Raw genomic sequence first — 62,021 nt, forward strand, 5'->3', positions numbered from 1 at the left:
AAAAAAAAAAAAAAAAAAAAAAAAAAAAAAAAAAAAAAAACAGAAGTCCTCTTATACACAAAGGATAAAGAAGCAGAGCGGGAAATCAGAGAAACATCCCCTTTCATGATAGGCACAAATAGCATAAAGTATCTTGGGGTAACTCTAACCAAGTTAGTGAAAGACATATTTGACAAGAACTTTAAGTCTTTGAAGAAAGAAATTGAAGAGGATGTCAGAAAGTGGGAGGATATCCCATGCTCTTGGATGGGTAGGATCAACATAGTAAAAATGGCAATTCTACCAAAGGCAATCTATAGATTCAATGTAATCACAATCAAAATCCCACCAAAATTCTTCACAGACCTTGAGAGAACAATAATCAACCTTATATGGAAAAAACAGGATAGCCAAAACTATCCCATAAAATAACTTCTAGAGCATTACCATCCCTCAGATCAAACTCTATTACAGAGCCACAATAATGAAAACAGCTTAGTATTGGTATAAAATCAGAGACTTTGACCAATGGAATAGAATTGAAGACCTAGATATTAATCCACAAACCTATGAACACCTGATTCTTGACAAAGAAGCTAAAAGTATACAATGGAAGAAAGAAAGCATCTGTAACAAATGGTGCTGGCATAACTGGATGTCTACTTGTAGAAGAAGCACTTGGGAGGCAGAGGCAGGCGGATCTCTGTGAGTTCGAGACCAGCCTGGTCTGCAGAGCTAGTTCCAGGACAGGCTCCAAAGCCACAGAGAAACCCCCCTCCCAAAAAAAAAGAAAGAAAAGAAAATAGATCCATATCTATCACCATGCACAAAACTCAAGTTCAAATGGATTAAAAACCTCAATATAAATCTGACCCACACTGAACCTCATAGAAGAGAAAGTGGGAAGTAGCTTGCAATACATGGGCACAGGAGACCACTTCCTATGTATAACTCAAGTAGCACAGACAATAAGAGCAACAATGAATAAATGGGGCCTTCAGAAACTGAGACGCTTCTGTAAAGCAAAGGACAAAAAGACAAAAAGGCATCCTACTGAATGGGAGAAAATCTTCAACAACCCCACATCAGACAAAGGTCTGATCTCCAAAATATATAAGAACTAAAGAAACTAGACATTAAAATTCTAAATAACCCAATGAAAAAATGGGGCTCTGAACTGAACAGAGAACTCTCAATTCTCAAGAGAAGAATTTCAAATGGCCAAAAGGACATGTTCAACTGCCTTAGCTATCAGGGAAATGCAAATCAAAACAACTCTGAGATACCATCATACACCTGTCAAAATGGTATTTTCTCGCAGATGATGTAGTAATTTTCTTATGTGTAATTGAAAATAATTCAATTGTGTTCATATATTTCATTTTCTCTATTCTGTATCCTTTGGTGGAGACACAAATTGATCCCTTTTCTTGTACAATATGCTTTAAAGTTGAGATAAAGGAAAATCTAGTTTGTTGACGTACAGTATCAGCAGAAACACGAAATAATACAAAGAACTTTGGATTAATATGAAATCCTTGTAGTAAAAACAATGACATCTTGAATTTTGCATGCAAACAGATGGAAATAGAAAACACTATTCTGAGTGACATAATGCAGAACCAAAAATATGAATATGGTATGTACTCACTTATTAGTGGATTCTAGCCATAAGTGAAAGACATTGAGCCTATAGTTTGTGATCCTAGAGAAGCTAAGTAATAAGGTGAACCCAAAGAAAAACATATATAGATCCTCCTGGAAATGGGAAGCAGACAAAATTGTCAGGCAAAAATTGGGAGCATGGGGGTGGGGATAGGATGGAGGGAGTAGGAGAGGGAGAGAGAGAAGGGAGAAGGAGAGGATTGGGAAGAGCTTGGGGGAGTTGGATATTTTTGATGGAGGAAAGACAGATATGGGAGTAGGGAAGAAGATAATTAAGGGAGGCATTGTGGTGTTAGCAAGCAGCTTGACTCTAGAGGGGTTGCCAGGTGTCCACAGTGATATTCTCAGCTAGGACCCTGGGCAATGGAGTAGAGGGTGCCTGAACTGGCCTTTTCCCATTATCAAATTGATGAGTATCTTGAATATCACCATAGAACCTTTGTCTGGCATCAGATGGAGATAGAGACAGAGACCCCATAAGAACACTAGACTGAGCTCCCAAGGTCCAGTTGAAGAGCAGAAGGAGGGAGAATATGAGCAAGGAAGTCAGGACACAAGAGGTTGTTCCACCCACTGAGACAGTGTGCCTGAGCTAATGGGAGCTCACCAAATCTAGCTGGACTGGGACTGAATGAGCATGGGCTCAAACTGGACTCTCTGCCTGAGGTGATCAAGCCTCACAGGATATGCCAGTCATGACTTGATGATAATTATAAATTTTCTTTAGGTACCCATAACATTATCAGCACCCCCAACCAGCAGAAAGTAGCCTGGAAAACTATGCCCACATCCCCCCCCCCAAAAAAAATAGACTATTGATATTTTCCTTTGTTTAGAATGTTGGTTACGAGTTGTTATGGATAATGGTAAGGAGAAAAGCTAATCAAGGAATATTGGATTCAGACTTCTTGTTCCTTAAAAAAGGGGGGGAGTGCTGTGGGACAATGGTTTGTAGCCTGTCAATTATATTTTAATAAAATGCTGATTGGTCAGTAGCCAGGCAGGTAGTACATGTGGGTCAACCAGACAGGAAGTATAAGCAGGAGAATTCTGGAAAGAGGAAAGCTTTGTCTTTAGTTCTGGCTACAGAGCAAGCAAGATGTAACTGCCTCACCGAGAAAGGTACCAAGCCATGTGGCTAACATAGACAAGAATAATCGGCTAATATAAGTTATGAGACTTAATTAAGAAGCTTGAGCTAATGGGCCAATCAGCTTATACTTAATTTAGACTTCTGTGTGATATCTTTGGGACTTAACAACTGTGGGAGCCAGGCAGGACAGAAACTCAGTCACCACCAACCCAGTCAAAATTGCTTTCACCTAAAGTGGTGTCCTGCTTACAAGATATGCTAGGGAAATGATGGACCAAAGTACATGGGAGTGACCAACAAATATTTGATTTGATTTAAGGCCCACTCCACAAGATAGAACCCATTCCAGATACTGCTTGGTTGTTCAAGAACCTGAAACTAGATAACTCAGGGACCTCAGGTAAGACCAAATACTGATGCTGTATAAAAAGTTAATAATGCCAAATAAAGTATCTTTTACTGACATTTTGTTATACCCATTGATTAATTTTTGCTCAGTGGTCATCAGAGAAGCTTCCTCCTGCAGGAGATGAGAATAAATGCAGATACCCACAGCTAGATTATGCAGAGAGTGAGAGACCATGGGACACTCAGATTTAATGGGGATGTATCCATAAAATATCTCCCACCAGGTTTCAGGGAACCCTGTAGAAAAGGAGATATAAAAATTTAAGAGTCACAGAAGATGAATGATATCAAGAAAATAAGGCCCTCTAAATAAACAAGACAAATGCACATATGAACTCACAGACACTAAGACAGCATGCATAGGTTTTGCAGGAGTCTGCAACAGATACAGTTCAAAAAGTTAAAGAGAGGTGAATAAATGCCCATCCCTAACCCAGAAGAAACCTCCAGATGATAACCCATTGTAAATGAATATTTAGTTTCTTCCAAGGGAGTATCATTGGGGAAATCACTATTAAGGGTAGGTTGCATGCCCAGCAGTAGAAAGCCAACAGGAAATGAAGTCAATGGCATTTTTGGAGTTTCCTTGTCTCATATGTAGTGTCAGAGCTTTGGCTTTTTATTAAAAATCTTTCTGTGGTTTTTATTATATAATATTTATATGTTTATATAATGTTCTTTTCATATGTCTCTTCCAATCCAACATCCATAATAGTTTTCTTTTTACTTTCATTTCCTTTTTTCTCTATGTACCACATAGGCTAGAGCATGCAGTGTTTTATGAGTGTAACTCTACTTAGCATATTTCTAGTTCCAACCATTTTCTCGCAGATGATATAGTAATTTTCTTATGTGTAATTGAAAATAATTCAATTGTGTTCATATATTTCATTTTCTCTATTCTGTATCCTTTGGTGGAGACACAAATTGATCCCTTTTCTTGTACAATATGCTTTAAAGCTGAGATAAAGGAAAATCTAGTTTGTTGACATACAGTATCAGCAGAAACACGAGATAATGCAAAGAACTTTGGATTAATATGAAATCCTTGTAGTAATTAGGTCTGAGGACATTGATATACTCCACAAATGAGCTTACTCATTGAAAGGAAGTCAGATAATGCAATTTTGCTTTCTAGAAACAAAATAGAATGATTAACTTTGTCACCTTGATTGGATATGAAATCAAGTAAGAGATATTCATGAGCAGACCTGTGAGCTAATTTATAGGAAAGATTAACCATGGAGGCAACGTCCATCATCCTCAGCCCTCAGAGTGATTGTTGGGGAATATCATTTTAAGGTGTGTTACTTTTGTTTATGTTGCATTTGTTTAATTTTGTAAAGGTGTGTTACTGCGCCTGTCTAAAAATCCTGATGGTCTAACAAAGAGGTGAATGGCCAATAATGAGACAGGAAACAGGAATAGGTGGGGCTGTCAGGCAGAGAGGATAAAAATGAGGAGAAATTTGGGAAAGCGGGATGAGGGAATGTGAGAAAACAGAGGAGGACTTCAGGGGCCAGCCACCCAACCACCCTGTTCCTCAGACTGACATGGAGTATGAAGGAAAGAAAAGATATACAGGAATACAGAATGATAAAATCCACAAGGCCAAAGATGAGATAATTTAAGAAAAGATGGCAAAAAAAAAAAGCCAAGCAAAACAAGAATAAGCCTCCATGTATGATTTATTCGACAAATGGGTGGTAACCCCTCAAAAAAATCAAAAGACTAAAGAGCCAAAAGAGCAAGAGCAAAAACAACCAACAAAAGTATACAAGTACCTTCTAGGTGACAGCCTAGATATAAGGAAGTGCAAGAGACAAACAGTAGACAAACAGTGGCTAGGCAGCTGTGGTGCAAACCTTTAATCCCAGAACTTGGGAGGCAGAGGAAGGCAGATCTCTGTGAGTTTGAGGTCAGCCTGGTCTAGAGCGTGTGTTCCAGGAGAACTGAGTTGTTACACAGAGAAACCCTGTCTCAAAAATCAAAAAACAAAAATGAGAGAGAGAGAGAGAGAGAGAGAGAGAGAGAGAGAGAGAGAGAGAGAATGCTGCTTTCAGCCAGCTTCCTTTGTTCCCTGCTGATAAATGTTTCTACACTGTTGTTGTTGCCACTACTACATTATTTTGGGCTTCCAAAGTGAAGATCAGTGTCTCTCCAGGATTTCTCCAGACCTTCAGTGCAATATTGGGACTGATGAGGCATTTGGCTTCATTGCCTGAATATCTAGCTGTGGAATTCTCTGCCTCACCAGTGTTCATACAGACATTTTTGAACCACGCAGACCATCTCCTGAAAGCTACTCAAACAAATCCCCTGTGAAATATATGTGTGTGTGTGTATTTATTGTGTCAGTTCTGTTTCTCTAGAGAATTCTGATTAATATACAAGGTAAATAAATATAGATAGAAAAATCAAGAGTGAATTTGTTCTTCATACTCATCTTTTTATCATCTACTCAGTTTACATTTATTTTTATATATTTCCAGGGAACAATTACCATATTTTTCTAGAGCATGCTACTCTTTTGGTATAGCTATAGGTGCCATTGTGTGGTCTGGATATCCCCAAAGAACGAGAGAATTTGTGCATTACTCCATTACAGGGAAGTAATGGGTTTATAAAATGAACTTATAATAAAAGAGTAAGTTGGGATTTGTGATTTAAATTATATCCTCAAGGTGTGTAGCACCTCAGTGTCCTTGATATCCATCCAATAAAAGGGAACACATAGTATTTTCCCACATATGTTTATAACTCTTCCATAATATAAAGAAATTAACTTAGTATGAGTCTTCCCTTGAAGTTTGACAAAACAATGTCACTGGCTGGGAGTCAGTGAATTGAACACAAAAGTCCCTTCACGAAATCCAGCCATTTTCTTTAAAAGAAGAGATATACTTCAATTTCCTTTTCTTTTTTATCTTGTTCACTTTTATTCACCACTTTATTCTTTTTTTATTAAAAATTTCCACCTCCTCCCCTCCTTCCATGTCCCCCTTCCCCCTCCCCCTTCCTCTCCAGTCCAAAGAGCAGTCAGGGTTCCCTGCCCTGTCTGACATCCAAGGTCCTCCCCACTCCATCCAGATCTAGGAAGGTGTGCATCCAAACAGACTAGGCTCCCACAGAGCCAGTACTTGCAGTAGAGAATCAAAACCCAGTGACAATGTCCTTGGCTTCTCAGTCAGCCCTCCTTGTCAACCACATTCAGAGAGTCCGATTTGATCACATGCTTCATCAGTCCCAGTCCAGCTGGCCTTGGTGAGCTCCCATTAGATGAGCCCCACCATCTCAGTGGGTGGACGCACCCCTTGCGGTCTTGACTTCCTTGCTCATGTTCTCCCTCCTTCTGCTCCTCATTTGGACCTTGGGAGCTCAGTCCAGTGCTCCAATGTGGGTCTCTGTCTCTATCTCCATCCATCACCAGATGAAGGTTCTATGGTGATATGCAAAATATTCATCAGTGTGGCTAGGCCCTATCTTATAGCTACTTTCAATTTTCTGTGTCTTAATTCTGCTATCTATAATATGAATGTAAGGAGAAACCACTAAAAGAAAACCTTTAGACAACTTAAATTTAACAGAGGTTAATTGAGCACAAGATGATTCATGAGTTGGGAAGTACTCAGAACCAGGACAGGCTTGAAGAACTCTGCCAAGAAGTATGAACAGCTGGATTGTATAGGCTGCTACAGAGGCAAAACAAAGTACATTATACAATATAGCTAAAACATTGCTATTTGCCTTATTTGGATGAAAAGTGCCTAGCAGGAGGACATTGGATATAGTTTGCTTATGTACAATCCTAGGTTGAAGCGCAGTCTTAGCTTGAAGACCTCTTGGTTAAATTTCTAAAAGAAATGTCTGCGTAGGATTTCTTGCCAAATTATGAGTGGGAGGCTATTTACCAGAGCAAGAACAATGAGTCAGTGACTATACCTCTGAAGACAAGTAGTGGGACTTGTTGAGAAGAAGGGTCCTGGCTTGAATTGTAGGATAACAAGGGACTCCGAGGTGAAAATAACACAAGTTCATAACGGAAGTGTGTATGGAACTGTCAAATAACAAAAAAGAAATAATTTTCCTTTGTGGAAAAACAACATCTGGCATGATTCGGGCTAGAGAAACATCCAAGAAATATTGATGTTATAAGACAAAAGTCTGAATTCCCAAATACTCCATAAAATGCTAGCATACTGGTTAAAACTTTTATATGAATAAGCTGTATTTTTTGTATTGTTCAGACCACAGACGTATTAACAATATTTGAATCACAGATACTTAATACTCCTTTATCAGAATAGATTATAAGGAAGAAAATAGATCAAAAAGTTCATGTAAACTATGCCATAGGTTTCAGTAAAACATTACAGGCTGTATAGCTACATAAATAAATTCTAATATTCAGTTTTCTTAAAATGTGGAAATTCAGTCTGCCAACACAAGTATTTTTACATTCAATTACTCTCACAGTATTGGATTAATTTCCATGATGATTGCACTTTATTATTATAATATGTTTGGAGTCAGGAATACATGAACGGGGATCAACATTAGTCTCCATCACATTTCTGCAATAGAGAGATTTCACATCAATGAAGCAGAACCAGGTTAATACATTGGAATTGGTTTGGATTCATCAAAATGGATTTTTACTTGTTGGAATCTAGTGTTTGGTATCCTTACTGAAAAAATATCTAAAATTAGTTTCTATAATTACCTTTTGCAATGCATCAACTAGTTCATTTATGTAGTACTATTATTTAAGTGTTGTCAAATGGAATTTTGTAATGTCTGAAACTTTTTTAAACAAAATGCGGGGAAGAAGAATCAGTGATATAAATCTGTCATGTGTTGATATCCTTTGAAGCTGAATAACAGGGGCTTCTTGTATCCATTCTTCTTTCAACATGTTTGAATTTCTCCATAACAGAATGGCAAAATGATGTGGACAGGAATGCGATTCAGGTAATCTTTTCTAACATTATATCTTTAATATTATTCAAAGACAGAAGGGGTATTTATAGTACAACCACTTTATGTTCACACTTGCTAAACACACAACATGGACAATAATTTTTCAAACTTTATTTTTGATCCTTTAACTTGATTTACTTTTAATATTCTTAGTAATCTTATAAATTTTGGATGTGAAACATCGTGCAAAGATCTAAAAACTTCTGCCATACCATATTGTTCCCAAATCAAACTCAAAAGACTCTTAGAAAAACACAGACATTGAGATTGGATGACCAACCCTAAAGAAGGTCTACCTATGGAAAAGTTATTCAGTTTTTTTAAATATGCACAATAAGGTATACAGAACTCGAATGTGGGTTGTACTCTTAGATGGGTCAGATGTTAAGAGTGAGAAGAAATGAATATAGTTGGCAATAAGGAACTATGTGGTCTTGGTAAAATTAAATAAAGAGGTTCTGTTGAGGATATGGTCTGTGAAGTTCAAGAAAGTTTGCACATATAGTCTCCTACCCCCTCCACACAGACCACATCCTGTAAAGAGTGAGGATATACGTAACCTTAAACAGCTGCATTTTCTTACTAGTTCACCTCTCACTTTCTTTCCCCTACCATTACTATAGCAGAATATGGTTTTGTAGGTAATGAAGTTACTTCTTACTTGGTTTCTCAGGGTCACAGGAAAGTTTTCAAAGTTGTTTGAGGGTACTTGAAGCATGAGGCAGTTCATGTATTTTTAGTTCCATTATTTTCTTCAGATCTACTAAAGCATCAGATATTTCACTTTTTAAAATCCCCTTGTGCCATATCCTAAGACTATGTAATTCATAACAATTTTGTTGTTACGGAATATACCTAGGCTTCATCAATAGTCTAGAGATATACACACAATGAGAAACAAATTGCTAAAATAGACTCAATGATGTTAGACTTAGAGGAGGCCTGAGGTAGTATAACACAGGAGGAATGACATCTTGATCACTGAGATTGGAATCCACTAGGCCAGTAAGTTAAAAGTAAAAATAGACATGAAGAACATGAGTCCATGTATACTACCCCACTAGCTGTCCGCAAGTCCATCAGTTTGCTGGAAGAAATGGTCACACAAGACATCCAGAGTCAGAAAATTTCTATTTAATTACAGAGACAATCTTTATTATTAGAATTCATATGATAAATAAGAGCTGTAAATAAACACCAGATATAACATTTCACAGTATCTTGGAAGCTAACCCAAAAGGTGGAATAAAAATTAAGTTGTATGGAGTTCCACAGATGAATCCTTATAGAGCATGGGTGTTCACAGGGCAAATAGCTCCACCTCATGAACCACCAGTTAATATGATTTGGTGTTTTACTGCATGACAATTAAAATATGTAACACATAAAACATTTCATTAAAATAATAAAAATAAAGACAATATTAATAGCATGCGAAACATTCTGTATTCAAATGTTTATTTAAATACTCTGCTTGATTTTGAAACTAAAATTTAAAGTCTTTATTAAAGAAATATGAGATGACTTATCTTTAACTATACACTACCACAATCAAGACTCTTTTTGTATTCAGTCATATAGAGCTCAAAACTATAAATAAAAGATCTGAAAAAGAGTCTTTCCAAGGAGAGTGGGACATCAGAAAAGAGGCAATTGCTCGGTAGGAGCTGAAATACTATTTCTCTCCTACATTAGATTTTTCCCCCCTGGAAACTAAGTTTGGTATTAGAAGAAGGCGGGGGGGGGGGAGATAAACTTCAAGCCAAAAAAAAAAAAAAATACTGGAAAATTTATATCCATGTTCATGGAGATATTTCTTGGAATTTAGCATCCTCATAATGGTAAGCCATTTTTCTATTTAGACTGTCATTTGCAATGCATCATGTGAAAGGGTTGCTATAACACTCTCTTTAAAGTGTCTTTTCTTGCAGCTCATCTTCCTGTGCCTGCAGTCTCTTTATTGATTGTCACCACTTTATGTTAATGCCTATTCCTATGGTATGAACTTCAGATATTTCTTGGTAAGTTAATATGAAGTTAACATTAATAATTAGCACCTTATTGTGAATAAGTTGATCAGAAAGGAAAGGGAATAGAGCAAAATTCAAATATATTGATGAGGAAGATGAAGAAACAGGAAAACCAGATGCTGAATACAAACCCAGATGTCTGAGGAGATAAATAATATAAGATCATTACACACGTGCCTTCTACCTAAAGGATGCATAAGACTGCCTAACAAATTAGCTATATGCTCAACCACTCCAAGATTATCAATAATATACTAGAAATATTTCCTCCCCTTTAAAAAATAGTATGATTATTGTGAAATCGATGTTAGAAAAAGTTCAAACAGTGATCTCCCAAAGTGACTTTAAGAAGTGTAATCCTGGGGGGCTGGAGAGATGGCTCAGTGGTTAAGAGCACCAGCTGCTCTTCCAGAGGTCCTGAGTTCAATTCCCAGCAACCATATGGTGGCTCACAACCATCTGTATGTAATGAGATCTGGCGCCCTCTTCCAGCGTGTGGGCATACATGTTGTATACATAATAAATAAATAAATCTTTTTAAAAAAAAGAAGTGTAATCCTGTAATCCATGCTACAAAAAAGCAAGCGTAGAAGTAGAGGAGGAAGTGGAGGAGGAGACGGAGGAGGAGGAAGAACAGGGAGTCGAAGAGGAGCCTCTGCAAGGAAGAAAAAAAAAGGATAAAAAGAAATACATTAAAGAAGAGCCACTTTCTGAGGAAGAGCCATGCAACAGCTCAGCAATCCCTAGTCCAGAAGAAAAGGAGAGAGAGAGAGAGAGAGAGAGAGAGAGAGAGAGAGAGAGAGAGAGAGAGAGATATGCTGAGAACTAGTGGAAAGGAACTATGATTTATCCACCTGAACACAGCATACTTAGATTGGGTTGGAGGCATATCAGATGCTCTGTAAATAATAAAGGGAGATTGACACCCCCCCAAAAGAAATAATGAGTGAGTTTTATTCCAAGCACCCACAGTTGTTTCGTAGTTCCACAAATGGTTACAAACAAAATTACACTCAAACAGAAATCACTTTATAACAGACCAAAGACACTTACAGTTTCTTTTGAAAACAAAATTTAACACTTATTTAATACACCAAAACATATATACATTACAAGGAATAACTAGGAAATACATAAATATACTGTTGCTAGCAGCCAAAAGTCATTTTTTTCTAATTCACTGTCATTTTCATAAAAATGTACAAGTATAATCTACACTTGGCCAGACAAAACTTTAGTTTTCTGGTAGTATTAGGAGTTAAAATTCATGAAGATTTAACCAGTTTACTCCAAACATATGATTAACTGTATACCTAAAACTATCCTTTTATTCTGGATATGAAAAAAAGAAAAAAAATCCTTGCTTGGTTTATACATTTTTTCTTAATGTAAAGAAGAGTGTCTATCTTTCCATTCTCTTCTTCAAACATTTTTCAAAGTAATCTTATTTATAATGTATATCATGATTCAGCCCATTCCAGTACTTACATCTCCAGACCCCAGTTTTTCCTGCTCAATACTACCAAGTAGGTAATAGGCAAATCTTTTGTAAGGAGTGCCTAAGGCTACTGGGATGAGGTCTACTTTTTTCAAAAGGTGAAAGAATTGCTTTCAACGGGTTCTGAGAGGTAATCTGTGTAGGCTTTATAACTGAAAAATATGCAGACTTGAAGGTCCACACGACCAATGTCTTCAAGCCCTACTATGACTTGTGTAGATATGTTGACAGATACCACTTAGCTTGGGGAAAGAAGGACTGCTTATTTTAAGAGATATACTTCACGTTGCTTCATCTTTTCACTCTGGCCCAAGCTTAGTGAATAATTGGTGCACTGTTTCTTCCATAGGCTCAGTAAGTGCAGTAACCTGTTAGATTTCCTCAATGTAATTCTAAAACACGGTGAAAAATATTCCTCTACTAGGCAGGTTCATACATTTCCAAAGGTGTTCTTTGGAACTAGTTTAAGAGAGCCAGAACTGTGATTGTCATCTGTTTCCTTTCTCTTAAGCCTAGAGGCCATCTGAGTCATAATGGGCTGTCCCTAGAAAACTACCTGCCCTGGGAATATTCAATGTAGCATTTTATACAATCACGGAGGATTATTGTGTGTCATGAATATTTTGTTGTTCTTAGTTTAAATATACCAAAGACTGATTACATAATTTCTTTCAATGATTAGATGTGAGAGATGATATTTCATACTGACACTAACCAAAGAAACCAAGTATAAGAATTTTCAAATCATGGAATGGAATCACACCTTGGAAATAAATACTAGCCCATTTTTTAGTATTATGTGTATGTAAAGTACTGTCTATCCTAATTTAAACATAACCAAATGTTGTTGGAATGCAAACTGGGCTTGCTACTACAAATAGACATTTGCAATCCCTCTGGTGAATTCATCATCTGAGGTTAGAAAACTCAGTACTTAAGGGGAGCTTGAGCTAGTAATCCCTTTGTGACTTCGGTTCACAGAATTCACAGACAAAGCTGATGACTATAGCTCAGAGCATATGTGCGAAGAGTGACATCAAAATTTTATCACTTAAGTCTTAAGGACTTGGCCATACATTATGCATAGACATGTCACAAGCAAAATGATGAAACATGTTCTCATAGGTTCTGTGTATTCTCTATCTAAGTAATATAGAACACACTTAAAAGTTGGGACTGTTCTTTGTGAGTACTGCCTTGTTGATGGGATATTGTGACCGTGTTCTGGTACTTTCATTCTAGGCCACGTTTAGTTTTGGGTTTTATTTAGCGTAGTCCAGTTGCCACTGTAGAAGTGGTATGGTTACTCACAATTTTATATGATTTTGTCTGGAGTTGGACGCTATCAGGCAAATCTTGCCTTGAAAGACGTCTTCTGAACTCATTAGTGGTGAAATAATATATGATTGGGTCAAGGCAGGAATTCAGACTTGCCAGACACAGGGCCACAGAATGAAATATTAGAATCACTCTTCTGGCTACACAGCTCTTAATTTCATTGGATTTAACCAGGAAATCTAAAGGAAAGCTGAAGTGATAAGGTGCAAAGCAAATTAGAAATACCCCTGCACAAGTCAGAATCATCTTCAAGGCTTTCTTTTTCTCTCCAAGATGTTGAGAAATGGGGTATTTGTTTTGTAATGATAAAGCTGTTTTCCACGTACAGTACAGGACAATCATGAGAGGAGTAACAAACCCAACCAGTTCTCCAATGGTTATCATGGCAACAGATTGGGCCAAATTGACATTCCTGGTAGGAAGATCCACAAAGCATTTGGTTCTGTTACCTGGGATATCATCATTGGTTCTGAGGAGAGGAAAAAGTAGGCAGGCAAGACAGATGATCAACCAGCCAACAATGCTGATATACAAGTCATATTTCTGCTTGCCGTCATTGAAACGAAAGGGGTACATGAGAAACCAAAATCTTCGTACACTGATGCAGACCAAGAAGTAGATGCTTGCATACATGTTAACATATTTCAGATAGAAGCAAAACATGCAGAGGCCAGGACCAAATGGCCAGTCATGGTTCAAGTAGTAAAAGATTCTCAGTGGCAGAGAAAGAATTTGCAATAAGTCAGCAATAGCTAAATTTATCATAAATACCACAGCCCTTTTGGTTTCTTTCATATAGCCATAAAATACCCACAAGGCTAATATGTTCCCTATGAGCCCTGGCACAAGAATGACAGTGTATGTTACTGCATAAATGAAGTACCGAAAATCTGTATTGTCTCCATCAGTCTTGTTACATGTATAATTAGCAATCATGATTATTTCTAGAGAAATTGTCTTTGTCTAATGATCATTCAAAATCTAAATTCATAAGTAACAGCTGTACCTCTTACAAGATGGCTGGTCAATGGCTCAGAAAGACAGAGTATAAAACAGCTTTTTGCCACAATTGTTAGCCTCTACATATGATTTGGGAACTTTTCAAAAAATGCTTGTATGTTTGCCTTAGATTTGTCTACAACAAGTACAGAATTCTAGGGTGCAAGCACACATGAATTGTTAACGTTTTCTCTTCTTGTTTATTTTTCAGTAAGGCCTTCCAGGATATCACGGCAGTTGGATATCTCCCATTTGGTTCAGAACTATGTTATCTGTCAACTTCTTGAATTCCCATATGATAATCATTACAGGTGCTTGGAAGGATATTCGTGGGAGTTTTTTTCAGCCTGCCTCACACAGAAGAAAGGTTTGCTTCAGTGCAGAGTGTGTCTGCCACTATCGCAAGATGATTAACTTTGGTGGGTCTTTTTTTCCTGAGACCTTTTCAGATCTGTATTGAAATTTAAGAAGAGAAAGGGAAAAAAAACCAAACCTGTAAATAAAAGAAAATAAGCCCATTATATATGGTATTTTTACATGAGAAAAACCCTGCATTTGATGGCCATGCTATGTCCAAAAGACAATGTTTGTAAAACATACTCCCCATACTCTAGGTCTTACATTCTTTAATATCTCTTTCAATGATATCCCCTGAGCCTCACTATGTGGGGGTGATATAGATATCTTACTTAGGGATGAGAAGTCACAGTCACTTATTCTTAGTATTTTGGACAATTATGGGGCTCTGCATTAATTGCTTCCCATTACAAAAAAAAAGATTTAAGAACAGCACAGATCTGTGGGTATAAACAAATATTTAGAAGGCATTTTGATAACATGATCATTTAGCAAAACAACACACTAGATTCATCTCTAGTGTGTTCATAGTCAGAGGCTTTTGGTAAGGTTCACCATATCAGTCATGAATTTTCTCCTGTGGAACAGGCTTCAAACACAACCAGAATGTACTTGTTTATCTCCTTAACATTTGTGCAAATATTGCATCAGTGGGCGCATCTTTTTGGTCAGGTTAGTATTACAGCATAGAGTGTCTAGTACAGGAGAAGACCATTGATGTCTTTTTTCCTCCAGAGGCCTACATAATATCACCTGACACAATGAAAGCTGCCTATCCAGGAGGACTCCTCCATTGCTGGTGAGAGTGCAAATTTGTACAATCACTATCGAAATCAATATTGTGGTTTCTTAGAAAATTTACAATTGATCTACCTAAGACCCAGCTATACCACCATTGGGCATATACACAGAGGATGTTCCAACCTACCACAAGGATACTTGCTCACCTATGTTCACAGAAGATTTATTCATAATAGCCAGAAACTGGAAACAATCCAAATGTCCCTCAACTGAAAAATAGACAGAAAAATGTGGTACATTCACCCGAGAGTTAAAAAAAAATGGCAACATAAAATTTGCAGGTCTATGAATCATACTAGAAAAAAAATCATCCTAAGTAAGATAATCCAGCTCCAGAAAGACAAATATGGTATATACTCACTTTTAAGTGAACATTAGCTGTAAAGTAAACAATAACCATGCGACAATCCAGAAACTCAGAGAGGCCAAGTAACAAGGAGGGCTCAGGAAGGGGTACATGGATCTCTCAGGGAAGAGAAAACAGAATAGATTTTGTAAGTGGATTGGGGCAGGTGGGGATGAGAACTGGAGGGGCAGGGGGAGAGGGATGAAGGAAGAGAATGCTGAGACAGACAACTGGAATGTGGGGGAGGAAGCACTTGGGGGTGATTTGAAACTACTTGGAATCCTTGAGTGACCGTAGTGTAGACTCCTAGTAATAAAGGATATGAAAACTGAACCAGCCATCTTCTATAGCTAGACAAGGCTCCCAGCAGTGGGGCTGCAACATTAACCCAGACACAAAATCTTAGACTTAAAATCTTTCTTGCCCACAAGATGTGCTGGGGTAATGGTGCAGAGCTTGTGCGAGTGGTCAGCCAATGACTGGTCCAAGTTGAGGCCCATACCACAAGAGGGAGCCCATGTCTGACACTATCTGGATGAGTAGGAACCAGGGGCTGGTTAGCCCAGAGACACAGGGTAGAACGGAACATGACTGGAGGAAAAAATCCAATGAAATGATTCCTAATGATATTCTGCTATACTCATAGGATCAGTGCCTAGCCCAATTGCCATCAGAGAGGCTTCCTCCAGCAACTGATGGAAGCAGATAGAGACCCACGGCCAAATACTAGACAGAGCCAAGGGAACCCTGTAAAAGAGAGGGGAGACCAGATTGTAGGAGCTGGGATGGGGAGGTGGGGTGGGATGGAGGGCATTAAGAGAACACAGACCACAAAATTAACTAAGCAGGCCTCATAGGGGATCATAGAGTCTGAAGTGACAATCTCTGAACCTGCATGGGTCTGAGCTAAGTCTTCTTCATATATGTTATGGTTGTGTAGCTTGGTGTTCTTGTGGGATTCCTAACAATGGGAGCAGTGGATGTCTCTGACTCTTTTTTCCGATCTTAAGACCATTTTCCTCCTACTGGGTTACCTTGTTTAGCCTTATTATGAAGGTTTGTGCTTAGTCATTTTTTAACTTTTTATTATTAAAAACTCTATTTTTTTTTCATTTTACATAACAATCTCAGTTTCCATTCCCTGCCCTTATCCTGCTCCCTTTATCTTCTCCCCTATCCATTCTTCAGAGAAGGTAAGGCACATTGCTTTGAGGAAGGATCAAGGCTCTCCCACCTATATCTATGCTGAGCAAGGTATCCCTCCAAAGAGAATGAATTCCAAAAAGCCAGTACAAGCTCTAGGGATAAATCCTGGTCCCAATGATAGTGGCCCTGCAGTCTACCTCAGCCATACAACAGTTACCCACATTCTTAGTCTTATTTTAACTTGTTATGCCATGTTCAGTTGATGTCCCTGGGAAGCTTGCTCTCTCTCTCTCTTTCCCTCTCTCTCTCAAAAAATCTATTTATTTATTATGTATCCACTGTTCTACCTGTGTATATGCCTGCAGGTCAGAAAAGGGTACGAGATCTCATTGTACATGGTCGCGAGCCACCATGTGGTTCCTGGGAACTGGATTCAGGACCTCTGGAAGAACAGCCAGTGCTTTTAACCTCTGAGCCATCTCTCCAGCCTGCCTGCTCTTTGTATTTTTTGAATGGAAACAGAGGAAGAGTGGATATGGGAAAGAAGAGAGGTGAAGGGAGTATGGGGAAGAGTGGGGGAAGGGGAAACTGTGGTGGGGATATAATGTGTTAGAGAAAACTAAAAGAAAATTAAAAACATTCTTCTATGTCTTACAGCCAAAGTATGTGGTATCTTCTGCAATAGGATTCCACAGTCTAATTAGAATGGGCAACTAGTGGTAATAAAGCAATGGTATAATAATATATAATAAAGCAATGGTAATAGCCTGAGTTATTTTATTGGGACACTCTGGAAACTCCCTTACCAATAACCCATATGGAGGGTACACTATATCAGGACTGAAATTTCTTTTTTGTACTCATGAAATTAGGGGTACCTTAGTTTACCTGAACAAGATTAATCCTGTCAGAATTCCAGTATGAATAGGGGAGGAGCTCAGAAGGTTTTATCCCTAGATGAGGAGTTATTGGTAGTTGATGGCCACTTAGGGGGAAGAGAATAATTTTTCTTTAGGGGTGTAGCCAAATTTTTCTTTGGGGGTGATAGGTTGCTCATCGCCAAGTGGATAGTCCCATACACATGCACATATGATCAGTTCTCAATGGACTCAATGAGTTATTTATTTAAAAAAAAAACATAAGAGGATATAAAGTTGGGAAGGAGACCCATCGAGAAGGTCTAGAGAAGATGGGATGAAGTCAGATATAGATACAATCAAATATTATTGTATATAGGTAAAATAAGAAAATAAGACCTATGTATAAAATGCATTACTTTTAAAAGAATTAGAGTGAGAGTAAATATGCTACAGATTCTATCACAATGGTTCTCATTCTCTGAGTTATGACACTTTTGTGGGTCAAATGACCCAGTGACAAGGTTCACCTAAGACCACTGGGAAACACAGATATTTACATTATGGTTCATAACAGTAGAAAATTATAGTTATGAAGTAGTGATGAAAATAATTTTATGTCTGGGGGTCATCACAACATGAGAAACTGTATGAAAGGGTCTCAGCACTAGGAAGGTTGAGAACCACTGTTTCACAAGATGCAGAAAAATGAAACTAGAAGGAACTTGAAAAAATAATCTAGCATTTTGTTACTAAAAATGTCTGAACCAACAAATATGGGAGCCTCTTAGATATTCAGAAGAATCTCAGCTCTTCCCTCAGGACTTGCAAAATCAAAATGTGCATTTTTAACAGTTAAACTCAGTTGAGATTTTGGAAAATCTGATTTCCACCACTGTTTCATGAACTTAGCAGATATTCAGATCCATGTAAGGAAGACTTTTTCTTTAAAAATAACAACAAAAAATACAGCTTTCCAGGTGTTTCCTCCAGAGATTTTGATTTAACATGTTTTAGGTAAGGCCAGAAATTTGTTTTTAAAAAGGCTTCCCACATGATTCTGATATAGTCAGCATTGCATTTGTCCTTGAAGCATCGTTTAGGGGCCAGTGATTTTATTCAAATCCTTCCCAGATGTTGTGAAAACAAGTGGGCAACCAGCCTCTCTTTAAATATTTCCATTTACGTGGGCCATTTAGTCACCTCTTAATTATCCAAGACGAGAGCAGAGCACCAGAACAGAGAATCAAATCCCCCAAAGGTTGACTCAGCTGGGCCCATGACCCTTCTCAGGTAAATAAATTTTAGCTTAGGGACTTGGATAGTTGCCTCAAGGCTGCTGAAATCTAGAAGGATTTAACTGACTTTAAAGATACGTGGGAAGAATAAAAATGAAAAGAGAATTATGAAACCTTCTGGTTTGGATTATCAGCTCCATGTGGTTTGAAGTGTTCATGATTCAGTCCTTGAAGGAATTATTGTTATTATTTTGCCTGGTAAGTAAATTGCCTGGTAAGTAAAATATCACGTGTTGTCTAAAAACGTGGGTCTCACTTTATTTAAAAGGCATTTAGCTTGAAGATGTTAAATATTTGATATTTCTCAAGCAAGGAAGATGTAGAAACTTGGTATTATAACATTTATGCATTACTCTAAAGAAAAGTATTGATAGTGAAAGAGATGTTAGCAAACAGTCCAGTTCTGAAAAGAGATGGTATCTTTGAGATATGTTCACATGTGGTGATGTTGATAAGGTGATAGAGAAATTTAGATGGCAGATAAGAAGTGTGTGGAGAGGTGCTGGTATCATTAATAACCAAGGAAATGCAAATTATAAACCACTATGAAATATTACTCATACCACTAAGAAGGCCTTTTATAACAATTCAAAAGAAAACAAGTGCTGGTGAAGATGTAGAGAAATGGAATTTTTTCTGTCTTATTGGACGGAATATAAATTAGTGCCACATTGCAAAACGTGGATTGTGGTTCCTAAAAATTAAAAATAGAACCACCACATGTTTCAATATTCCTACTGTGGATATATCTCTAAAAGAAATGAAATCAGTACTTTGAAGAAACGTCTTCACTCCCATGTTCATTTTAGTATCATTTCTTTTACATACAGAATCTATGAAGCCATCAGCAATGAATATATATATATATATATATATATATATATATCTGTGCATATACACAACTGTACATTAAAAATGACAATAATAATGGAGAGTCAATATGAAAATTTACTGTGCTAATCTAGGTAATGCATTTAGTACATTGCAAGTGTGCAATAAGTGCTTAATAAACATTATTTATATATTAACTGATGTTTCTGCAAGGGCATTCTTATTACCATCCCATTTTAAAATTTGCATCTTTTTTCCCAAGTTTAGTCCTTTGCTATTTAATTTCCTTTTCTATTTTTATTCTGCTCCATTATACATTAAGTTTTCATTATTTTCACTTTTTTCCAGGTTAACTCTTTAAAGCTAACAAATCAGAAGCTTCATAGCATGGAAATCAATCTTTATAACATTGTCCTGTACTTTTGTAAACTTTGATCTCCTGCTATTTTTTTCTAGCAGGCTAACTACATATTTCCAATGAAGTCAAACTCTTCATGTCACCCTTTTAGCTTTCATAGACAGCACTGATAATGATGCTGCTTTAGCCTGCAGCAGCTCTTTGTCTACTAATTCTGCTTTCTTTTCTTTCTTTTTCTTTTTTCTCTTTATCTTGCTCTTCCTTCCTTTCTCTTTCTCTTCCTTTCTTCATTCCCCTTTCTTTCTCTTCTCCCTTCCTTTTTCTTTCCTTCCTCCCTCCCTCCCTCTTTCTTTCTTTCTTTCTTTCTTTCTTTCTTTCTTTCTTTCTTTCTTTCTTTCTCTTTCTCAAGTTTCCTGTTCTTCCTGAAATATCCTGTGGTTTAAGCAACACTATTATGCTAGCTGTCACCTTCAAATCCCATTTGTAACTTTTTACAATAACCCAGTTTCCTCTTCCTGTTGTTAATTATGTGTACATTATTCATGCTCTTGTTCTCTGATCCATTATATCCAACTGCAACTAACTCAGAAACTCCTTGAAGTTATGGCCTGGGTCTTATGTACTTCTCTATCCTCTAGGTTCTGAGATTTTGGCTTGGTTTATTCATCAAATATTTACTGGGCCAATATTTACTCAGCATCTAGAATTTGCCAGGTACCAGGTACTGGAAATATAGACAACATAAAAAGGTGTGTGGCATTTCTCTTCTTGAACCCAAAATCCAGTGGGAAAGAATAAAAGTGTGGAAGAATGTGATTATAGATAATGCAAGCATGTGAGAGGGGAGACATGTAATAGAGAATTTACAATTAGTAATTAACTAAACAAGCATAATATCTAACAACAAATTTTAAATTTTTTTCCTTTATACCTACAAATAAGTACAGTTTTCACCCCTCATTAAGGAAACTTTACGTTACAATAGACCGAGACCACTACAGAAAACCACACCCTATCAAAATGCAGAGATGTTGAGCAAAATGCTGAAAACCACACTCCATTAAACTTCAGAGGTGCCAAGCAGAATACAGAAAACCACACCCCACCAAAATGCAGAGTTGCTGAGCCCAGTCCCAATGGATACATCTACTAAAAACTTCCACACATAAGACTCAGGGGACACTGGAGAAGGGGAGGGAGATGGTAAGAGACAGAGTATCTTGGATTTTGCTGTGAGATTGTGTCTCCTGGTAATGTCACAAACAACACCTATAAAGTTTCACACACATAACCACCCAAACATGAGCTGAACAGGTCATGCCAAACTGGACTTAGACAAGCCAATGAGGTTTCAACCCTACACAGAGAACTACAGAAAACTGAGGAAATCTGTGGGTGGGACAGGTGATCTTTCCCAGGAAAGAACACTCCAATTGGTTGTCCAGTGTCAAGTGGTCAGCTATGAAAACACATAAACCAGTAACATTATGCAGAATGAGCTGGTAATATTTACAAATGTACATGCATATACAAATACATATATGCATGTCCTAACAATTAATGAAAGAATGAATTTGAAAGAGAATGGAAAGAAGTATTTGGGAGAGTTTTGATAAAAGAAAGGGAAGAAAGAAATGTAGTTAAATTTATAGCCCCAACATTTAAAAAATATAAAAAAGAAAGGACATGGATATGTTTGTTGTTTGCTTAAATAAATTAAACTGGAAGTCAAGACTACACACTCCCAAAGTCTATACTCCTGTGATGTGGGAGTCCCCTCTGTGTGCTGTCATTACCATTAATGAATAAAGAAACTGCTTTGGACCTATAGCAAGGCAGAACTTAAGTAGGCAAAGAAAGCTAGGCTGAATGCTGGGAGGAAGAAGGGCAGAGTCAGAGAGAAGTCATGGACTACTAGACTCAGACATGCCAAAATTTTGCCGGTAACCTACTGCCACATGGCGATGCACAGACTAATATAAATGGGTTAAATTAATTTGTAAGAGTTAGCCAATAAGAAGCTAGAGCTAATGGGCCAAGCAGTGATTTAATTAATACAGTTTCTGTGTAGTTATTTCATGTCTAAGCTAGCTGGGTAGCCGGGAAGAACAAGCAGCCTCCCTACAACACTCCTGTTTTTGTTCCTGTGCCATTGCTACAATTTTATTAGTGTATATTTGTTGAACAAAATACCATATCTAATTATGATCCTTTGCTACATGTATAGAAGCTCCTTTTATTTGACAAAGTTCCATCTCTACATTTCATCATAAAACTCGGGAATGCACCTAAGTAGACCATCTCCCTTGAGATTTTCCTAGGTACCTGCCAGCATAGTTAGTGATGTTTTCCCTTCACTAATCAGCATGATTTTCTAGTACAAAAAGTTGAATGAAATTTCTAATCATTGTCCTAAACTAAACACAAATACTCATTCATCTAGGATGACAGGGACAAAAATGAAAAGGGACATTTGTTTCAACACATAAAATTCTTCATAAAGACAGTGCTTTCATAAGAAAGAACCCACACCATGGCAGACATCTAAATATACCCTGGCTTTAAATGAGAGATTTATTTGAAGTAGCATGCCTGACGTTTCAAAAACCTTTCTCCTTATGTTGGGAGACCATCCTTCCTACAAAAAGGACACAAAGGCTATTGATCACTGTGGAAGGTTTCCAGTGATGTGCAAGTCTTCCTATAGCCATTAAGGGAATTAGTATAAGGGATATCTATCTATCTATCTATCTATCTATCTATCTATCTATCTATCTATCTATCTATCTCTATATCTAAAAATATCCATATCTATATATGTGCGAATATAAATATTACCTGAATTTTGCTGATTATTCAAGAGTATGCTTGTTTCAGATATATTGTATCTTTGTTTACTTATCAAGATGAATCTTGACTCAAATGCATATTAGGAAAAGCCTTGTGAATTGTTTTGGTGAGACTTAAGTTGTTATTATATAAGAATATATTAGCTTGTACTTTAAGACTCTTCTCCATAAAAATGTGTGTCTAAATTTTAAGAATGCAAATTATAAAATATAAGATAATCAAGTTATCCAACTACACGTTGTAGTTTTTAAGATGTTTTGTCAATAGAGATCTTATTTTGGTATGTGGATTCTGCAAAAACAATAACAAACAAACAAAAAACAATGTAATAACAACAATAAATCACCTAATCCCAAGTTACAGGAAATCAGTTGCAGAAATGCCGGTTTATTTTAAAGTTCTGGTTAGATGCATACTAACCAGCCAAGATAATCTAGACCACTCCACAAGTACTTGAAACCATGTGAGGCTCAACAGGTGGCTGTATGTGCATAAGAAATGCTTGCAACATTTTGCATCACATGAGTGATCACATCTCTAGAGAGAAGAGAAGAGAACAATTTCTTATAGATTCCGAGCAGCATACCCTGCAAATTTCCAGGCCTTTTGATTGTTGAAAATTTTTTGGAATTAAATACCTCACAAATTCGCTGGGAAAGCTGTTTGATAACTGCTACATGGTGATAAGAAAACATTTTGAGAAAATGAATTTGTGGTTAACTATTCTAGGGAATTTATTAATTTGGTCAGGGGCACTAGATGTTCCACCAGACTTTGTATTATAGGAAAACATGTTCTACCAGAGTGCCATTTCTAGAAGCTTTACCACCTTCTATGGGACTTCTACAGTTCAACTCCATGAAAAGAGGAAAGATGAAAAGATGCACACAGGCAGACAATGGAGCCATTGGAGCTTTGTCATTCTGTCACTTAGCTGAGTCCAAATGTTTTTTGCCAAGATTTGAAGGCCATTTCCTCGTCAGAAGACAACCCCTCTTGTTCCTCATCCCTACAAGTCCCCTCAATTACTTGGACACATCATGAAAAGAGTCACAGGCTCACATTATCAGTGACTAAAGTCCAGTCCCATTTTCAATTACTTTATATGTTGGCAAGTAGTACACATCAAGTTGCCCTGATGATGTACAATCCCCAAAACTTCAAGCCCTCACTGAATCCCTTGCTTCTTTTATCCATGAAAATGATAAGGCCAATTGTTCTTAAAGAGCTTCCCATTGTTTTCTTTATCTTTCCCCCCTCATTTCTTCCGTCAACTCTCTAAAATTCTGATCTTGAGAATAACTACAATGTGTGTTTAAAGTATAAATCCCCGCATGAAGTAAGAGTTGACAAAAGTTAAAAGAAGGTACCTACATTTCAGCAAGTTCAGTGTACACCCAAATTAGAGCATGTTCTCTGAGTATAAAAAGCAATAGCAGAAAGCTCAAAGCCAAGGTTTTTACAAAATTGTCTCTTTTTGCCATATTTTTGGGTATTACTTGGTTTCAATAGCTCTAAGTTTATTAAGCATCTAGACCAAAAGATAATCTAATGGTAAGATCCTTATCTTTCTCATAAACTATACTCTTTTTCCTTTTTCTTTCTTTTTTCCTTTCTTTTTCTTTTTTCTTTTTTCCTCTTTTTTTTTGGGGGGGCGTTCATGATGAGGGGGACACTTGATTGGGGGAGGGGAAGGGAAATGGGAGGCGGTGGTGGGGAGGAGGCAGAAAAAGACAGAGTTTCTCTAAGTAACAGCTCTGGCCATCCTGGAACTCACTCTGTAGACAAGGCTGGCCTCACTCACATAGATCTACATGCCTTTGCCTCCTGAGTGCTGGGATTAAAACCGTGTGCCACCACCACCACCAAGCTACTATAATCTTTTGTAAGCAATTTGATAAATCTCCAGTTGTTGACTGCTGTTTAACTTGGAATTCATTCACAGTGGAACTCAAGCACTTTTATATTGATGCACAATTAAAAAAAAAGTATTAACTTGCTTTTGAATGGTACTCTAAAACACTAAAGAAACTACTTAAAATTATATTTAGCCCAAATAAAACTATCACTATCTTGGGTATTTGCCACACTGGGTTTGTGTATCCCAACTCTTTTCTTTCACAGTATAACCAACTATTATGCCAAGTTCCATTTTACACATTGATTTTTGAATATTTTTACTTTGTAGAAGCGATCACAAGTTACATAGCAGTGGGAAAACTGTATGCATTTCCTGTTCTCAGTGCTGACTCGGCTGTGGGGATTTTCCTCAGCTTTTCTGAATGTTCACCTTGTGTCTCAGACCAGACATGAGCGTTTGGACAAGATGAGGGGATTTTTTTTTACAGGAAAGTTATGAGTTTCCAAGCTTACATAAAATAAACTAACGTCCAAGATAATCACATCCCTCTGGCCCTTTGCACTTTTTTTTTTTTTTTTTTTTTTTTTTTTTTTTTTTGCCGTCCTTCTCAAAATTTTCTCTTTGAGCGTGTGCCCTATGCACTGCTTCACAGGATTAATAGCCTGTGAAAGCAAAGGAGGAAAGCCACCTTTTGGGGGCTGGTTAAAAGAGCGAGGGTGGAGTGGAAAATAAACCAGTCCCTAGGGCCTCACCCGACGACTGGCCATGATTTGTGTGGGTGGCTAGCTACGTGGTATGACTTTTAAGGGACCAAAAAGCCTTCCTTCAGTAAAAAGAAAAAGAAAAAGGATTTCATATTTCTTGACTAGGGTCTAATCTTTCTTCATTTTAAAAGATTATTTATTTTTAAAACAATCTTTTCTCATTTTACGTACTAATCCCAGTTCTCAATGCCTCCCTTCTTGCCTCTCCCCCACCTTGCCTTTGCCCCACCCCACCTACCATCCACTCCACAGAGAAGGTAAGGCTTCCCATGAGGAGTCTACAAAGTCTGGGACATCACTTTGGGGCAAGACTGAGCACCCCTCTCCCTGCCCCATATCTAGGCTGAGCAAGGTATCCCTCCATAGAGAATGGGCTCCAAAACACCAGATCATGTAGTAGGATACATCCTGTGCCCACTGCCAGTGGCCTGACAGAATACCCAAGTCATACAACTGTCACCCACATTCAGAGGGCCTAGTTTGTAAGGATAGGATATCTGCCCTAAGGAAAGCATTTAGGCTGAAAATATCAGAATCCAACCTTTAGAAACTGGGTTCACAAACTCAAACCTGACAAATTTGTCAAAAGCATATCAATGCCTCCACACACTCACAATTTCTGGAGTATATGTAATACATCCCAAAGCTTGTGTAGTCTTTGAATTTTAGTGCATTTATTATGTCAGTATGCTCTAGTCTTTTTGCTTAGTATGTTTCCTTCTCTGTGGTTATTTCTGGTTTATTTATATTTGGAGTCTCTTTTTTATTTTATCTAACCTCTGTAGCATTTTGTTTTAAACAGCAAAAAGTAATAGAGGAGTCTCTAAGCAAGTGGGTTCTCAACCCCTTTGGGGGTCAGATTACCATTTCACAAGGATTGAATATCAGATAGCCTGTGTATCAGATATTTGGATTATAATTCATAAAAGTAACAAAATTACAGTCATGAAGTAGTCATGAAAATAATTTGATAGTTGGGGGGGCAGTCACTAAAATATTAAGAACTGTATTAAAGGTCTGTAGCATTAGGAAGGTTGAGGACCACTGCTCTAGAAACGGACACTGAGGTACTCAGCTATTTCAGAAAGAACAGTGATGGAAAATGACTTAAAGTTTAAGATTTAAAGATGGTGGTGGTATTTACACCACCACCAACAAAACATATACTGCTCAATAATTAGTTAAATTTCTCCATGGGAAAGAAAATTATATCCCAAGATCATGGCATTAGTCTAAAATATGAAGATCTCATCATTCTTGTATTTTAAGTTGCAGTTTATGATTTCATATTAGGCTTTAATGGAAGTAAAGGAGGGAGGTACACAAGACCTATCTTATTATTTTATATAAGCTTCAGTTTCCCCAGTGATACAACTTTGCCTTTCCTGGACTGGAAGTCATTTTCTGGGTCTTGATGGCATGCCCTCTCTGATATGTCAAGAGAAAAAGATTCTAGTTAGCTACTTCTTCATCTAATACATGATTTCTATGATTTCAGAGCATATACTACCAACTAAATGACACTCCGGATGAACATTCTTCAGCAAGCAAGCCTGCAGTGATGATCCTAAAGGCTCATATGTTTGGACACTTGGTCCCCAGTTAGTGAAATTGTTTGGGGGAGGGTTAGGAGATGTGACCTTGTTTGGGGAATGTGTCACTGGGGCAAGCTTTGAGACTTCAAAAGCCTTCAGCCATTCCCAGTACTCTGTCTCCTGCTTGCTGTTTTAAGATATGAGTTGTCAGCTGTTTCTGCTGGCATGTCTTCACTCTGCCATCATGTACTCTCTGGAATTATAAGCCCAATTAAATGATTTATTTTATAAGTTGCATTGGTCAAGTTGTTTTTTAGCAAAATAGAAAAAATAACTAAGGCAAAACCCCCTAGTTTCATTGGGTAATGGCAACATGCCAGAAAACAGTATTGTGATTCTACACTCTTCTGTCAGCATTAATTAACCTCTTGATTAGTAAAATCAAACGAAGGTTTTTTTTTTTTTTTTGTCTTGGTTCTCATAGTCATCTTTTTGTTTCTTGCTACTAGAGCTACTAGAGTGACTTTAAAGTTAAAGATGGGAGGCTGTGTGTGGCTTACATGCCTATGGTTCCAGCACTTGGAGGTAGACACAGGAGTATTGTGAGTATAATAACAGTCTTAGATACTGTCTCAAAAAACAATAAAGATGAGTGGATTCCTTGATTGACTTTCCACCAGCAATAGTTCTGTGTGGAGTCCACTCTGTTTGCCTTAGGTAGAAACACAGAGCAGTACAGCATTGCTACTGTACCTCCCACCAACCAGTTTTCATTTGTAATCCAGTAAAATTAAACAAACACAAAAGTTTGACTCATTGTCCTAAATCCATCTCCGAAGATACAGAAGGAAGATGAAGAACATCAAAGGTTAACCTTAAAACAAAGACTTTTGGTACAAATGCCTTGTAACCGCTTTTCAAGTATGCAGGCAATGACATACTCACTTGGATGCTGTCCCACTCCAGGTCTGTAATAAGTACACCCATATATAAAATATCTGCCATCAAACAAAACTGTAGATCTTCACTGAGACTTGGATAAGTTTGTATGAGAATGCATCCAAAAAATGATTCATTAATGATAAACTGTGTCAGGTGATTCCTTTTCAAATGACTTTTCTTCCCATCGTTGATGTTTTAGTGACTGGATTCAAGTTTTGGGAACTTTTCTCTCCCCTAGGGAAGGGATAACATTTCTTAAAGGATCTCAGATATCATCACAATGACTGCTTTGCGATCAGGCCAGGCTTTGAATTTAATGCAAAGGCAATATTTGACTGGAATTTTCCATTTGTATTAAATAATTTTCTGTGACTAAATAATCTGTCAGTGAGTGGCAATGATTATGGCAATTGTACAGTTTAGGTCACTCATCATTTCAGTGGACAATATAACTTGGCACTGGGAATTAATGAGAGGATTATCATGGCAACATGATGAGCTACTCTTGTTTGACTTTAAAACTAAATGCATTACAACTTATCTTAATGAAGTCCTATTTGGAATTAAAAATCTATAGGAAATCTAGAAAATGTCCTTTCCTAATCTTCTCTATATGTTTTTATAAAAAGAATATGAACTTCTATTTCAAGCTCAAATTAGCTCGTTAGCTGAACAAGACACTAAGGAAGCCTCACGGGCAAATACAAGTTTTTGTGTTTTTGAAACATAACATACCCAACAATACCCATTAGGATTTCAGAAGTGAACAAATTCATATTTTATCTCTGTTTACAACATTTTGACATGCATGAGAGCCCTACTTCCCTTTTGTTTTGTTAAGTAACATGACCTTCTTGTTTTAGACTGTCATGCCTATAGTTGTTTTTACCAGATTCAAGCTAAACTATCTCTTTGCAACTTGCAAATCTTTCACATGTCTACACTGCAAAGGCCTGAAAATTCAAAATTGAAAGCCTAGTTCTCTTTTTTTCAACCTGATCCCTTATTGCTCTCCTCAGCATCTACCATGCAAGATTATCCTAGCACAAAGCATGCTAGGATGCACATTTTTGTCTCTGAATTCAACTCAAATGTTGACATACTCTTTTAATTACGTCATAGGCTAAATATTTAACTATACAGCATTGTCCATTCAGAATGCCAGTCAGGACTCCCAGATACCATAGTAATCTTGTCAACATAATTTTGATTAGGGTGAGTTTATATAAAATATAGGCACTCATTTCCAATTTATAGTTTTTTCTCTTAAATACAAACTATGGAAAGCTAAAGAAAGGAGAGATTATTATACAAAAATAAGAGGTATTTTCAGCAAAGGCTATTATTTTTAATATTTGCTTAATTTTAGAAACATATTTCATTGGAATGAAAAATGGCCACAAACTGTTCTAACACTGTACAACTCAGTGTGGAGATGCCTCAAAAAGTTAAAAATAGATTTATACATAATGCAGCTATACTACTCTTAGGCATATATTCAAAGGACTCCATGTCCTACTGTTGAGATGCCTCCTTGTCCATGTTTATTGCTGCTTTATTCATAAGAGCCATTAAACGGAAAGAGTCTGGAGGTCTAGCAACCAATAAATGTGTAATAAAACTGTGGTGTATTTAAACATTTGACTATTATTCAGCTATTAAGAAAAAGGAAATTGTGAAATTTCAAGTAAATGGGTGTAACTGGAAGCAATCATTCTAAGTGAGATAACCCTGATCCAGAAATACAAAATCACATGCTTTTTTTTTTCAGATATATATGTTTTACTAGGAATACCCATAGATGTCAGGACATTACTAAGGAACTATGGAGAAGGACTTTTAAAGGAGTGGAGACAGAAGGCACTTCTATAAAGTGTTAAAAGGTAATAATGGAAGAGGAAGTGTTAACCTGGGGTTTGGGAATAGAGATTAGGACAGAAGAGGGAGTGTGGGAAGAGATAATAACATCAAAGAGATTTCAAAAATAAATATATGGAAACCTGATGCTGTAGATATATGCAATGGCCAACAACTATAAAAAAGTAGCTCATACCAGTCATTGGGATTTTTGTTACCTGCTAGTAGGGGTGTCATCCTATATGAGGTCTCTTCCCTGTCTCTCGGTATCCTTACTAGAGAAGAGTTATTGGCCACTGAGGTCCAATAGGCCACCAAACATTACAAACTTTTGCTGTTGTTCTTGGTTTTCTCCAGAACTTAACAGTAAGATGATATTGCTGAAGATATCACGTGGTTGAATCATAGGACATGAAGATATCAAGTTGGTACTGACCTGGAAACTTCACCTCTACTGTCTAGCTTTCAGAGTGTGAGATGGTGCCATGCAAGCTACCAGAAAGCAATGTAATAGTCTTACCCAACTGTGAACACTGTGACCTACATTAATGACTGGTTGGGGAAGACATGTCCATTGATGTTAATATGGCTATAACCATCACCGGAGCAACCACCAACTTTCTGATTGGACTTATGGCCTGCTTCATGAGACAAAACCCATACCTGGAACTATTATCGGTCTAAGAACTTATAGCTAGACAGGTCGTAGGCCACATGGAAAAGCCTACTACTTTTAAACTGATAAATGGGCACAATGTTAAACTGACTTCTAATGACTTATCTTTATACCTACAGATTAATATATCTCCCAACAGTCACCAGAGGAGTTTATGATTATTCATAGTAGATGGTGACTAATACGGAGAACCATAACTTGCCAACATGCATAGAATATCAAAGTGCAGAATGCTCAGCTCTAAAGGAAACATATACCACCTCCACAAGCTCAGCACTAATTATAGAAAAGGAGGAAAGAGTGTAAGAGTGGCTGATTACAACAAGGATACATATTTTCTCGACACAGCAGGACAGCTGCACATACAAACAGTGGTTTCAACAGCACCCACAACACCTATATGAGTCTAAGGAAATCCAATTCTAGCATGGATAAGAGAATTGGGCATACAATTCCAGCAGAAATTATAGAACTATAGGTAACTGTCAGCTGCTGGAAAACGGAGAGATAGTAGTTTTCTCTAAGACTGTATCCTAGTAAGTCAATCACTCTTCAGTGAGATAACATATAATCAAGCATATTTCAGCAACAAAAAATTATCTTGAAGTTTTTTGTGAAGGACACAAATCTGGGAGGGTAAATGAGAGGAATAAATTAAGGAAGAGTTAAGGGTGTATGAATATGATCAAAACACACTGCATGAAATTATCAAATAACTATTTGAATTTCTCCTTGTTTAAATGAATTTCATACTTGCACAAAAATACCAAGATTACCCAGAACTTTTGTCCATTAATACTTTCAATACATATATAGTACTTTATTTGAGCTAACAGATAGCCATTTTTGATAATAGATATGTGTCATTTGCTATGTAGGCTATTCTATCATGTGTCACGTATCAGTATTCTATAATATGCTGTATACAGATGCCTGACTTTATATCTCCTGTTTCTTGCTAATATTCTATATATTAGCAAAAGTCCCAAGAAAAATCTTTCCTCATTTAGGAGAATGTGCAACTAGAAAGAGTGGATCCAATAACTTGAATATTGCTTCCAGAAGCTCAAAAATGAATACATATTGAAATACATTACATTAAATATAAACATATTCACATGCAGAGGACATGTGTACTATAGAAGTAGTACTGATTATTAAACACCTTCCTGGTTGAGGACATAATTTGTTCTATTATGGTATATCAGTAGAAGAGTACAACCATTTTTAATTTATCTATGATTATTTTGCTCATGATGTATTAATTTATTATTCTGTGGTTACTTTGTACATATGTATACCAAATTTGGCCATTCCAAACCCCTATTGCCGTTTCTCATGCCACATCTCTTGCTGGAGTTTTCCCATTTCCCAAAATCTACCTTCCACTTTGTTCATTTTTTAACTTAAAAAATGTTTAAGTTTAAAACATAAAGACTCTACATATCTCCTAAACAACAGTTATTTATCTACATGGTTGCAAAATTCTGAGAGCAACCCTCTAGAATAAGAGGAGAAAAAAGTACCCACACTTCTCATTCTGAAATCTATACCTTTCTATTATATGTCCGACCAGAGACTTGTCAACCAATGAGTAAACACTTGTCTATTTATGTAATTTGTTTTTGATCACTATATGTTTCCACCTTAGGAAATGTCATATTCTTTCTCAACATACAACTATTATCCTATTTATTTTGTCTGTGCAGAGAGGCCTGGGTGTGGTATGTTTTTGTGTATGTAATGTTGAAAATGTGTATATAATTATATACATTTAATTTCAAATATAAGTAAAGGCTACATCCCCTGATTTTCTCATTGCTTTTTTAAGACTATGAAATAAACAATTCGCACAAATAGGAACAGAATAATAATGAAATGACTTAAATACTCCTCTCTGATTTAAGAGGTTAGAAAAAAATCAACAACAAATGTAAGCAGTACTGTAATGCAAAATGCTTTAAAATATCAAAAATTTTGACAATGGCTACACTATCTAAGTAGCGATTAAAAATTAGAATAATTACGAATTTTAGTTTTGCCTAGGCTCTAATAATTACCCCAAAGTGCAAAGTTAAAAAAACTACATTTTACCAAATCATCTAGTAAACAAATTCTTTCATGTGATGCCAGGCTACATTGTTTCACTGTTAAAACCTTATCACTACATGATAATTTATTATATAGAACAGCAAGCAGCAGGCAGTTAATGGAGGTTCTCAGTATCTGTCTGGTTACTTCTGGGTGAGAGAACAATCTTTGGGGGGAAGAGATGCTGGAACAAATGTAAAGATAATGTTTAAGTACCTACTGTTTAATCCAGTGCTGATAGATGCTCTTAATCACTCCAATCAGGTCTCTTGCAGATGCTGTGATAATAGGGTTGATTAATTCATTCATGCCTGAAAACAAAACAAAACATACATCAAATAGTGATCGAGGGTAGCTTGGAGGACTAGGGAATTTTATGCATAATGAGATACCAAAATGGATTACCAGAGACAAAAGGAAATGAATAGATAGTTACATCTAGCCCTTAGTGGTTGCAAGGTAGAGTGTCTAACAGTCCTTTTACCATCTGACATTCCGTTTGACCTTGCAGCCTTTGAAAAGAGTGAGAGAAGATAGGAATGCCACTAGCAGGCTTCACACGTCACTCCCTGGTCACAAGGTGCTCTCAGTTTTGATGAGTTATCCCAGAAAAATCCCACAGTCTCTAGTCAAACTCACAGCATGATTGGAGGGAAGCAACATTCTTTTCCTCTGTCAGCAGTCTTCTGAGAGGTTCTCCTCACTGAAGCTGTCTCACTTCCTAGTGACACACATGGAGGAGACTCAGCTGGCCACTGCTTGTGAGAATAGCTGCTTCTGCAAATCAGATTTCTTCACAAAGCTGTCTTGCATTTGCCCTGCTCATGTTTGCAGGTTGCTTCTATGTAGGGCGAGTATGGACACCAATGACTACACCCCATCATCCTGCATTCCATTTTATCTGGTGAACCCCTGCGCTGTCATGCCAATTTATCTGAAATATCCTATTATACATCCAGTCCTTATAGGCACTGTTTCTAAGAATCTAGTAGTCTGTGTTTTGAAGACTCTTTTAATAAAGAATTTATTAGACATTATATTTTGTTGTTATTTTTCGAGACAGGATTTCTCTGTGTAAATTCCCTGTCTGTCCTGTAGACCATACTAGCCGAGAACTCCCATAGATTGGCCTGCCTTTGCCTTTCAGGTGCTGGAATTAAAGACGTGCATCCCAACTGACTGGCTAGGCATCATACTTTCAGCTACAGTATAGGCCATGTATAAAATCATACTTAGAAAGTCAAGTGGATACATTATAAAGAGGTGTATCTTATTTGGTAAAATAAGTGAAATAAAAGAACACATAGGGAGACAGCATTGCCTGGGCTAGAATTAGGACTACAAGACAGCCGTAATTTGCACCAAAGGTGCTGGGGAAAGCTCTTAAAATTGGGAGGAGAGGGCATAAAAGATAGCAGTAAAGCAAATAATAAGATAGTCTCTACCTAAGCAATGAGCCTCAGTTTGTCCTTTTAACATCTTATATATGCTGCAAGTTCTTTCTATTGAATACACTAGTTAAAACTTTCTCTAGGAGAATTTCAAAACAATCGCCCTTCCTGTTTTATTCTCCCCATGTCACCTGGCCTCATAGTCTCACTTTCTTCATCTTAGAGAGTTAATAGAATAAATGATGGCTACTTTTAGGATGTGTCACTAAGATTACATGAATCTCTCAAGTAAAATTCAGTGAGGTGGGGCTTAATATCAACAGGTGCACAATGAACACTGTCAATCCTTTCTTTTTCCTATGCCACTTATAAACTAGGATTCTAGAAACACACGAGAGTCTCAAGAAATGCTTCAGAAAAACTAATCCCAGCAGCACAGGCATTAAGGGCAAAATTGAATAACTGGGACCTACTGAAACTAAGACGCTTCTGTAAAGCAAAAGACACTGTCACTAAGACAAAAAGGCAACCCACTGACTGGGAGAAGATCTTCACCAACCCTGCAACGGACAAAGGTCTGATCTCCAAAATATATAAAGAACTCAAGAAACTAGACCGTAAAAGGCTAATCAACCCAATTATAACATGGGGCACTGAGCTAAACAGAGAATTCTCAACAGAAGAAGTTCAAATGGCCAAAAGACACTTAAGGTCATGCTCAACTTCCTTAGCGATCAGGGAAATGCAAATCAAGACAACTTCAAGATACCATCTTAAACCTGCCAGAATGGCTAAAATCAAAAACACCAATGATAGCCTTTGCTGGAGAGGTTGTGGAGAAAGGGGTACACTCATCCATTGCTGGTGGGAATGCAAACTTGTGCAACCACTTTGGAAAGCAGTGTGGCGGTTTCTCAGGAAATTCGGGATCAACCTACCCCAGGACCCAGCAATACCACTCTTGGGAATATACCCAAGAGATGCCCTATCATATGACAAAAGCATTTGTTCAACTATGTTCATAGCAGCATTATTTGTAATAGCCAGAACCTGGAAACAACCTAGATGCCCTTCAACGGAAGAATGGATGAAGAAAGTATGGAATATATACACATTAGAGTACTACTCAGCAGTAAAAAACAATGATTTCTTGAATTTTGCATGCAAATGGACAGAAATAGAAAACACTATCCTGAGTGAGGTAAGCCAGACCCAAAAAGAGGAACATAGGATGTACTCACTCAGAATTGGTTTCTAGCCATAAATTAAGGACATTGAGCCTATAATTCGTGATCCTAGAGAAGCCAAATAAGATGGTGAACCCAAAGAAAGACATATAGTCATCCTCCTGGAGATTAACTTTGATTGGGCGATGAAAGCAGATAGAGACAGAGACCCAAATTGGAACACCAGACTGAAATCCCAAGGTGCAAATCAGGAGCAGAAGGAGAGAGAGCACGAGCAAGGAACTCAGGACCGCGAGGGGTGCACCCACATACTGAGACATTGGGGATGATCTATCAGGAAATCACCAAGGCCAGCTGGCCTGGGTCTGAAAAAGCATGGGATAAAACCGGACTCGCTGAACATAGTGGACAATGAGGACTGCTGAGAAGTCAAGATCAATGACACTGGGTTTGATCCTACTGCACGTACTGGCTTTGTAGGAGCCTAGGCAGTTTGGATGCTCACCTTACTAGACCTGGATGGAGCGGGGCGGTCCTTGGACTTCCCACAAGGCAGGGAACCTGGACTGCTCTTCGGGCTGATGAGGGAGGGGGACTTGACTGGGGGAGGGGGAGGGATATAGGAGGCGGTGGAAGGGAGGAGGCAGAAATCTTTAATAAATAAAAAAATAATAAAATAAAAAAAGAAAAACTAAGGAAGAATAGTAGTGACAATAAAAGTGATTATAGGTTTGTTTTGATTATTTCGTTGGGTTTGGTGTGGTGACACAGAAATGGAATTCAAAACTCTAGAGATAAAGGCAGGAGGATCAGAAGTTTGAGGCAAGCCTGGATTATACAGTGAGAAGCCAAAAATACTTTGTATTTAGAAGAAGGTAAAAATTATGGACTAAAAGAACCCTCAGAGAGGATGAGTAATAAAAAATCATCCCCAGAAGCTTCAGAATTCAAAGTTATCTGTCACAGGGTATAGGCAAGAAAAACTCAGATCTATTCCACTAGGCATTATTGGTTCGCCCTTTTCACATAGAAGCAAGAAACAAAGCTTTCATTAGTTTCTAATTGCCTTTTTATCTCCTTACAGCCAGTGATTTTACTTTTAAAATCGAATCTGCAATTTTAAAAGTGAATATAAACTAATGATTAGTGATAGACCTGAAGGCAATCTCCATGATCTTCACAGAGAGTGTGCAGGTATTTTTCTCAACACACTTACTTTAAAAACTGAAGAAAATAGTTATAGATTTAGGTATATTTCCATGGGAAGATAGATTATAGACAGTTCTAATGTTTTGTATCCAAGGAAAATGCTACAAACGAAAGCAGTTTATATATAGACAGCATTTGGGATATCATGATGTTTACATTGATATGTCTGATGGTGACAATAACTCAGAAAATTATTGTGATTTTCAATTTAATATCAAAACAGACTAATAATTTTAATGTTAGACTTCATTAATCCTTTACCAAAACTTTGCTGCTAGAGTGTAAAAATCTATTGATTAACTTAAAAAATAACTGAAGCAGTTATCATAAAGGACTCACCCTTTACTATACTTAATGTTAATGACAGAACCAGGTCTGGAACTTGTTTTAATGCAAAAACCCATTTTCTTTTTTCATATCATATTTTCCACTATTATTTCTACATTAATCTGTGTGTAGATATTCTCTTTCATATAGTCATATCATTTGAAGGTAGCATTTGCATTATTAAGATATATTAGTACTCTAAATTAGACAACCACATACATGCTCCTAAAACTCAGTGTCCCTCCACTTTCTTCAATATTCTGGACACTGCTATTTTTTTCTGATGTGCATACCAAACAGCTACATATTCTTCTCATCAGCTCCCTGTCCTCCCCACCTTCATAGAGGAGCACAAATATATGCACATTCTTTATATTAGTTTATCCACTTTCGTTGGCATTCGGAACTGGAAATGGGACTCCTTGACTGCTTTTCTAACACTACAATCTGCTAAATGACTGACCAAGAAAGAAGGGATACAGTAGTAAAATGAAAAATACGTTGTTTACAAACTAAGTCAGCACATTAGATCTCATGCAAAACTTAGAGCCTGTCCAGCAAAGCATATTGCCTCACAGCAATAACCTGGCAGTCACAAGAAACATGCAAAATCAATTTCTAAATTGAGTAGATCAAAAGTGAAAACACATAGAAGATTGTCACAGATTTAAGATACACACCCACAATAAATTCTGAGGTAGTAAAGCAATCACAAGGCATGTCCAAAGGCAATGATTTCACTGATCCATAATCCTCATGTTACTATTTTCCATTTATTCAGCTGCAGATTTTGTAACCATTTTGCTGTGCATAAAATTTTCAAGCTGAAAGCTTAACCAAGAATACTGCTTCTGTGTGCTGAAGAGAATCTGTCAAGGAAAAGGCAGGTGTGGCTCAATTTTCCCAGTGTGATTGCAATGCAATAACATGGTATTTTGGAAACTTTTCAGAGGAGCTCTGACCAGTTTTGCAAAGTGTCTGTTCATTTCAGTACAGTGATCCCCATTTGCAAAAGAGATGTGCTCTCACTCATACTGGTTTTTGCAGACTGAAAAATGAGGAAGCATAGTTTTTTGTTCACTTTTATCCCCCTAGTTAACCACAAAGGAGCATGTCTTAAAACTCCAGCAATGGTTAGTTATGATATATAACAGTGTCCAGAAATTGATTTCCCAAGGTTCTTCCTCCATTTCTTCTTAGATAAAAAATGTCAACATGTAATTATGTATAATGTGAGCAAGAGAAAATGACTCAGACTAATTTACACTGAGAGGAGACTATCTAAAACCTTGTTCTTGTATTGTGTAGTATTGTGTTAACCTCTGAGCTCAGAACTGACAAAATGGCTACAACAAAGAGCTCCTAAAGTATAGCAGTTAGAGTCCAGTTATTTCTTTGTCTAATATATTCATAGACCATACCGTGAGCCTGAAACAGGCAACTCACATCCTTATTGCAAATGCAACAATTTTTACTGACAGGCACAAAAATTTGCTCTATTGTCTTCTTTCATGTTTTTTTTTTTTTCCACAATGGTTTTCTTCTTGGAGGATCCTGCTTTCCCTCCAACTCTTAAGCATCATAATGGATAGAGTTTAATGGGAGGTCATAAAACAAGGACATACAAAATTAAAATTGGTCCCTATGCTCCATTTAGGGCTAGACGGGTTTTTTTTTTTAGGCCTTTCCCTTGTGGTAGTATTAACTTACATATAGAACCACATATTTTGTCTAATATCTCACAGAATCTTATAACATAGGACGTTTGCTCTTAAAACCTAGCATGTCATAGATTAGGTACAGCCAAGCTAAGCATTACGAAACTTTCTAAGGTCCCTGATATCGTCTACTTTTCACATCATACCAGCTTAATTAAAGACAGTAATTTCAAAAAGTAAAAAACAATCTTAAAATTTTAAAAAGCATGAAGTAGGATCAAAACCAAGTACCATTGTCCTTGGCCTGGGTTTTGATCCTACTGCATGAACTGGCTTTGTGGAAGCTTAGCCAGTGTGGATGCTCACCTTCCTAGACCTGGATGGAGGGGGGAGGACCTTGGACTTTCCACAGGGCAGGGAACCATGACTGCTCTTCGGACTGGAGAGGGAGAGGACTGGGAGGAGGGGGAGGGAAATGGCAGGCTGGGAGGAGGAGGAAATTTTTTTTCAATAAAAAATAAAAAAAAAAATTTAAAAAGCAGTGTATTGTCTCTGTTTATGGCAAAGGGTGTCATAAATCACACTTGTATGACTATATATTTATTTTCACCATTCAAATATGCTTCATTGGGATAAGAGTTTATCCTATATGACTCCTTTTGTTACTCATTTAACCCAGGAAATAGAAATAAACCATCAAGTTTGATTGAAAAAAAATTAAATAATGCTTCTGATAATCCCCATTTTTTTCCTTGGTTCCATATATATATATATAATATCAAGCCTTCCAAAGTTCACTTAGCCTGAATCAATTCCTTGGAAATTGTTTATACATTTGGACCCTCTCTGTTATAAATATTCTTGATCCTCGAGTGAAAAGGCCAAGCAAGATAGTAAATCTGGGCTATTTTCATATGTGAAGGCAACAGAGTAATGGAAAGAGCTATAACCTGTTAAGGATCTTGGCTTGAAATCAAAATGCGCACAATTTTCAAATGTTAATCAGACTTTAAGAAGGTTATTTTTTTTTTCAGAAAAGGCAACAGAACCAGAATAATTGCTATAATTTGAGCAAGTTGTTTTACTTCATTAGCATGGATTTCTTCATTTCTAAAGCGAAGGAAAATAATTGGGTGTAAGAATGTAGTGACGCTTTCTCAGTGCTTTAGTACATTGTACTGCACAATAAGGAAGGGTCATACCAGGTTTTGATGATTGAGAATTCAAGATAAAATTTAGGACCAATAGTAGATAGACTCCAAATGGCCTGTCAAATCCAGATTCTGGGTAGATGCTTAAATTTAATTATTTAACTTAAAATTGTTATTAGGAGAATATGTTATCATAGAGTTACATTTTGTATGAAAATGATCAAAGCCTGGAAATAGTGTAAACCAGGATCCAGAATCATCAGGAGCTGGGAACTTACAGATGCTTCTAAAACCCTAAGTGACTTTGGCAGTGTTCCCAATGTTCTCCCTTTGTTAATGGAAGCAGACTGAGCACCTAGAGCTAAAGGAAGAGACAATGAGCAAAGACTGAGGATTGTTTATAAATACCACAAAATTAGTGCAGTTAGAATTGAGATAAAGTCACACCCAATTTACTTTCTGAACACTTTTTAGATGCAGTTTTAATTCTACACCAAAGAAAAGTCTGTGTGGAATTAAAATTTTATGTTGGGAACCAACTTATGTATATGAAAATAAAATAAATTTCTTAACTAATGCACTGAGGTTTTACAGAAAAAATATAACAAACTAATCAGCACTTCTTAAAGGCAGCATTTTCTGAGAAATCTTGATTGAGGGAGCCATTATTGAGTTAACAGAAACCTGGCTCTAGAGAGATTTCCAGGAATCTACAAGGATGACCCCAGTTAAGACCTTAAGCGATAGAGGAGATGGGACCTGATCTTGACTTCCCCTGTAGTCAGACTGATGAATATCTTAAATATCAGCATAGAAGCTTCATCCAGCAACTGATCAAAACAGAAGCAAAGACCTGCATTGGAACACTGGACTGAGCTGCCAAATTCCAGTTGAAGAGTGAGAGGAATGAGAATATGAGCAAAGAGGTCGCGACAATGATGGGTTCACCCACTGGGAAAAAAACAAGCATAAGACCAAACTAATCCCTCTGAATGTGGTTGATAGTAGGGAGGGCTTTGGACCTTCCACAAAACCATATGCCTTACCTTTTCTAAGGATTGGATGGGGGTGGGGTGGGAGGGTGTCTGGAGGGAATGTGAGGAGAGAAGGGAGTGGGAACTTGTATTGGTATTTTTTAAATCTAATAATTTTTTAAAAAACTCAAAAGATACTAAAAAAAAACCCAGCATCTCCTATCCTTTGGCCAAACATGACAAATGAGCTAATGCATACAGTTGTTAATACTAGACTTTAAATTTTCAAGGTAGCTTCATACAGTACTATGTACTAGAATGGTTTAGCCTTGAATTTGTATGAAAATAGCTCCAAGTTCCTATTCGTGTCTACAAATAAATATCACTAAATGTAAAGGTTGCATTTGCATTCAGCACATCCAAGCCATCTTGCAAAATGGTGATGCCACAGCATTTGGGAAAAGCCAACATGCATAGCCAGCATGTACATATTCATGTATTCATGTAGCCTGTGGTTTTACTGTAGCCATCTGTGACTGGCCCACATCCCAGTCAGAGAGTAACTTATAACCTAAGGGAATCAAATTTAATATCTCTTACTGATTGGACTATGTCACAGAATTTTTCAATATAATGATTCCCCAAGGTCAGGCAGTTTTAAATTTCCTCAGTGATTTTTCTCTAGGTAAGACTATAACAGACACAGAGATATTTTTCAATGTGAAACTTTTTACAACTGAAATTTAGAACTAAGATGGGTATTAAGAAAGAATTCTACATCAGCTATGATCGTGTCTAATTTTATTCTGAAAAACAATTTAGTTCTCTCTGCAGATTCATAAGAGTCTTCTTGAGTTTATGCTGAGGGGTGTTTATACTACTTACCCTGACCTGCTTCATCTAGGTAGATTTTTCTTTTCAGTTTTGTGACAGTTTAGAGGAGAGAAGAAAGCATTGCTGTATCAGATGCCTTGATGTGGGTTATACCTACTGCTGAAAAGAAAACTAGTCATTTCTTCTCTTAGTAGCTCTTCCTCAAAGAAGCTGGTACTAGACAAAGTGACTGAAGTTTTTATTGTATAGAATCCTATGGCATGTTGAAAAATATGTGTGTCTAGATTTATCTTCATGTACCTTGGAATGAGAAATCTATGGTGCCTCCAGAATAGGAATATGTCTGAGTTAAAAAGCTAAAATGGGTGAAACAAAAAACTCCAACCAAAAGTATACTTGAGAATGTAGAATTAAGGTGCTATCATCATAGATAAATGTAGAGACAATCCAAATAAAAGATTTTACAATATTAAATAAATAAGACCCTTGATATAAGAATTAAAGGGATGCAGACAGATATAGATTGAAATAAAGTAGAAGTTTGAAAACTTTCCTCAACCAACATTTTCCTCTCTTAATCAAATTTGGTAGTAACAATATTTAATTGTAAAATCACATCTAGGTCTATTCTTCCCACACTGTTCATTTTTTGAGCATACTGCTTAACCCAGCCTTTCAAAGAGACTAGACATCTAGGAGAATATTACCTTATAAGTCACCTAGTATCACCTAACAAAAGATAAAATGCGCTAAATAATAAACTATTGTTGTTGTTGCCTTTCAAAAAGAATTATTTTCTAATGTAAAAATAAATCACTTACTTATAAGAATTATCTCACAGTGAACCAGCATCAGCTTTTAAAAACCATTTGGATCTGATCTGTCAAATTAAAAAACATAAAATAATTTTAGGTAAGTTTGTAGTTATGATTATATTAAAACCACCAATCAGTTACTGAATTCTGATATTGTCTCCCATACGTATTATACACTGAACAAAAGCCTTTTGAAGAAGCAAATGCCTTGTCAGAAAATAGGAAATGAGTTGGGTGGGTAGGGAGGCAGGGAGGAACAAGAATTGGGGAGGGGAAAATATGATTTTATCATGTTCTTATTGTGTGAAAAATAATGTTTTTAAAATCTTATAAAAGTACAAAAAAGGAATGAATGAATTTTTTCTTTTACCTGGTAATAGAAGTTGACATATATTTTTTGTTTAGAATGAGAAAGTAACTGGGGTTCAAGATGTAATCTGACCTTGAATTAGAAGACCATGTTTCTGCTCCAAGAATAGAAAGTGCTTCTATGTAACCCACACCTGACTGGGACAATAAATCAACTTAAACATCCTTATTGAATAATGTGAGTTAGTGAAATTCTTCATCTAGCTCCCAGTTTCTAGAGTCTGTACAGACATGATTCTGGTTAATAGCTTACAGTCCTATTTTGGGACACTCCATTTGCATCTTAGTTCTTGGCTAATGCAAATGTAGCTGTGGTGTACATGAAAACTCTGCCAAGAAGTACACTGCCCCCTTTCACTTGACTTACAAGACTATACTAACAAAGCTTACTTCAGTTTTTAAATCCCAAATGCTTCCTGAGTATATGATCAATGCTAATAACAATCAAGCAGCTAGCTAAAATGTCCTCTTTTACTAGAAGTCACTCCCTAGTAATTACTCTAATTATCGAGGCTTCTCACACTCTTGCCTTAGCCAGTCAGATATACTGAAATTTCCACTCTCTCCCCAAATCTGAAATGTCTTTATCTTAAAATTTTCTGAATACTTGTTTTTCCCTTCTGTATTTGACAACATAATTTCCTGGACACTAGATATAACACATACAAATATGATCACATGTGCATTATTGTTTTCAAAAAGCACTTAGTATCAATTTCCTTTTTTGTTAGTATTCTATATATAAACACAGTAGGAATAGTTCTTTCCTATTTTACAAGGAAATAGTGGTAAAGCCAAGAAAATCAGTCTGTTACACCACCGGCGCCCTTGCGGGAAGCCTAAAGTGCATCATGATATTGAGAGGTTCTTGAGTGATTTCAAAATGACATCTTTTAACATTTCCAATGAATAATGCATGAATCTTAATCCACGAGCCTTGTTAGGCAGCAGGAAGAAGTAAAATGAGCACTAGATGAGCTGCTGAGAGATGTAGAATTTAGTCTTTTCTCTGTTAAAGTAAAGAAGTACTTGGCCTAGTCACTTCAATATTTTGAGCCTCAGTTTTTTTCAGTTGTAAAACATAAGCTATTTTACTTCTCAAAACCACAAAGAAGTACCACTCATTCCCACAAATAGGCAGGATAACAGTCCAATGAATTTTTTATTCTCTTTTCTAGGAGGCTGATTTTTGAGAGACCAACCTTAAAAGGAAATTCATTTTAATAGGCAAGGGAAATGTGACTGCCTGTACTCCATTTCTCAGGACTGGGTAGGAGTTCAATTCTATTTCTCCTTTTAGTAATCTGTGATATGAGAGGAGACAGTACTACAACAGAAAAGACACATTTTCTTCTCCTATGCATCTCAGCTACCTAGCAGAAAAGGGCACGAAGTCTTTTCATTCCTAAAAGTCTTCTGGTGGAATTCAGTAAGCATTTTGGAACAGGTGATGTTTGATTTTATGTTTCCTAGAGGTTTTCTTTCTGCCCTCACAATACCCAGCACCGTATTCCACAGTCCCAGCCAGAGTGGTTATGCTAGATGTATTCACCACGATAAGATTACTACAAACGTCTAGGCAAAAAAGGCAAGGGCATACATTCCCAAGAACAAAACAAATTTTCTGCAATCAAACAGACTTCTTGAAAGATGGCTTTTTACAAAATATTTGGCGATGTGGCTAGCATATTGTCTGCTTAGGCTAAAGAAATTCAATTCATCCCATAAGATTAATGTATTTCTTGCATACCTCAATTTTACAACAGCCGGAGGAAAGAAATACTCCTTGCTGAATGACCAAAGCTCTCTGAAATAGCCATTTCTTCTTCTTCTTCAATAAAATTCTAATTTTCCTTCCTTGGAAAATTACCCCTGGATAAAAGCACATCCAAGGACATGGCTCTTGACAGCAAAGCAAGAGGACACTTCCTTGCAATATAATCCCCAGTCATGTTCCACATCCCTCTTCATCCCTGCCCTTACCTCACATAGAAGCCCACCTTTTCCTTTCTTTTAATCTCTAAACATAGCTCCTAGCAGTTACATGCCAGTAATAGCTTTCTGTTTGTTTGAAGGTAAAAGGCATATTTCTTAATATTTCCAAACAAGCAAAAAGAACACAAAAGATAAAACATTTTCCCTTACATTTTATAGAAATTAAGTCAATTACAGTGATCAGAAATGTGAATTAAACTTCACAGCATACCTTCCATTGTTTTTTTTTATTGTACTGATTGTTGTTCTGATAACCATAGCTTATCTAAGAGAATCAGAAAAACTCTGTCTGTTTGTCTTATTTTCCTCCTCTCACATTATAAGCATGCTTTATCTGCCAGGCTGCTTTTTTCCTAGTAGAATCTCTCTATAGTTTCTATTAACTACAATGCACTTTTATAATAAGAATATGTAATTCAGACAGAGAGGAAAATGAATTTATGCTGGTTAAAGTCTTGAGACACTATAGTTCTCATTTTCTAAAACATTTTGAAAGGGGCAATGAGTCAACTATTTTAGTTATTCAACAGTTTAAGAAATATCATCCCCAAAGTATTATAGCAAAGTATAGATAAAAATCACCAGTAATCTTTCTTAAAGCAAGCTAAATTACAAATATTCACCTTCCTATTTTGTCTGGTATCAGTTCAGCTAAATGCACTATTATAAAAAGAAACATTCCATTTAAAACTTACATTTTGCCAAGTTCAAAGTAATATTCTTCCTCCCACCTGAAGCAGACAACCGTTTGGTTATTTTTGCTTGTACAAACTCCATGGAAATGACCTTTATGGATAGTTCAAGTTCATTATATTTGTAATTATTTAGATCTGACAGATTAGTTAGAACCTGATGCCAACAGTCCAATTCTATATACCAATGGTGAAAGGCACATAGGAGAGATAATTATACATCAATAATTTAAGCCTACCGTTTCAGTTTCTGTCTTTTTCTTCAGAAGTCTCCAAAGAATTCATGTGACAGCCACTCCAACGGGGATGCTACCGATCTGTGCATCGATACAGCTCCTTTTTCTGAAAACAACCAATCTAATTCTCATTCACTCCCCCAAAAAGTAATGAAGGAGAGAGGGAGAGAGGAAAGAGAGACAGACAGACACACACGCGCATACACACACAGAGACAGAGAGAGAGAGAGAGACAGAGAGAGAGAGACAGAGAGACAGAGAGAGAGAGAGAGAGAGAGAGAGAGAGAGAGAGAGAGAGAGAGAGAGAGAGAGAGAGAGAAGAGTGCCAAAAGAAAAATGATGAAGGCAAAAGGAAAAGGGGCAGATAAAATTTTTCGAATTACCACGCCACTACCATGTTGGAAAATATGGTAGTGAGATGTCAGAGTGAAATATGAAAGCTGTTCTCATCACACTGAACATTTCCGTTTTCCAGTGCGTGAGCAGCTTTCTCTCTCTCTCTCTCTCTCTCTCTCTCTCTCTCTCTCTCTCTCTCCTCTTTCTCCTTTTCTTTCACTCTCTCATTAATGATTCAAGGCTATGCAACAGGCTGTACTTAGTGCTTGCAAAGCTTCACATTTAGCAGAAAAACCGATCCTTTCTATTTATAGGGCCATAGTGCATTGTCTTCCAGTTTTGTGGTTGCACTAAGCTTTGAGTCTGTGATAACACAGAACCTGTTTATTGTGTCATTTGCAGAAGCTTGGTGCCCTCTGGTCCCTTCTGTAGATATTAGACCATTGCAGTCTTCAGTTTGATCCTTTCTCACAGCTCTATATTTGTGTTTCAGTATCTAAATGGACATTTCTCTAAATACACAGTAGATTCCTATAGTAAAGGTCACTGAGAGAATGGCCCCTGCTTAGGGCATTCCTGAATTTAAAAACCTGTGACATATTGACACTGAAGTGAATATTCCACTCCTTATAGGTATTTAGAACTATAATCGCCCTTACTCTTCTTGTCCACCCACTCTTTGTTTTCCTCAGTGTCCCTGTGGTCAGGAAGTGTAGGTAGGCCTCTATTTCCTCCTTAAGTTTAGAGAACTTTAGGTCAAATGGGGCTGATTTTCTGTAAAATATGCTGTTATCCCAGGCTATTTAGGATGATGTCCTAAGGAACCACCGAACTCAGGTATCACTGAGCCCTGTGTGACACTATGTGAAGCACTAAATATTTTCTCCACCAGACACGGGAATATGAACAGGGGGAAACCTGAAACCCTCAAATAATAACTCCTATTCAGAACCTTTCACATAAGCCGTGGAAGAAATGAATGTTAGTGCAAGTCCATCCTCAGGCTAGGACATAACCTGAAAGGTGTACTATAGGGATGCTTGAAGGCCTTCTGCCTAAAAACACTCTTTTACTCTGCTTGAGGGACTAGAAGTAAACTTCTAGAAGTAAACATTTCTGAAATCTTGATTGCAAAATTCTAAGCTCCAAAAATTAGTCTTACTTGAAAAAGCTTGGTGGAGGATGTTGATCAAAACTAGAAAGAAATTTGTACTAGGAAGGGGATATGAGGGAAGCCTAAGACAGGCCAATGGGAAAACTGATTTGTCCAAGACTAGTTATGCTGATGGTCTCAAGTGCCTAAAATTATAAGGATAATTAAAGTAATCCAAATATGCATTGAACAAGTTATGGGTACAGTAGACTGAAATATATTAGCCCTGCTTTGCCTTTTTTTAAAAAAAAAAATTTTGTACTCTGAGACCTGGGGTAACATAAGAATAATGCTTTTCTTGTTTCTTTCAACTTGGTTTTCCACAGTCATTTAGTTTTAGTGTGGCAACCTCAACCCTCACATAGCTTTACTTCTATTTTAGATCTACTGAATACCTACTATGTGTAAAACAGTAGCTCAAAGAGAGCTGGGGAGGACGAAATGTGGAACAAAGAATGGGAGGTAGATGATGGTAAAGGGAAGGGTACCAACTCCTGTAGCTTTCTGCAATCTAGTAAAATAGATACTATTATTTTGCAATTTTCTTTCATATAAAACAACATAAATGTCATACCTAATTTTGTAAAATTTTGGAGGAATTCAGGTATTCAGAAGGGCTACTTTTGTTTATTTATTTTTTTAAATGTTCCCAGATATTTTTTTTTTTTTTTTTGGATGGGAGCTGGGCCAGTCTTCCAATAGGAGTAGGGTTTGGGTAAGGTTTTTAAGAATGACAGGGACTAACTGGGGACATCGCCTTGGGCTCCTGGGAGCCACTCTAGGTTCAAGTCTCTTGCCAACCCTAAGGTGGCTCCCTTAACTAAGATATGTGCTTCCCTGCTCCCCTATCCAACCTTCCTTTATCCCAATCTTCCTGTTTCCCCAAGTTCCCCCAATCCTCCCCTTCTCACTTTTCTCTCCCCGTCCCCCCTTATCCCCAACCCACCCCACCCCCAAGATCCCAATTTTCTCCCCGGCAATTTTATCTACTTCCCTTAGCCAAGAGGATAACTACATGTTTTTTTCTTGGGTTCACCTTCTTATTTAGCTTCTTTAGGTTCACCAGGTATACACTCCGTGACCTTTATTAATGGCTAGAAACCAATTATGAGTGAGTACATCCCATGTTCATCTTTTTGGGTCTGGGTTACCTCGCTCAGGATAGTGTTTTCTATTTCCATCCATTTGCATGCAAAATTCGAGAAGTCATTGTTTTTTACCGCAGCATAGTACTCTAATGTGTATATATTCCACACTTTCTTCATCCATTCTTCCATTGAAGCGGAGGATAGGGAACCTGAAATGACCCTATCCCATAGCAATACTGACGAATATCTTTCATATCACCATAGAACCTTCATCTGGTGATGGATGGAGATAGAGACAGAGACCCACACTGGAGCACTGGACTGAGCTCCCAAGGTCCCAATGAGGAGCAGATGGAGGGAGAACACGAGCAAGGATGTCAGGACCACGGGGGGTGCACCCACCCACTGAGACAGTGGGGCTGATCTATTGGGAGCTCACCAAGGCCAGCTGGACTGTGACTGAAAAAGCATGGGATAAAACCGGACTCTCTGATCATGGCGAACAATGAGGACTGATGAGAAGCCAAGGTCAATGGCAAGGGGTTTTGATCCTACTTCATGTTCTGGCTTGGTGGGAGCCTAGCCAGTTTGGATGTTCACCTTCCTAGACATGGACGGAGGGGGGAGGACCTTGGACTTTCCACAGGGCAGGGAACCATGACTGCTCTTTGGATTAGAGAGGGAGGGGGAGAGGAGTCGGGGGAGGGGGAGAAGAGTGGGGGGAGGGGGAGGGAAATGGGAGGCTGGGAGGAGGCGGAAACTTTTTTTTTCTTATTCTCAATAAAAAAAAAAAGAATGGCAGGGTATAGTGGTGCACGCCTCTAATCTCAGGTCTTGTCAGGTCAAGGCAGGAAGATCACCACCAGTTTGGGACAAAACTGGGCCTGTACTAGAGATGAACTGTTTATCAAAAAATGGGGGCCAAGTTTTGTCAAAATTCCTAATTCATGCTGCTTTGGAGTAGAGTCTTTCAATATAATTTCTGCCAAATAAGTTTTGAACACAGGGATATCTGTTTCCTTATGTGGAGCACGACTTTTGAGTTTTCAGCCTGTTGGTCAGAATACATATAAGCTAATCTTCATGTATTTTGAAACAAAATACCCACTGGTGAAATTTCCTGGCTTAGATTATATTTATCTTTCCTACTAACTCAAGGAATTTTAGTCTGATAAAAAGCAAAAGAATGCCCCTACAGAAATCTCTTAAATTTCATTCCAAATTAGTCAAATAATAGCATATCAAAACTAAATGACAGCTTTGTCTAAAATTCATTTTAAAGATGAAGAAAGTAAAAAATAAAAAAAAAGAACATGGTTCCAGGCTCTGGGTAAACTTGATAAATCTGAGCCCAGAACTTGAGTTTCTTTAATATTGCAATGTCCTCACTACAATAAAGCCTATCTGGCCAAAACCACACCATCTACCAAATTGGTGATTTACCTATATTTGCATTGTCTGTATTCAATCTTTTATCAGAGTTACAGAGAAAAAAGTCAAACAGCATATGTACTTGAATATTGGTTTATATGTCTCTATCGTTATATATAAAAGGCACATTGATTCACCTAGTTCTCCTTTAAAAAAAAAACAAGTCTAGCCCATGCAAATGAAGCAAACACACATGGTTCACTCTTTCATTCTTTGTCTATACTGTAATTATGAAAAAGAAAATATGTTAAGGTGGAAATAAAATAAATTTGAGCTTTTATTATCTGTTGGAAGATACAATATTTCTTTTTAATGACTGTTTCATTATCTCCTAACCTCTGCCCCATGATTCTAAAACTGTTGTTTCAGCTTCGCTTCTTTGTCAATATATCTATAAATATTATATGACATAGTACAGCTTAGCTTAACTTAGTTTGTGAAATATCTTTATACTACCAGGCCTATAATTTAAATGCCCAAAATTCCCCCACTCCCCCAATTTTTATGATTTTAATTTGTTAAAACTGTAATTTAATTATGACTACTGTGTGTTTAGCACTTTCAAATCTTCAGAGGACATTCTGCTTTCTTATACCAGAGCAAAGAACTAACAAATCCTCATCATCAATTGCACATCAGGGTGCTAGAATTAGCTCAAGAAAAACACTTAAAATATCTAAATCATTTTGTATGAGAGAAAATCACTATTAGTTAGCTAAACTGGTATACTCATTCCTTGTTTAAGTAAAAATACATTTTTCACCTGGACAAGAAGGTATTTATTTAAGGGCCTAAATGACAGGCACCATGATGTATTATCATAATCTTATTTTATACATAAAAATACCCTATGTCTTAGGTAGTATTTTGTTTCTACAGTATAGTTTTCAAATGTGCTCATAAATGATAAGCAATTTTCTCCAAACTACTACTCTGAGAACACTGAACCTTAATTTGGAGTTTTGATCTCAAGGTGATTTAAAGTCAGAGACTATCATTGCAAATCATGTAGCTATAGGGTGATCTATTAAGAAAGTATAGCTGGTATTTGATTCTATTAATATCTATAATGGAGCAGAGAATAAAAACTTAGAAATTCTGATTCAGGAGATTCAAAGACCTCAGAGAGAAATCTCCAGAGACTGGAGTTTATAATGTTATGGTGGTATTGGTAGATTATAGGTAGTTTTCCACATTTATGGGACCTCCTACACAGCCCTAAAGGTGCTGCAAAGTAACTTTAATATTAGTTTCAAGAAATTACAGAGTAAACCAACTCTTTAACTCTTTCCTTGAAATATATTTCAATTTTGATGAATTTATGTTTTAGTTTTTCTTGGCCGCGTGTTACTAAAATGATTATTAAAGATGGTAGAAAAGCAAATCTCAACTCCTAGCGTTTTTCTAAATCCAGAAAGTGAAGTGGAATATGTAGAGAGCTGTTTCTGTCCAAGACAAATGGGCCAGTGGCCAAATCCAAAATTGCCACATCCAGCAGGACTCCAGGGACTGACCTGACTGGCTCAGTGGAGGAATGAAGAAAAGATACACAGAAAAGCTACGACAGGCTGGTCTGGGTTCTTGGATTGAAAAGTCACAGACCCTGTAAACTCAGGGTGGTTCTTAGACACAATTGAGCAGGGAGGTGGGGTCATTGCAGACAGCTGAACAAAGAGGCAGGGTTTATGGTACACCTCTGGACAAGGAGGGGAGTTTAACTAATCTGCATAAAAATAGACTCTGTAGTCTTCAGGCCATAAACATCTAAGGACAGAAAGCTACAGTGCGCATTTTCAGCACACACTATCAGTGTTCTCACTTGGACCAGGCTTTGGCATTTCCCCGAGCCTAACCTGGAGATGTTTTTTGCCATTTTCCATGCGTCTAAGGCATTAGGGTCCTTGATATAGCTCTGCCCAAATCAAACAATTCACATTAAGTTGGGACTTCTACCAGTCTTCATACAAAATGCTAATTTATTCCAGTTTATTGTCATTGACAAAAACCAATAAAATCATGCTTGATTGATTAATTGAATTTTCATTCTTACTTCATAAAATAAAGGGGAAGACAAATGGCCTGAAACATTGTCTAAACCAAGAACCAGTGACACCATCATGTTATGGAATGCCTAGGGTCTAAGAAAACCTAATTAATTGTTGTTGTCAAAATGTCTTGAAGTGTTTACACTATATAATAACTATTTTCATGCAAATGAGCATTACATTTCCCAATCATAAATCGTTCTCAAAGGAATGTTGAAAAGGGAGTGTTTGGAACTTATCCTCAAGCCAAAATCATAGCTAACACAAGTTAATGAGAATTTTCACTGTATTAGACTTTTGTTGATAGACAATTCAGCTAAAAGCCCACAAAAGTCATTTTGTAAAGCCCATGTTCATGTACACATGGAAAACACCACGTTAAGAAATACCTCTATCTATAGACAGAATGCCACTTACTTCACATAACACAATACTCAATGCAAATGTCAGGTACACCCTCCCCCCCATTGAGTAGACTCACATACCTGCTGCTAGGATGAAAAACCATCATTTCAAGTCTGGTTTTTCTCTTGGAACTTTCTTCATCTGTGTCTTTTTTGAACACGAAATTCTGAAGGGAAAATGCAGAACTTCAGATTCCTGCCTCAGTGTATGTTTATCAACTAAATCTACACCGACAGGTTCATGACAGTCGTCAAGAAACAAAGACTCTAGAAAAATGGGAAGAAATGTAAAGAGGTATTTGCCATGAAATTTTGTCCTGGACAAGATGCGCTGGTGTGTTGACAGTGGAAGGACATATAGGCATCTCCCTTGCTCTGAGCTTTCACTAGTGGATTGTGACTGACTGGACTTTTAAAGACTCCTGAACTCATGATTCTTTTGAAAAAATTTTCTTACACACTCATATATCTTTTTTTTTTCTTTTGGGAAACATTTTATAATTCCCATCAGAATCCCAAAAGGATTCAGAACAACAGAAAATATAAACCAGCTACTGGATTCATAAGCCCTTTAACTATAGTTGGCCTGCTAACGGGAAGGGAGATCTGACAGGAAGGGCCCAGCAGTGAAGGTTTTCAGATAGCGATCCACTAAATGATTACAAATGGCACATATGCATGACTTCCTCATTTTACAGGTGACGAAAGTGGCAGGCAGTTACAGCCCTTGTCCAGTAGAGCATAGTTAATCAGAGAGAGCTCAGAGAAAATTATTTTGAGAAATGATTTCTCTTCTCCCTTGTTTTCCTTGGTGTTTCCTTTACTGTCAGTGGTGAAGTGACATACTCAGGGCGTTGCTGATATTTTCAAATCTAGGTTAAAGCAGAGGTGGGGCGGTGATAAAAATAGGAAGAAAACCCTGATCACCAGGCCAGTAGCCTTCATACTTGATTCATTTTGAAACAATGGTTCTTTCTCTTAAAGAAACTCTTGAACTGTACAAAATTTGTGTGCATTGTGAACACGTGTGGGATTCTTTATATTTTTTTTTTACTACCAAGACTTTATACCTCTCATAAACTTTCTCAAAGTTCATGAACCCCCCAAACATTGGAAACCACTGACCTCATTTTTCAGTTAAAAGAAAACAAAGCCTTGGAGATGTTCTTAAAGCCAGAAAGTAGAGAAGTCAAGACTGACTAAAAGTCAGCCTCTTCCTTATTTAATTCAATGTTACTTGCATTGCAGCAAGCAGTCTCTTTCCTAACCACTTTATTTGTCCAAATAAGTACATTTGGGCACTTTTGCTATTCCGTACTTATGGAAATGATCGGATCAAATGTACTTAAAACCAAGACACTGTAGACTAAATACAGGAAAGGATTTGTAAATGAATGTGAGTTCTCTGAACTGTCAATCATTCAGATGATGTGTTTTTGAAAAGGCTTTAGCCACGGTAGCTGAGGTAATAGGTTTAAGCTGCAAAATAGGTCTTCAGAGACACTTTCAAACTGACCATACTTAATTTACGGAGGAGCACTGGTTTATTTTACGAATCACCACATCTGGAACCAGGTCTTAGATGCCACAGGGTCAAGGACTAGTCAACCAAAGCAAAACCCAGACATGTCAAAAGCACTCTAATTGAAACTCGAATATGGTTGTATCCTACCATGCAATACTTAACACTGGGAACCCAATGCAATACTTTGCCTGGATTCTCCAAAAGAATCAGAAATATTAGTCACTATCACTTCCTGAAGATCAGACTTTTTTATGAGGCTTCAATTTTATATTACTTTTTTGCACTTTTTTCAAATATAATAAAGATTTATCTGCTTGATTTTATCTAGCCTAAATGTCTACACATTTGCTATAAAAATAATAAATGAATACAGAGAATACCTCTGTGAATATGATTTTAATTTTAGGTTTAAGTCAATATTAGAGACTCCAAATTAGAATAGTTTCTAGGAGCTTATATTAATGCATTTATTTTTAGCATCTAGAGAAGACAGAATTTGTTGGGAAAATAAAAGAATCATTCAAGAAACAATGTAAATTCAATCGTTCCTTATTAGGATCCCTTAGGATAACCCTAAACTGCCTAATGTCTCAGTGAATTAACAAGATACATAACTATTTGGAGTTTTAGCTTAGGTTGCATAGAGTTAAGAAATTACATATTCAAAAAGCAAAGTATCATAAATCTATGCTTATAGTTTTTAAAATGGAATGTCTGTTATTTTAGGAATTGTCTCTGCTTCTTCAAGTCCCTGTTTAAACAAAGGAAAGAAAAAGAAGAAAGAGAGAAAGAAAGGGAATAATGAAATAAGGAAGGAAGGAAGGAAGGAAGGAAGGAAAGAAAGAAAGAAAGAAAGAAAGAAAGAAAGAAAGAAAGAAAGAAAGAAAGAAAACTAAGTAACGGCATCAGGAGTTTGGCAAAGCTAAGAAGTGTTACCCTGCTAGCTCAAGAAAGCCTTTTCCTTGTTCAAGTTCCAGTGAAATAAAGAGTAATGGGACATAGTTAATGGGAAAAAAATTAATGAGAACAAATAAATGATCTGCTGCTAAGTATAAGGGAAGGCAAAGAAACTGATTGCTGGAGGAAGGTCATTGGTAATAAACAAACTACCTTGGCCCATTTTGATAGGCCATCCCTTAGGTAGGTGGAGTAGGCAGAACAGAATGCTGGGAGGAAGAGGAAGTGAGCTCAGACTCGATAGCTCTCCTCTCTGGGGCAGACGCAATGAAGCTCTGACCCAGGATGGACGTAGGCTAGAATCTTCCTGGTAAGCGCACCTTCGGGTACTACATACATTAACAGAAATGGGTAATCAAGATGTAAGAATTGGCCAGTAAGAAGCTAGAGCTAATGGGCCAAGCAGTGTTTAAATGAATACAGTTTGTGTGTTGTTATTTCGAAGTATATGCTAGCCAGGCGACCAGGAGCTGGGGCAGCAGGAACGCAGTCCGCAGCTCCTACAACTGATGATGGTGTATTGAGGTGATGAATTAATGGTAGAGATGGTTCAAAGATGCATGTTAATCAAAGTAAAAAGCACAAATTTGTAGGAAATGGTCTCTATGTTTGGAGAACTCTGAAAATGCTGAGAACAAGGGGGTAGCTATAGGCTACCACATATTTATTCTTCTGTCTCACCTGATGCCTCTCATATAAAGGAGCAGATAACAGTAGATTGAGGGTCCTTTATTTCTTTATTTGAAATATACTAAGTTGAAGCAATTTAAAAGTGTTATCTCCATATACCACACACATTGGGAGAAAAATCAAGAGTAATCAGTGTCTTCATAGCCTTTATGGATTCTAATATTGCCTTCGAGTCCAAGGGCTTGCTCACTTTCTCTAGGTTCAGGCACAGTAAATTATTTGGAAACAATCTATCAGAACAGAATAGCCATACCCAACATGACTATGTGTATGGTGATTTGCTATAGTATTCATATATAATACTTTTTATCTCCATCTTTGAAATCTGAACAGTCTCACATGATCTTGTCTCATTTTCCATGTTTTTCTACTTTGAAATTATTTTCAGTAATAAAAGATATCTTTGATATTGTACTACTTTCTAACTGTAGGAGAATAAATCTACACAGAAGCCTTTATCAGTAATTGGTTCCTTTTTTTTCTTCCTGTCACCAATTAAACAATAGTCATTTTTCTGCTGCTTATAGTGGATTTCAATTGAACTGTTAACAGCTAAAGCATCATTTGTTTCTGGTTAACCAAGCAAAATGCAACTAACATGGTTTTTACCAAAACAATTACTTATTATATAAGTAATATATATATATATATATATATATATATATATATAAGTTTTGCATTCTGAAAGGCTATATGTGTTCACAAGAATTTAACCATATATCTACCTAATGGGAATGTTCAAAACATCTTCTCTCATAGTAGCATTTTTATTAATTCTTTGAGAATTCCATACAATATATTTTGATCACACTCAACCCTTCTCCTCCAATTATCTTCTCCTAAATCCTCAACTCTCACAACCTTACCTACCCAATTCCATGCCCATTCTCTCTCTGTCATCTGTGTGTCTCTCTCTATCTCTTTCTGTCTCTGTCTCTCTGTTTCTCCCTCTCTGTGTCTAATTGATGTTGCCTAACTATTCTTGGTGCTGGGACATGTCCTGGAATGTGATCAACCTACCAGGGGTCACACCATTCATAAAGAATCGACTTTTCCTCTCTCAATAACTACCAAACGCTAAAAGTGAGGTGAGATTTTTGCTCATTTCCCCAACCTCCATGCTAGGGTTTTGTGTGGCTTGAAATTGTGCATGTCTTGTGCATGCTCTCTTAATTGCTATGAGTTTATATGTGCAGCTGTCCTGTTATATCTGGAAAACAGTTCCCTTGACATTATCCATTATTGCTGGCTCTTAGCAATATTTTTACCCTTTTCTCAAATGATCACTGAATTGTGGAGATAAAGGTGTGTGGTATAGACGTGCAGAGGGCTGAACCCTCTGAAATCCCTTATTCTTTGTATTTTGGCCACCTACAGATCTCATTGATTGCCATCTACCACAAGAAGAAACTTCTATGATGAATGCTGAGTGATGACTTATGGGTGCAGCAAAATGTCATAAGGGGTCATCCATTTTCAGTTAGCAGAACTATAGCAGTAGGTTCTCCCCTATAGCCTATGACACATCTAACCATAAAAGCTTGAACCCATTATCAGTGCCACATATGAGCCTAACCTCAAGAAGCAGACTGTAAATCCAATCAGAACGTTTTCCCCATAACATTCATGCCAGTTTTGCATCAGTGGGCCTATCTTGTCAGGTACATCGTTATCACAGTTCATAGGATTCACAGATGGCTAAGATTGATGTTTACTTTTTCTGCTTATGGTGTGCATGACACCTTATATCAGAAAGAACACTAGTAAGCAACTAATGGATTTCTTTATCTCAAATATTCCATATAAGTGGAATCAGAATATCTTAGTCAGGTTTTGAATTGCTGTGATAAAATATCATGATGAAAACCAACTCAGGGAATTTCCATAGAGCCAGGTTTTTCATTAACCTCATAATGAACTCCTTTATCAAGATATCTCTTTCCTTACTCTACCTCTCTGTCCCTCCTTCAACTCGATTATCCTTTTCTCTCATGTTCTTTTCCTCCCCTCTCTTTCCCATTCCTCTCCCCTCCCCCTCTCCTTCTACTTATGCTCCCAATTTACAAGGCTGACCCCAGGTAAGACTCCAAGCAAGCAATAATGGAGAGGGTGCCTGAACTTGCCTTCCCCTCTAATCAGATTCATGACTACCCTAACTATCATCATAGAACCTTCATCCAGTAGCTACTGGAAGAAGATGCATAGATCCACAGCCAAGCACTGGGCTGAACTCTGGGTCTCCTGTTGAAGAGATGGAGGAAGAATTGTAAGAGCAAGGAGTGTCAAAATCATGGTGGGAGAACTCACAGAAACAGCTGACTTGAGCTACTGGGAGCTCACTGACTCTGGACTAACAATGGAGAAACCTGCATAGGACTGAACTAGGCCCTCTGAATATGGGTGATAGTTGTGAGGCTTGGGCAGTTTGTGGGGCCACTGGCTGTAAGACCAGAATTTATCCTTAGTGCATGATTTGACATTTTGGAGACCATTTCTATGGAGGGATACCTTACTCAGTCTAGATAGAGAAGGGAGGTCTTTGGTCCTACCTCAACTTGATGTGTAAGACTTTGTTGACTCCACATATTAGGCCTTACCTTCTTTGAGGAGTGGATGGGGTGGGGTGGGAGTAGGAAGGGAGGGGAAATGGAGGAGAGAGGGGGAACTAAGATTGGAATATAAAATAAAAAGGATTTTCTTTAAATAAAAAGTATATTAAAATGAGGAAAGACATAAAAAAGAAAAGCAACTCAGGGAGGAGAGGGTTTATTTCACTTATACTTCCACATCACAGTCCACAACTGAAGGACGTCATGACAAGAACTGAAACAGGAACCTAAACATAGAGACTGAAGGGGACTTCATGAAGGAGTGCTGCTTACTGGTTTGCTCACCATGCCTTGCTCAGCTTGCTATGGATCACCTGTCAGTGATGGAAATGCCCACAGTGAGATGAACCCTCCAATTATATTAATATTAATAATTATAATATCATAATATTAATCATTAATAATGAAAAGGCCCCCACAGATTTACTTAGTAGGCAATTTTATGAAGGCACTTTCTCAATTGTGATTCCCTCTTATCAGATAACTCTAGATTTTTTTCAAGCTGAAAACAATAAGAACAAAACTGGAAAACATAATATATAAACAAAAGACCAGTAAGATGAAAAATACCCCAACAAAACAGTGGAATAGAAATGTCTACAAAACACCATAGAGTTCATTTTGTATTGGCCACCTGATGTTGGGCATGGAATCTGCCCTTAACTGTGGTTTGTATCCCTGGTGAGACTGCATTGGAAACAACTATTTTTTTTTTATTTCAAATGCATATCAGCTGCCGTGAGTTTCTTGGTTAGGGATGGGAGATCATGTCCTCTTCCCTCTCTTGGCACTGAGACTCCTGGCTTGAACTTGCACATGCTCTGTGCATACTGCTATAGTCTCTGTGAGTTCAGATGCACATCAGTTCTGTAGTGTCTGCAGGACAGTGCTTCCTTGTTTTCTATCCACTCTGGCTCTTACAGTCGTTCTAACTCCTTCTCTGCATAGCGTCTTGAGTACTGGTGGGAGAGGTGAGATGAAGACATCCCATTTAGGACTCGGTCTCTGCATATCGTCCAGTTGTGGGTATCTATGTTAGCTCCCATCTGTGTTCTTTTAAACTGTGTTCTTAGGCATAATCTTTGTATATTTATGTATTTTAAGGAAACAAGAAAAAAATCAAAAATGAAAGCATATTTATATAGTTTGTCATTAAAATCTTTTAGTAAACTTTTATTAGGTGCCAATAAGAGTTTATAACATATTTTATGTACCAATGAAAAATTATACTATATTATTGTTTGGTTTCCTCTATAATGTATATACATATATGTAAAATAGTAAATCAAATGAATCCATGTAGAATTAAAGTTTCTTTATCATACTAGAATTAAACTGGTACCTATCTGAGGAAGATTCATGCAAGTTAAATATTGCAGTTCTGAAAATGTCACTAATATTAACCAACGAAAATCATATACATATTTTGGCTTAGTATTTCTATACTTTGAAAAAATATTATGACCAAAGGAACTTGAGGAGGAAAGGTTTATTTCAGTTTCCAATTCTCAGGTCACATTCCCATCACTGAAGGAATTCAGAGCAGGAATTCAAGCAGAGAAGGCTCCTGGAGGAAAGAAATGAGGCAAAGGCCATGGAGGAACATTGATCACTGCCTTGCCATTCAAGGTTTGTTCAGCTTACTTTCTTGTGCTTCACCATCTCCCTTGAGCTAGGCCTACTCACATCAGTCATTAATCAAGAAAAAGCCTGCAGGCCAGCCTATGGACAAATGTGGTGTCTTCATTTTCTCCATTCAGTCATCTCAAATGACTCCAGCTTGTGTCAAGTTGACATAAAACTAGCTAGCCAGCACACACTTTTCTATAATTTTGATTATATTTGCTCCTCTCATCTCCCTTGCATTTTGCATACCACTTCTTTTTCCTAATTAGGTCCTCTCCTACATTTAAGTCATTTTTGTGATCCAGAGAGTTGAAAAATTAGGATTTCTGGAGTGATATTTCCTTTGTGTCTTAATAAATAAAGCTTACCCTGAGGGTGAGAGAGTAAAAAAGCCTCACTGGTCAGCCTCACAGACAAGGCAGTGTTGACACACACCTTTAATCCCAGTAGCCATACCATTTTACCAAAGAAACCAGGTGGTAGTGGTGCACACCTTTTATCCCAGCCCAGAGGAATATAAGATGAGTGGAGCCAGCTCTCACACACTGTCTTATGCTGAGATTCCTGGAGGCAGGATTGCCATTTCAGACTGAGGTAGAGGTAAGAGCCAGTGGCTGACTGTTTTGCTTTTCTGTCCTTCAGGCTGAACCCAATTTCTGTCTTTGGGTTTTTATTACTAGTGCTACAGATTGCTTACAAGATCACTGATGAAAGGTTATAGGAGCATGGGCAACTTATCAGTGACTACATGTAGTGATATAAATGTCTCTTTCTCCTCTAACAGCCATCAATTGCCTATGGACCACCAGGGAGTGGTGAGGTCTTCTGAATCCCTTCTTCTAGAAACTGTTAGCTGCTTATAAATCTTCAAGGAGAGATGGAGCCTCCTGAACACCCTCCCCAAGATAGAATGCTGACAGATCCAATCTTTTGCAAGGCTTGTAGAGTTAATCCCAGTCACTGAGAGTTCCAGGGGGCAATGACCATATTATACCCAGAATAAAGTGTTTCGGAGCACTCTACTTCCTCCAGCTCTTAATTCTTGCTTCCCATTCTTCAGTGTTTATCCTTGAGTGTGGAAATGAGGTGTGGATGGTGTGAGTCCTTGGAGGCTAGCAGGCAATAGTCATTATTCCAGTATCTTAAGAAGTTATTAGCCTCTTTAGTAACAACCAGCCACTGAATAAAAAATCATTAATCTGTGGGCATAAAGATAAATTCTTAGCAAGTGATCTTACAGTCACATTGTATCCATTTAGCAATATGACAATAGTAGTTTCTTCTCTAGGATTCTCCTCTGCTATGATCTTTTGATAAGGTATACAGTACCAGACACGAATGTATTCCTGTGGAGTCAACCCCAAATCCAGTCGGAAAGCAGCTGGTCATATCTATAACACACTTATCACTGCTTTATCTGTGAACCAACATTTTCTGAACACTTGGTAATCACACAGAAGCCACATCTGAATAGGACTAATTGCTGACAATTCTCTGGAACTATGAGGGCTAAAGACCCTCATAGAAGATTCCAGTTTAGTTTTAGCCTCATTTCTCGGTGTTGTGCCACAGAAGTATGTAGAGTTTTCAACAATAGTGTCCCCTTTGTTGTCAAATTTGTATTGTTTTTATTTAGTTATATAGAACATTGAATAGAAGGAATTTCTTATATTTGTGTAGAACATAATTTTTTAATGGAATTGTGCTAAGAATTTTGTAGTAACTACCTCATTATTTTACAGGATCACTCTTAAATATAGTTGCAGGTATTTTAATGTTTAATGGTACAATTGAAATTAATAAAGAAAGGTCCCCTGAAGAAGTTGTATAAAATAAAAATTAATGGCATATTCAGAACTACATGTTTTATGATTTTGCTTGTTGCATTTACATATTTGACTGATTAGCTGATGCTTATGCTTTCATTTTGAGTGCTATTTTTATATCTGCATGCATTTTATTGATAGTCTATATTTTAAGTCTGCAGTATGACATTGTACATAGGGAAAAGCTTCTTCCTAAAAGATAGCTATTAATAATCAAACCAGATTTAATGAATGACCCTTCAAAGTCTTGCTCTGTTAAACAAGTTAAATTTTAGCAGGTGTAAAGCACTGTACAAAAAAGGTTACATTCTCAAAAATTAATACAGGGCTTCCCAACCAGGAGTTTGTTGGATCAGATACCGGAGAAGGGTGTTTCATTCAGATTTAAATGGTAAGAAAATGAGAAACCAGACAAAGCAAGCCAAGTAAATTCACTTCCCTTTGTGCTCCTCTGCTGCTTTCTGAAAATGGATCCCGGGTCAGGAAGCCCTGCTATGGCCATCACTTTAGTCTTCACACAGCATGCACACATGTGCTTCATGTTCGAAGATTTAAGGTCTGCCCTTTTCAAAACCTTTCAGGTTCTTATGGGCTTCAGAGCTTTCCAGGATTGCTGCCCAGTTCCTTACAGGCACTCAAGTAACAGCTGTACCAAAGCAGCTTTTCCTGGCAGAAGACAGACATAGGTCCCAAACCAGACCAACTGCATACCTACTCCCACCGGGACACTCACAGGGCCCTATACCTTTAAAAGCAGCACCAAGAACAAATGGAGCCATCAAGAGGTAAAATGCAAACGCTGGACAGTTTCAACATATAAAAACCAATCTGTTAAAAATGTTAGTAACAGAGCACTGAACAGAGTTAAGGCTGGGCAGCTGGCCTGACTACACATTGGAACTGGAAACAATCAAGATGAGAAACAAGGCACAG

The 62,021-nt window shown here is 37.3% G+C and overlaps 1 protein-coding gene across 1 annotated transcript; it reads right to left on the reverse strand.

Moving 5' to 3' along the window:
• Positions 1 to 9,378: 9,378 nt before the first annotated feature.
• Gpr174 (G protein-coupled receptor 174) lies at positions 9,379 to 45,868 on the reverse strand. The gene is made up of 5 exons (XM_050128966.1): positions 45,402 to 45,868; positions 42,113 to 42,171; positions 32,781 to 32,871; positions 15,295 to 15,357; positions 9,379 to 14,483 (listed from the first exon to the last, which is right to left on the reverse strand). The coding sequence occupies exon 5, from the start codon at positions 13,925 to 13,927 to the stop codon at positions 12,920 to 12,922; it is 1,008 nt and encodes a 335-aa protein (XP_049984923.1). The 5' UTR covers positions 13,928 to 14,483; positions 15,295 to 15,357; positions 32,781 to 32,871; positions 42,113 to 42,171; positions 45,402 to 45,868; the 3' UTR covers positions 9,379 to 12,919.
• Positions 45,869 to 62,021: the final 16,153 nt, after the last annotated feature.

Source organism: Alexandromys fortis, unplaced genomic scaffold (assembly GCF_014885135.2).
Source record: "Alexandromys fortis isolate MF-2015 unplaced genomic scaffold, M_Fortis_MF-2015_v1.1 scaffold_251, whole genome shotgun sequence".
NCBI classification, from domain to species: Eukaryota; Metazoa; Chordata; class Mammalia; order Rodentia; family Cricetidae; genus Alexandromys; species Alexandromys fortis.

Bases quoted from the DNA above. Each gene is read 5' to 3' on its own strand.
- Gpr174 (XM_050128966.1), bottom strand. From the start codon at position 13,927: ATGATTGCTAATTATACATGTAACAAGACTGATGGAGACAATACAGAT.